Genomic DNA, 70,348 nt, shown 5'->3' with positions numbered 1-70,348 from the left:
CAACAGGGGCGGGGAGCGACAGAAAGGAAGCTTCGGCGCACCCTTACCTGGCGCGCCAAATGTTGGATCACGGGTTCCGGCAAGACCCTCAAGGTTCGAACACTGGGGTGCGCACGAAGATCTCCCCCTACCGATCCACGTCCTAGCTTTGCTAAGATCTCAAGGGCTAACTCGACGAACTCACAACACAAGGGACACAAGATTTATACTGGTTCGGGCCACCATTGTGGTGTAATACCCTACTCCAGTGTGGTGGTGGTGGATTGCCTCTTGGGTTGAGGATGAACAGTACAAGGGGAAGAACAGCTTCCTGAGGCGAGGTGTTCTTGTGTTTGGTGGGTGTGAGGATGAACTGAATGAGTTCTAGACCAGTTCAGATGCTTCCTATGGTGGTGGCTAATCCCATTTATAGAGGCCCTGGTCCTGTTGAGGATATAGACTTTAGAGTCACCCGCCAGGAGGGGCCGGGTTACTCATATGGTCGTTGCCAGAAGCCCGGAGCCAAGCTTGAAGACGATGGGCCATAGATGGGCTTAAGACCCGGATACGGCTTAAGGCCCGTAGTTACAATCATTATTATGGTAGAACTTGCAGTGTAAGGCAAGTATAGTTGAGAGTCCGATCCGGACACTCTTATGAGCCGGCCGGGACTCTAAGGGCTGCTGGGCGTCAGCCTCCCTATATAAAGGGACGACCCGGCAGCGGTTTAGGTAGGAGAACGATCTCATCGAGAGCCGGGCATAGCAGTTTAGCTCCCTGGTTATCGAAACCCTAATCAATACCACCTCAAACTGGACGTAGGCTTTTACCTTCACCGAAAGGGGCCGAACCAGTATAAACCCTCGTGTTCCTTGTCCCACTTAACCCCTTTAAGCTTCCTAGTTGCGATGGCTCCACGACTAAGTCCTAGCTCGAGGACATCTGCCGTGACAATTCCACGACAGTTGGCGCCCACCGTGGGGCCAGCGCACGGTGGATTTGAGTTCTTGAAGGGCAGCTTCGAAGGGCTCAAGGGATACGCTGTGGGCCGGATGACCAAGAGTCGTCGCGGCAAGCTCTACATCGACGATGCAAACTGGGGCCCCGACGCCGGCTCAATTGAGTACGGGTACCGGGTCCCCTTCGGTGGAATTCATGTTTTCATTGGCAAGATTGGTGAGCCGGGCCCTGAGCCGGATCTCTGCGGCGATCTCATCGAGACGGCTCAGCGTGCACGACCCGCCCGGGCCCGGCCTGCCTTAAAGAGCGCTTTTGTGGGATGTATCCATGGAGGGCCCTCTGATCCATCTGGGTCTGGTGATGAGGCGGCCGCCGGCTCTGACGGCGAGTCGGCCACCGATGAGTCAAACTCGTTGTATCAACTTCAAGATGGCAGGCTCATGGGTTGTTCCGATGGTGACAGTATTCCGGACCCGTTTGAGCCGCCAAGTCAGGTTGGAGTCTTTATGGCTGGCGCGCAGCCTGTTCAGAACCCCGCTGCTGGAGCGGGAAACCCGGTGCCTTCTCCGGCTCAGGTGCTGATGGATCTCACGGACAAGTTGACGGCCCTGTTGACCGCCACGGTTGACCCGGCGGATCAAGCTCAGCATGATGCGGAGGTGGCACAGTTAAAATTGGATCTAGTGAAGGCTAAGGAGGAGCTTGCAGCGGAAGGGATCAGGATGGCTGCAGAGAGGGCGGCTCTCGATGCCCAAACTCAGCTGATCCAGGAGCAGTCCTTCCAACTCATGATGGATCAGAACGCGTCCAATGAGGTCATGAGAAGGAGGCATCAAAAGACCCGATCTCGACTCCCTCCGGTTTACGATCCACGTAGCCTCTTCAACACACCAGGTGTAGGGTCTAGTAACCCGCCAGGGGTCATAGTGCCCGGGTCTGGAACCCCTATTCAGCCACGAGTGATGGGGCCTCCCCAGGTGCCCCCTGCCCCGCCTCAGTACGTGCCAATACCCCCGGGTCATTTTAATAACCCGCTGGAGAACATGGTCGCTGCAGCAGCACGGCTGGCGGCTCTCCCAGTTGACGGCGACTCTCCGACGGCTATTGAAACCCGCCGGGTCAGGGAACTCCTTCAGACAGCACTGGCACAGCAAGAGGCGTACTCCTACAGCCGGGACAGGATCCACTCGACCCCTCGTCTAGGCCAGAGCCCGAGTTACAGCCGGCACATGGTCTCCGCAACCGGCTCAAGTAACGTCCGACGCCATGACCCGCCCCCTGGCCATGGCCCGGCTCATAATGGAGCCTTTCACGCAGCAGACCAGGACAGAGCGCGGCAAGAGGCGGAGCAAGTGCCTCAAGTGACGGCTTACCAGACCCCCCCCCCCGGCTTATCCGACGACTTCCGTTGACGTGGGTATCCCTACCAGGACCGGGGGTGTCCCTTGTTTAGTGCCAGCTATCCGTAATGAACGTCTACCTAAGGACATCAAGGGCCCTAGGAAGGTGCCTAATTACACAGCTGACTTACAACCCGCAGCCTGGATCGAGAGTTACGAGATGGCCATGGAACTACTGGAGGTCAGTGAGGCAGCAATGGCCAAGTACTTCACCATGATGTTGGATGGGACTGCCCGCACTTGGTTGAAAGGGCTACCGCCGAACTCCATCGGGTCTTGGGCTGAGCTGAAAGCCCGGTTCATCCAAAACTTCAAAGATACCTGCAGGCAGTCGATGTCAATTGTGGATTTGACTAACTGTAAGCAGCAGGAGGGTGAATCCACGACGCATTGGGTTCGCCGGGTCAAGGAGATCATACACTCGTCAGATAAGATGGACGCCGGCTCTGCAGTCTTAATGCTGGAACAGAATTGTTGTTTCGTGCCCCTGAAGATGAAGCTCGGGCGGCTTAAGCGCGACTGCAGTGATATGGGTACACTAATGGTGGCTCTTGTCAAGTACGCCGATTCTGATGGTACCAAGGATCCCCCTTCAGATGATGAAAGGACAGGGAAGGGAAAGAAGAATGGCAATGGCAAGGGTCCTCAGCATAACCCGGGGAACCAAGGAGGAGGCAAGCGCAAGGCCGATGGCAGCCTAGAGTTTGTAGCCAACGCCAGCTCACAAGGTAATAACCAGCGACGTAAGGGGAGGCCCCCTCCCCGAGGCGGCGGGTCAGGTCCGACGCTGGAGCAGCTGTTGAATGAGCCTTGTCCAAGGCATGGCTCTAGAGAGAAGCCAGCGACTCATCTATGGAAGGATTGTGCAATCATGAAGGCCTTTAAGAATTACAATAGCCCGGGCGGCGGCTCAGGCGCCGGCGGCTTTCATGGCCCGGGCGGCGGCTCAAATTCTGGTCCTCAGAACGGTCAAGGGGGCTTTAATCAACAGTCTGGCCAGGGTCATCAACAGCAGCAGGGGGTTATCAGACCAATCCAAAGCAGCTTAGCGGCGGACAGTATCATGTGTTTACTACTAGCCTGTGCAAGCGAGATCAGAAGCTTCATAAGAGGGCGGTGAACGCTGTTGAGCCGGCGGTCCCACGCTACTTGAGGTGGTCTGAGCAGCCTATAGTGTGGAGTAGGGAGGATCACCCTCCCCGGGTGGATAACCCGGGCCACCTGGCCTTAGTGGTGGCTCCTCAAGTGGGAGGATATAAGTTCACAAAGGTGCTCATGGATGGAGGTAGCAGCATCAACATCCTCTATTATGAGACTTTTCGCCGTATGGGGTTGGTTGATAAGCACCTCAGCCAGTCAAACACTATCTTCCATGGTGTGGTACCTGGTAAGTCGGCTTATCCAGTTGGCAAGATCGAATTGGAAGTGGCCTTTGGAGATGAGAACAACTACAGGGTGGAAAAATTGACCTTTGAGGTGGTCAAGATAAGAAGTCTGTACCATGCTATATTTGGGCGGCCGGCTTACGCCAAGTTCATGGCACGGCCGTGTTATGTGTACTTACAGCTCAAGATGTCGGGTCACAATGGGACCATTACGGTTCACGGCAGCCGGAAAATGGCCCTGGAGTGTGAGGAAGGCGATGCAGCTTATGCAGAGTCTGTTTGTGCAACAGAGGAGTTGAAGTTTTACAAGGACAATGTTGACCCAACTGATATGACCTCTCTGAAAAAGCCGACTACGGAGCATGAGCCGGCAATGAAATTTAAGTCGGCTGATGAGACTAAACTTGTTGATTTCGTTCCAGGAGATTCATCTCAGCAGTTTAGCATCAGTGCCAACCTAGATCCAAAATAGGAAAGCGCGCTCATCGAGTTCATCCGTGAGAATAGGGACATCTTTGCATGGAAACCTTCTGACATGCCAGGTGTACCTAGAGAACTCGCTGAGCACACCCTCAATGTTGATCCAAAATTTAAGCCGGTCAGGCAGTTCCTTCGGCGGTTCAATGAGGAGAGGCGGAAAGCTATTGGGGAAGAGGTGGCCCGGCTCTTGGCGGCCGGGTTTATTGTTGAAGTCTTCCACCCAGAGTGGTTAGCTAACCCGGTGCTCGTACTCAAAAAGAACGGCACCTGGCGGATGTGTGTGGACTACACGGACTTGAACAAGGCGTGTCCGGCTGATCCTTTTGCCCTCCCCCGTATTGATCAAATCATTGATGCTACGGCGGGTTGTGCGCGCTTAAGTTTCTTGGATGCTTATTCCGGATATCATCAGATTAAGATGGTAGTTAAGGACCAGGAGAAGACGGCGTTCATCACTCCCTTTGGAGCCTTCTGCTATGTGTCTATGCCCTTTGGGCTCAAGTGTGCACAGGCGACTTACCAGCGCTGTGTACAGAACTGTCTTCATAAACAGATTGGGCGCAATGTTCATGCTTATGTGGACGATATTGTGGTTAAATCCATAAAGGAGGAAACCCTGATAGATGATTTGAGAGAAACCTTTGATAATCTCCGGGTCTACAAGATGATGCTTAACCCGGCCAAGTGTGTCTTTGGTGTCCCTGCAGGCAAGCTCTTGGGTTTTTTGGTTTCTGACAGAGGCATTGAGGCTAACCCGGAGAAGATCAAGGCCATCACCTCCCTGGCTAAGCCGGCGTGTATAAATGATGTTCAGCGCTTGGAGGGTCGCATCGCTGCCTTAAGCCGGTTTATAAGCCGTTTGGGTGAGAAGGCCATGCCATTATATCAGTTGATGAAGAAAACTGATAGCTTTGTCTGGAATGATGCAGCTAATACCGCTTTTGAGGATTTGAAGAAGCAGCTGGTAGAGCCCCCAGTCCTTGCTGCTCCGGTTGATAAGGAGCCCTTATTACTATACGTGGCGGCAAACACACGATCCGTCGGTGTGGCTGTGGTGGTGGAACGCAAGGAAGAGGGTAAGGAGCATCTGGTTCAGCAGCCGGTTTATTATGTCAGCGAAGTGCTTATTGAGTCCAAACAGCGGTATCCACATTGGCAGAAGCTTGTTTATGGTGTGTTCATGGCAAGCCGGAAGCTTAAGCATTATTTTCAGGGTCATCCCATCACTGTGGTCAGTTCTGCCCCTCTTGGCGACATCATTCAAAACAGAGAGGCCACAGGGAGAGTAGCTAAGTGGGCTATAGAGCTTGGACCTCATGGTCTCAAGTACGTGCCACGCACTGCTGTTAAATCTCAGGCCTTGGTGGATTTTATCAATGACTGGACAGAGTCACAAGTGCCTGAGCAGAAGCCGGATAACACATATTGGACTATTCATTTTGATGGGTCTAGGCAGTTGGAGGGCTCGGGGGCTGGAGTCGTGTTGGCTTCCCCTAAAGGTGACAAGTTCCATTATGTGCTACAGTTGCTATTTCCTTGCACTAACAATGCGGCTGAGTACGAGGCTTTGCTCCACGGTCTTCGGATGGCTAAGGAGATGAGCTTGAGCCGGGTAAGGTGTTTCAGTGACTCGGACTTGGTGGCTCAACAAGTGTCAGGCAAGTGGGACTCTAAGGACCCTCTCATGGCAGCTTATCGCCGTGAAGTTGATGCCATTGCTGGGCACTTTCAGGGCTACCAAGTAGAGCACATTGATCGCAGGAAGAACGAGGCGGCTGATGCTTTAAGCCGGCTAGGCTCTCAGCGAAAGCCGGTGCCGCCTAATACTTTCCTGGATGTCCTGTAAAATCCTTCTGTTAAGTTGCCTACAGAGGAAGGCTTGGCTGTCCCCGACCCGGAGGCACGACTGGTGGCGGCTCTCCATGTCATACCAGACTGGACAATGCCCTATCTGGCTTACATGACCCGGGGCGAGTTGCCTGAGGACGAAACTTTGGCCAGGCAAATAACCCGGCGGGCTAAGTCAATGATTGTTATCAATGGGGAGTTGCATCACCACAGTGTGACGGGGGCGTTTCAGCGTTGTGTTTCCACTGAGGAAGGTCAAGAGATCTTGTGCGAGATCCATGAAGGGGATTGTGGTCATCACGCCGGCTCAAAATCTCTTGTGACCAAGGCTTTTCGTCATGGTTTTTATTGGTTGACGGCTCATGCTGATGCAGAGGACTTGGTTAGTAAGTGTGATGGTTGCCAAAGGTTCTCGCGACGGGCTCATGTACCGGCTCAAGAGCTGAGGATGATCCCAATTACTTGGCCCTTTGCGGTCTGGGGGCTTGATATGGTTGGGCCTTTCAAAAGGTCCAAGGATAAGAAGACCCACCTTTTGGTGGCAGTTGACAAGTTTACCAAGTGGGTTGAAGCTGAGCCAGTTAGCAAGTGTGATGCAGCCACGGCGGTTCAATTTATGAAAAAGGTGATCTTTCGCTTTGGTTTTCCGCACAGCATTATCACTGACAATGGCACCAATCTTTCCAAAGGCGCCATGGAAGAGTTTTGTCAACGAGAGCATATCCGACTTGATGTTTCCTCAGTGGCTCATCCTCAATCCAATGGTCAAGCTGAGAGAGCTAATCAGGAGATTCTGAAGGGTATCAAGCCCCGGCTTTTGGTCCCTTTACAACGGACGCCGGGTTGTTGGGTGGAGGAGTTGCCCTCCGTGTTATGGAGCATCAACACTACTCCCAACAGGTCTATAGGTTTTACACCTTTCTTCATGGTTTATGGAGCGGAAGCAGTCCTCCCCAGTGACATCCGTCATGACTCACCTCGCGTGGCGGCTTACATTGAGGCGGATAAAGAACAGGCGCGCCAGGATGCTCTTGACTTGTTGGACGAACAGCGTGATGCGGCAGCAGCCCGTTCAGCGATTTACCAACAAGACCTGCGCCGTTATCATAGTCGCCGGGTTAAATCCCGGGTCTTCCAGGAAGGCGATCTCGTGCTCCGGCTCATCCAGGATCAAACAGATGCACACAAGTTATCCCCGCCTTGGGAAGGGCCCTTTGTGGTCAGCAAGAACTTGCACAACGGGTCATATTACCTCATTGACATTCGGGAGCACAAAGATTCACGTAAGTCAGAGGAAGAGACCCGTCGGCCATGGAACATAGCTCAGCTTCGGCCTTACTATACTTGAGCCACTGGCTCTCGTGGTGTACATATTTCTCTCAGCCATGTATATATTATAATAAGCAATAAAGCAGGACCTCTGTCCTTTTTTCTCATCCAAATATGCACGTGTTGCAAGATTACATGATGACTTAAAGGAGGATCCGGCTTATGATCGTACTCGAATCTAGCCGTAAGCAATAAAGTCACTTGGGGGCTTCCTGTTCAAACATGGGTCGTATTCGAACCAAAGAGAACATAGCTGTCGATACCCATTTGATTGGCAAAGTGCCGAGCTCATTTGGAGGTTACCTTTGGTCATATTTGAATCATAGTTTAACCCCTCTGAGAACCGACGTGGATCGTATTCGAATCAGCGTCGTTAAACAATTCTTAAAATCACTTGGGGGCTTCCTGTTCAAACATAGGTCGTATTCGAACCAAAGAGAACATAGCTGTCGGTACCCTCTTGATTGGCATCGCCACACCCACTGGGGGCTATATGATCGTATCCGAATCTTAGCTTCACCCCTTTGGGCCGGGTCTCTGGTCGTATTCGAACCGGAAGCCCCTAAGTTCTTCCGCTTTATCACAAGTTTTCTTTGATTATGTCAAGGTGTGTACAGCCGGATCTTACTTTGCCGGCTTAACTTTGGTTTACAGTATTGCTGAACGCAATGGGTGTTATAAGACAGGTAAACCGGAGTTGTTTACATTGGAAGTATGCTTGCAGGCTGTTAAGTATGTTCTTACGGCTGTATTCAGGATATCATTGAAGACAAGTCCTTTTTTGATTCATATTCTGGGTTATCTAAAGCTTATGATTCTCAGGGCGGTAAGCCGCCTGGAGACTTGTGATTCGTCTTTCTATGCAGGATAGTTAAAGGCAATTATTTGAGGCTAAGGGGAAAGTATGACCCGGAGAAATATCCAAGAGACAACTTCAAAAGACTTTAGCATTCAATACGTGCACGATGGCACGGCAGAGTTAAACTGTTGCACCTACTCTATTACAAAACTCATCAAGTCTAAGAGGGTGGAGCATTGTTTGGTGAACCGCCAGCCGAGTTACGACGCTTGCTGAGTTGACGACTCCGGCTCGCTCCTATCCTCTCCTCCGGCTGATCCCAAGACCTGGAAGGTTGATGACTTCCAGTCAATGCCGCTGAGAGCTTCGAATTGGGCTTCCTCGTCAATTAACCCGGCCGGGTCAATCTCCGGGGCGAAAGTGTGCTGACGAGCCGGCGGGATCAAGTTGAGGGCTTCATAGCGAGGGGTTGGAATCCTCTGATTCTCCGCATTGTAACCCGGCTGGTACTTGGTCAGATCTGTATCGTTGCCGATAAGAGTAGCCACCGGGCGTACGGCCTTCACGCAAGCTGCAAAGTCCTTCTGATCGAAAGCGGAGCCGTCTTCCTTCAGGCTTGGATAGCCCAGAGCGATGTCCGCCGGGTCTAACTCCGGCAGGAATGCTTTGGCCCGGCTCAGTGCGGCGATTGCTCCGGCTCTTGCAGAGGCCCGTCGCAGCTCTTGAATCCGTTGAGGCAGTACAGCGAGACGGCGAAGGACTTCTGCCAAGTGAGTCGGCACCTCGTTGGATAAGGCCACCACAGCTAAGGCACGCTGTGACCCGGTGTAGAGCTGCTCCACCAGGGTATACACGGCCTTCAGTTTGGTGACCACGCTCTGGTTGAGGTTGGCACTTCTGGAACCTGTTTAACAGAATCAGGTAAGCCGGCGACAAGGATGAATTATGAGATATAAAACATTCTAGACTTGATGAAAGCCGGTGAGGCGACTTACCGAAGATGGCGGCCACCATCTGGGAAACCTGGCGCTTTAGGCCAGAGAGCTCGGCGGTCTTCTCGGAGAGAGTCTTCTCCGCCTGTTCAGCCCGGGTCACCAATGCGGCCTTTTCTTCGGCCCATGCCTTCCGTTCAGCATCGAATTTTGTCTTCAGTTTCTCTTGCGCGGCGATGCTGGACACGAACTTGGCGTTTGCCTTCCGGGTCTCCATATCTTGCATCTTCAGCCGGCTCTTGACATCAGCAAGGTCAGCTTCAAGCTTCTTGCCAGCAGCCTGTATAAGTTTCCGGGTTATGGCATGAACAGTTACTATATAAGTCCCAAGCGTTTTCCAAGCAAAGACACTTGGCACTTGGGGGCTAATGCATATTGAACGTATCTATCTACAAATTGCCGGCTCAATGGAGTAAGCCGGAACCTAAGTCTACAATATATTCAATCATAAATCATTGACTTGGGGGCTAGCATGGTAAAGGTAACTATGCAGTAAGTAAGAGGACAGTAGAATGATACCTCAGATTTTTGCTGGATTTGGTTCACCATGGCGACCTCTGCGTCCCGGCTCTTGTGCACTTGGCTGATGTAGCCAGAGACAAGCTCTCCAATGCTCAGGTTGGTGTAGTCGGAGAGGTCCAGGTTCGCCCGGTGGGGCTGCAGCAACTCCCCCTTAGCAGAGCACTTGGCCAGCACGGTAGGTCTCCCCGGCTCAACGAACTCCGTCCGGGTGATTACCACGTCCGGGTCGTCTGCTGGTGGAGCTGAGCTGGAGGCTTCCGGGTTAACAGAAGCTCCTATAGTTGCCTTGGTAGTTGGGGCAGCGGCCTCACGTGCCTTGTCGGTTGGAATGGTGGCTTCGGGGGCGGAGGCAGCTGGCGGTTCTTGAGCCGTCACCTCCGGTTCAGCTAAGTCCGGCACTCCGGCTGACTTGGTCTTCTTTGCTCTCTTGGTGAGCTTTGCCTGGGCACTGAAAGGACAGAAACGTTAAGCACAAAAAGAGTAAGTACAGACAAATATAATATGAGATGGTTGTCATTACCCGGGCGCGGTCTTGAAAGTCGGAAGACTCGACTGCATAGAGTCGCCCGACGAGGGAGAGGTCTCCTGATAATTTGAGTCAGAAGAATTGAGTGGCTGACGGATAACACCCGCCAACGGATGAAAAGGGTACAAGTGGGAAAAAACCTCAGTTCGGCGCTTCCTCGATGCGTCAGGTAGCCCGGAGGAGAGGTCGGCATCCTTGTTGGTCCGGGTGTGACGCCGGCTCTCATGAACCTGTCGCTTCAAAATAAATTGAGGATCTTGATAAGCTAAGGGATGTGAAAAGCTTACTTTCCGGGTTACCCTTCGGACTTTCAGCTGTGGCAAGGGCTCCGAGTCGGAGGAAAGTGACATTACCTCTTCAACCACCGGGTTACTGGCGCCGGTGTCATCCTGTCAATGAGCAAGTATTGATAAGGCGGACAGCAACAAACAGTGAATATAGTAAGGACTTAAAAGCTCAGGGGTTACCTCTGACTCGGAGCTGTCGCTTAATTGCATCAGCTCGGAGGCAGTAGGCCTGCTCCCTTTCTTGCGAGGGGCGGTTTTCTTGGCGGCTTTCTTCGCCTTCCTGGCCTTCTTGGCCGCCTCATGGTCATATTTGACCCGCCAGAACTTATCATCAGCCTGAAAAATACAATGATGAATTCTTAAAACGGTTCAGATGAAGGTTATATGCAGAAGAAGATAAAAAGTTAAAGTCAGCGACTTACCGCTGGGGCTGGGTTGGTCTTGCAGAAGGGGGCTAACCCGGTCCTTCCACAGTCTGCCAGGCTCTCGTTTAAAAGAGCCTTGGTCATCTCCTCTGCAACGTCTTCTGGAAGATCATTGCGGCTGTGTCTCTGAGGATCATCCTTTCGTCCTGTGTACTCACACATTAAGCCGGGGCGGCGGCTCAATGGGATCACCCGCCATGAGATCCAGACCCGGACCAGGTCGATTCCGTTCAGACCATTGCCCAGGAGAGCCTTGATCTTGTTGATAGTGGGGAGCAGAGGCTGGCGCTCTGCTTGAGTCAGCTTGTCCGACAGTGGGTGAGTCGGCTCCAGACGTGTTGGGCGAAAGCCGGGCAGCGGGCTTTCATCAGCCGGGGACGTATCTTGGCAGTAGAACCAAGTCATGTTCCAGTCCTTTGGGTGGCTCGGCGGCTCTGCATAAGGGAAAAGGCAGTCCCGACGCCGCTGGATGGAGATACCACCTAACTCCAGACTTGGTCCATTGGCGCACTCATTCTGACGGTTTAAGTAAAAAAGCTCTCTGAAGAGCAGCAGACTAGGTTCTTCTCCAAGGTAAACCTCGCAGAAGACTTGAAAATTGCAGATGTTGGACACTGAGTTGGGTCCTATATCTTGAGGCCGCAAGTCGAAGAAGTTGAGCACGTCCCTAAAAAACTTTGAGCCGGGCGGTGCGAAGCCCCGGCTCATGTGATCCGCAAAAATCACTACCTCCCCATCCTTTGGCTGTGGCCTCTCTTCTGACGGGTCAGGGGCACGGTAGGACATGATGTCTTTCTTGGGCAGATATCCTGACTTAACAAAATCAGCTAGGGTCTCGTTGGTGACATTGGATCTCATCCAGTTGCAAGTAATGGGAGCTTTGGGAGGCATGGTGAAAGTCGGCAGTCTATGACAAAAAAAACGTCCAGGTTAATTATAAGCCGGAGGAGATCTATAGTTCAAAACTAAGGTGGTGGCTTATGAAGGGGACTAATGGTATATACTCAGGTACAGTGGGTTATTTAAGCCGCAGGGGCATTCAGAATAAATTGATTATCTACGGCCTTATCACAGCTAAGCCGGAGGATTCTACGAAGCATGGTTTTCTTTAAGCCGGAAGGGTCTATGGCGCGTGGTTTCTTTAAACCGGAATTGTAAGCCGCCAAGATTCAATGGTTACAGCTTTTACTAAGTGTGGTAAAACAGGTTTCACATATTGCAGTAACTTTTTTGGATCAAAATGGTCGGGCAAAAGAAAAAATTTCTAGACCTAGAAACAGAAGTGAGGGAGTTCTTGGGTCTAAACAAAGTTCCTATGCAGTAAAAGGAGAGCTGCTTGCGTGTAAAATGGGTACCAAACAACCACCGCACTGGTTCTAGGCAGGTCTAAGATCAAACAGGGGCAGTAACTATGAGAACTACCGAAACTCGCGGGCAATGGCGACGAACACGAAGAACGTGGATGAACCCTACTGCAGATCTACTCTACAGGTCAAGCGGGACTTACCGGAGCTGAAAAGGTGCGGGGGTCGCCGCCGTTTGTCTGGTCCGAGTCAGGGTGATGCAGCGGCCAAGGTTGACGAAGACCGGAGGCGAGGTGACGGCGGTGGAGTGCGAGCTCAGGCAGAGAGGCAGTGGCGCGAGGAGGAAGAAGGGTGGCAGAGAAGCCCGTCAGGCCGGCCGATTTATAAGGCAAGCTCATGAGTAGGCGCGAGGATCAAGGAGTCTACGGCGTGGTTATCTCCTCACAAAACGCCTCGATTTTCGGGAAGACAGTAAAAGCAAAGATCCGTTGCGGATCTGGCGGAGTAAACAACGGGCTTAATGGAAGATGACGTCACGGCGGATTATCCGGAGGTCAGAGGATGACGTCACGCCGGGTTATGGCCTTCACACAAATGGTAAGCCGGAGATTTTTTCTGTCGAAAGAATTGAAGATTGACATGAGCCGGCTCAAATCAATCTGGGGCCTAATGTTGAGGATATAGACTTTAGAGTCACCCGCCAGGAGGGGCCGGGTTACTCATATGGTCGTTGCCAGAAGCCTGGAGCCAAGCTTGAAGACGATGGGCCATTGATGGCTTAAGACCCGGATACGGCTTAAGGCCCGTAGTTACAATCATTATTATGGTAGAACTTGCAGTGTAAGGCAAGTATAGTTGAGAGTCCGAGCCGGACACTCTTATGAGCCGGCCGGGACTCTAAGGGCTGCTGGGCGTCAGCCTCCCTATATAAAGGGACGACCCGGCAGCGGTTTAGGTAGGAGAACGATCTCATCGAGAGCCGGGCATAGCAGTTTAGCTTCCTGGTTATCGAAACCCTAATCAATACCACCTCAAACTGGACGTAGGCTTTTACCTTCACCGAAAGGGGCCGAACCAGTATAAACCCTCGTGTTCCTTGTCCCACTTAACCCCTTTAAGCTTCCTAGTTGCGATGGCTCCACGACTAAGTCCTAGCTCGAGGACATCTGCCGTGACAATTCCACGACAGGTCCTCTCCCCAAATATTGAGCGGGAAGGGAGCCAACAACGGCCAATTTGAAAGGGGACAGCTAGTACAGCTTATCCTGACAAAAGCAGTCTTCGCCTGCAAAAGGCTCTGGTGGTGACGCCGCCTTGGGCTCCATGGTGACCTCCGTCTTGCCGTCCTGCTGGTCTTGGTCTCGTTGCACTGATATGGAAACCTTTGCTTGACGCCTCGGTACTCCGCGCACTGGCGCCCGCCTGGTCTCGATCGTCATGGCTCACGTCACGAGAACCTCGCGAGGTTTGCCTTGCCTTGATCTCTCCGCCCCTCGCGAGCCAACCTGGTAAGGATGCTCCCGAGGAGGTCTTGTGTCGTCCGCCTCGCGAGGCTTGGCCCCTCGCGAGGGTCTTGAGTGCTTGTTGGTGAAGATGGGCCGTACGGGCCCGCTCGCAGAGCCACGCCGTGGGCCGCAGGCAGGCAAGTCTGGGACCCCCGTTCCCAGAAAGCCGACAGCGCCTCTGACTTCCACTTCAAGTCTCCTGGATTGCGTTTGTTCCAAGAAAGATCCTCGCGAAGGTTTCGTTCCGTTTGGATTCCGTTTGATATTCCTTTTCTGCGACACACTGAAATAGGCAAAAAACAGCAATTTGCACTGGGCCTTCGGTTAATAGGCTAGTCCCAAAAATAATATAAAAGAATATATTAAAGCCCATTAAACATCCAAAACAGATAATATAATAGCATGGAACAATCAAAAATTATAGATACGTTGGAGACGTATCATGCCTCCAGTAGGAAGATCGAGGAACCGGTGCTTACGCTCCTGGTTCATGGGATCCTAACCGCGATGGGGAGATTAGATATTGTTCTTTCGTAAGTCCATCCAATGGAGATAGGTTGAGGAGAAAGAAAGGAGAAAACTAAAGAGAAAGATGGACAGTAGATTGACAGTATCCGAATCAAATAAGAGAAAATGTAGCTATTTCATCAAATCCCGATTGTGTGGGTGTGAAGTGGAAAAATTCCGTTCTGGCTGGCAGCGGGCATAGGACTGAAAATCCTCTTTCGCCGGGCCTTTTGGACTCCAAATCCAAATGGAGAGAGTGGTTGGAATCCACCTCAGAACGAACAATGAAAAAGGCGTCGAGCGGGTGCAAGCTCGAGGAGCTAGGAAGGATGGAAGAAAGCTTGACCGTTTTTTCACTGAACTACTCGAACTTTTTGCTCGAAAAAGCGGAAATAGCTCAGTTCGAGAGAGGGTTGAGCTTCATCAGTTAGTGTGCACCGAAGGATGAGGTTTCTTTCCCGTCCTACAAATTGAAACCGTTCTAGCTTGATACTGCGATATCGTCAAATAATCCTACGGAGCATGGAAACCATTTTGGTGGCGGTAATGGCCTCCAATAGTTTTCTATGGAACCATACCACTATGGTCATCTATATGATTAGACCGTGCCGCTTCACTAGACTTTCCTGAACCATCCATTTGATCCCCACGGTCGTGACACCACTTTCTAAACAAAAGTTTTCAAAATCCAATGCGGAACCAAGCAGTAAGAGAAATTCATCATGGTAATTATTAGTCGAAAACCAAAATGGAACGGAGAGAACGGAGAGTCAGTTACAATGAAAAAATTGTTGAGGAAACATGTTGAAAGTACAACATTCTGTGTCATAAATATCGTATATAGAGATTTTTCATGTATCGACACTTTTGATTCAATTATAAAAGTACGCTGTACTGGACTTGTACCCCTAGTTACGCAGAAGTGCAAGCACAGAAGCGGATGACCGGACCTTACCAACATACTCAAAAAAGTATTCTATACTGGGGTCTGTGCTCTTGACAAGCAGTGTTTCCAGTCTAGCTGTGTCAAATCGGGTGTGAAGTGTCCTTCTAGGTTCTGGCTGGTAGAGCAGAGGACTGAAAATCCTCTTTAGTTTCACGCATGGGACTCTAAATCCCAATTGCGCTAGCTCTGTGGTTCGATCCCACAACAGAACGAACAAAGCACACCGCCCCCGGCACCTAGAGCAAGGCCGAGGAGGAGGACGACGACAACGAGGACAGAGTGGAGTTCCTTCAAGATTACCTTCTGCGTCATTTTCTTTGTCACCTTCCTCTGCTTTTTCTTTTCCTTCCAAAAACTGTGTTGCAGGAGAGTGAATTGCACAAAACCATCACATTTCAAGTTCACGTCCGGATTTGCTACCAGATTCTTTGGGCGCCCCAAAAATCTACCAGTTTCCTTGCTTATTTTCTCAATAAACACTGATGACCGTTTAGGGCGATTTAATCCAATTCTTGATAGCATGGGCCCGCTATCAGGTCCACATGACACTGTTTGTGTTGACTGTTCGTGTTGACTGTTAAATCAGACATGGCGCCGTGCTGCTCCCAGTCAGGCACCCCCTCCCACCTCGGACCTCGTCGTCGCACGCGCAACAGCTCGGTTTCCCCGCACATGGCGTCGTCTGTTCCGGCCGACCGACATGGCCGCCACCGTGAGCGCCGCAGGTGCGTGGGTATAAATGAGCATGGCCACGCGGAGCTGGGCATAGAAATTGCCGGAAGGAAGATGACAGATGGTCGGAGGAGAGCCACGGGCCACCGGCGCGGTGAGGCGAGGCGGCGGCGCGCCATGGCCGGGAGCACGCATGACCTGGAGAGGTTCGGAACAAGCAGGAGGAGGTGGAGAGGTTCGGGGGGGGGGGGGGGGGGGGGGGGGGGCGGCGGCGCTCTCCGGTGGCGTCGCCGGAGGCCGGCGAGAGGAGGGTTCACGACGGCTCGCCGTCGTCAAGCGCGCGTGCGGCGGTCTCCCTCGTCGTTGTGCGATCTGGTCAGGGTTAGGGTTAAGAGGTAGGTGGGCTGCTGGCTTTGTGGACTGGCTGAAAAACTGGTGGCTGGCGGATGGGCCCTCCGTCAAAACTAACAATCAACAAACATAGTTGACAATTTTGTGCCATGTCAACGTTTACGAAGGGTCGGGCTGTAAGAAATTGGATTAAATCATCCCAAATAGGCCATTAGTGTTTTTTGAGGCGTCCAACAAATGTGGTAGCAAATTTGGATATAAACTTGAAACGTGGTGGCATTTTGCAATTCACTCGTTACAAGAACAGGTCGAACGCGCGGGGATACTTTGTGTGGTCGTTCCTGGACGTGTTTGAGTTCCTCTTCGGCGACCGGATGCGCTTCGGCCTGTGCGGCGTCGACATGGGCGATGCGGCGAGGACGAGGTACGAGAGGAGCTCTGATCGCTGGTACTCCGGCTTCCTGGCCGGCGGCGAGCTCCGGCCGGCTGCTCGGGCCCAGAAGTCCTACGTCCAATGAAGAAACGAGAGACGCTCGCATGTGTCTCTGCACGTGCGTTTGTTTTCCGCGAGCTGCTCTGCACAACGAAAATACTTGTACCGGGTTCCCGTACAACCGTACAAGGAGAATATGGATAAGTTTTGTAGTCTTGTTGAAAATTGAGGGGCCGACTATCTTCCACACGACTGATTTTTATCAGTTTCAGTCGGCCTTTTTTTGCGAGAAATCAGTTTCAGTCGGTCGTAAGTGAATTGCACGATGGTATCATAATTGGGGCTAGCATAATCAATTGGTACCACTTGCTTTTAAAAATATATGTATTTTTAACAAATCCCAAAACTATATATCCAAATTCATAAATTACAATTCTATGACCCCGTGGGCTTCCCTTAGACCGAAGAGGCCCCTTTCAGACGCCATTGTGCTGAAGACAACTCTTCATTCTTCCTTACACCGAAGAGTCACTCTTCATTCCGGTGAAGGCCGAAGGGTGCCCTACAGTGCCCATCAACCCCACCCTATACACCACAACTTCTCTCGGTTAAACCTTCGCGTCAGCAGGACCGCATCGACGAGTAAAATTCATTCAGATAAAGAACAACTTGAACCATGCATTGTGGGGGAGGAATTTTCCCCGTCAATCTACACCGATCACCGCAATGTGAGAGGTTGCGTCTGTTCCGAGCCACCTTCAAGGTGGAGCTACACGCTCTGCAGTGGCATGAATGCGGGGAGCTGGCGCCGGCGGGAAGCGCGCGGGAGGGAGTAGGGGTTTTGGGTGGGCCAAGCCGGTCAGAAGCAGGCGTGGGAGCGGTCCGGGCTCCTGCAAAACCCCTCATGTGTTGTCTCCGATTTGCGGGAGAAAGTGCGTTCGAATTACGCCGCGGACCGATGTATGATCACGTTGGATGGCTTTCACAGTCTGAAAAACATGGTCCGAACTTAGCGGGAGGTTTGCGTTGGAGAGTCTAGCATGTTTGTGTTGCACACACATTCATGTGTCACGTCACCTGCACCAGGTCCTCGGGTTTTGAAGTACTAGCATAGTATTACCGTATATATATTCCAAGAAATTCTCACAGGAAGCGGTAGTCCGTAGATTGTTTTTAGAATTATTATTACTCTGTATAAGTTGTGTACGTGTAGAAGACTATTCCGAGTTTGAGTTGGCAATGCTTGAACTGAAACTGAAACCACACCTGTTGTCGGCCAACTGTCGCCACACGGCCGGGCTCTCCTAGGGAAAAGGTTAAAAAAGGCTATAGGCGGGGCCACGTTCGTTCTAGAAGCGGACCAAACAATCGGCCCTGTTTGGATCAGGGGGTTAGAGCTAGTATGGGTTAGTTGAGACAGAAATAACCCTAAAATATCCAAACAGGTGGGTTAGAGTAGAGTTATTTGCATCTAACCCAGCAAAAAAACCCAACCCGGTGGGGAGCTGCTTATTGGGGTTAGATGTGGTGGGTCCCAGTAAAAAAGTCCATCGCCCGCATCTGGATCCCGCACCACATCTCGCTCCCCGCCGCCGCCGTTCGCTCCCCGCCCTCCGCCCCCGTCCTCCGCCCTCCGCCCTCCGCCCCATCCTCTGTCCCCGCCCTCCGCCCCCGTCCTCCACCCCCGCCCTCCGCCCCCGTCCTCCGCCCCCGCCCTCCGCCCCCGTCCTCCGCCCTCCGCCCCGTCCTCTGCCCTCCGCCCCTGCCTCTGCCCCTCCGCCCCTCCCGTTCCCGTCCGACACCGCCGCCCCAGGCGCGCACTCCGGCGGCCGCCGCACCGGTCGTCCCACCTGCCATGGATGGCGACGGCTTCGAAGGGTGGGGTTCGCAGCCCTCTGCAAGCGGCCCAGCTACCCACGCCAATCTCGACCTCAACTCGCAAGCTTCGCCGTCGGAAGGGTTCCCAGGGCTTGGGTTGTACGGAGCTTTCCTCCAGAGCGACGACGAGCAGCTCCTCCCTGGGCGCGGCAGGGGCTCCGGGCTCCCTCACTATCGCCCACCACGTGCTGGAGCAGGAGATGGATGGGCGAATCCGTCGCCACCCTTCGTTCGGCAACTGAACTTTGGCGGCTCCTCGTCAGCGGCAGCCGGTCGCGGAGGAGGAAATGGTGGCGTGTTCCTCAGCGGGTCGTCCATGGGGGCAGGCGGCGGCTCCTCGTCAGCGGGTGCCGGTCGCGGAGCAGGCGGCGTCGTTCGGCAGGGAGCCAACTCGGCCGCCGCGGCACCCGGCCGCCGTAACCAGCGCACCGGCACGACGAGCCGTGGCAGTGGTGGCGGCTATCGCGTACCGCCTCCCCGGGCACCGCGGAGTGCCCTCCGTGGGCAAGCATCCGGCTCCGGCGCTCCCTTCGACAATGGTGATGAAGAGTTGGAGGACGATGTGGAGGAGTTAGCGAGCTCCGGAGGTCCCCTGGTGAGCCAAAGCAATCGAGCCCACTGGAATGATGCTAATAGTGCTTGCTTGTTAGAATTGTGCATTCAACAACGTGCAGCAGGAACGTATAATGGTACAGTGATGAGTGGTGAAGGGTACCAAGCCGTTATCGACGGCTTACTTGCTAGAAGGGGGTTGGTATATAGCCGTTTGCAGGTGAAGAACCAGATAATCGTACTCAAAAACACTTACACTTTCTGGCGATACATGCAAGTGCATACAGGGTTGGGGAGGAAACCAGATGGAACCATTGATGCCGACTCTGAGTTCTGGATAACACACACAGAGGTAGACTTTTCACTTAAGCTAGTTACTTGAATTTTGAAGTGTGCTCTCATATCTTAAATAGTTTCTTTCGCAAAAATAATAATATCATAACTAGTTTATTTGTTCACTATCCTCCAGAAGAAACCATACCTACGGAAGCTACAGTGGGGTCCTCCAGCAAACGAGGAGTTGCTTGATCAACTGTTCAGAGGTTACACTGTGGATGGAAGCACAGCCTTTGTGCCTGGAGATGATTACGGTCAGAATCAAGGGCAAGATTTAGGTGCAGGAGAGGAAGAGGAGGAGTTTCAAGGAACACCTACAAGCAACCAGAGGAGCCAGAGATGCAAGAGGTCAACAAGCACTTCGAGCACTTTGACCAGTCCATTGAAGAAGAGCAAGAGCCCAATGGTGAAGATTGTGAAGGACATAGCTAGTACCTTCAAGGAGTCTGTCGCAGCCAACACTAAGCAAATGCAGAAACGTGCAAATGAGAAGGCTGCATTTTCTGTGAAGAGGTGTCAGGAGCTAGCATTTGAGTGTGGCATTGAGCAAACAAAATTGACTCTGTCTATGCTCTGTCCAAGATGTTCGAAACAGAGTATCAAAGGGAGTTCTTCTGTGGCCTATTAACACACGAGCTTAGGTTGGGTTACTTCAAGAAATGGTGCAGGGACAACAATTTGGAGTAGTTCTTCTGTGGCTGAATAGTTGCTTGGGAATGTGTGTGTTAAAATGTTGAACCTATTTACATTGTTGTATGTTGAACCTATTTAATTGCTGCATGTTGAACCTATCATGTGTTTGTGAGGTGTTGAACTATTATCTATGTTACGTGCGGGCAGAATTAATTTTATTTGGTGAACCTATTTTATATTATATGCGGGCCGAATTAATTTTATTTGATTAAACTATTTTATAATATATGCATGCTGAATTATTTTTGTTTGCTTACACTCCTTCAAGTAGTATGCTATGTGCTGACAATTTGGTACATGTGTTTAAGCAGGAAGACGATCATGGCCCCATGACCGAGGAAGAATATGATGGAGGTAGCACAAGTGAGGATGAGATCATATCCATATGCCACAACAATTTGGTGCAGTCCGGAAATTTAATCTTGCAGTTGGTTCCTATCTTGGGTATGTACTCTGATAACTACTTTGTGAAACTACCTAGGAGGGTCAGTGGATATTCTGGTTTGGATTGGGTGCAGGAGACACTAGCCCGAGATACCCAATGCTACAACATGTTTAGGGTTGAGAGACCTTTGTTTAACAGGCTACATAATACTTTGGTGCAATCATATGGGTTGAAGTCCAGTAGAAAAATGATATATGTAGAGGCTCTAGCTATGTTTTTATGGATTGTTGGATCACCACAGTCAGTTAGACAGGCTGAGAACCGTTTTAGGAGGTCTATGGAGACAGTAAGTAGGACATTTAACAGAGTTTTGGCATGCCTCCTTAGGTTAGCACAGGACATAATTGTACCCAAGGACCCAACATTTGCAGAGGTGCACCCAAACTTAGAAAATCCAGCATTCTGGCCACACTTCAATGACTGCATAGGAGCTATAGATGGGACACATGTGAAGGTTGTGGTGGATAAGAGTAAGAGGGTTCAATACTTGAACAGGCACAATGAAACCAGTCAGAATGTGCTTGCTGTTTGTGATTTCGACATGAGATTTACATTTGTGATATCGGGATGGCCTGGTTCAGCACACGACATGAGAGTTTTCAAAGATGCCATAACTACTCATCGTCACAAATTTCCACATCCACCACCAGGTTTGCTACTTGAACCGTCTTGCACTAATTTTTATCCAATTACACTTGTTCATCTTAGTCTCATTGTGTGCCTTTGACAATATGTAGGAAAGTATTATGTGGTTGATGCGGGGTACCCAAACCGTCCGGGCTACCTTTCACCATACAGATGTACAAGGTACCATGTGGAGCAATGGCAAAACGGCCCGCCACCACAAGGTATGAAAGAAACCTTCAACCATGCACATGCCAAAGTTAGGAATGTCGTTGAGCGATCCTTTGGAGTGTTGAAGATGAAATTTAGGATTTTGTTGAACGTGCCAAAATTTCCAGAGGACAAGCAAACTAGAATTATTATTGCTTGTATGGCTCTTCATAATTTCATTCGAGAGAGCAGAATTCCGGATAGGGAATTTGATGCATGTGATGCGGATGAAAACTATAATCCAATGCCTAGTTCGGCTGCATCTGCATGGCCAGAAGACGAACCTCTTGTTGAAGATACCAACATGAATGACTTCCGTGAAGAGTTAGGTCATGCTCTGTTTCATGGAATGTGATTTTTTTTAAGCTTGACCATAATGTTTTGTATAGACAAAATAAAATTTACCATGTTTTTTATGCTTGATTTGTAAAGATAATTTGTTTATGTCATTTCTGAGCTGGAGGAGGCCACACAGGAGCCGACCACAGCAAATCCGGCTGAAAAGAGGGCTAAATGATTGAAAAGGTGCATTTATTGTTAATCTAACCCTCTCATCCAAACACCACCAGAGTTAGAGTTAGTTCAAGGTTAGACACAAGTTAGAAACTAACTCTAACCTCTAACTAAGTTAGAGTATCCAAACAGGGCCATTGTTACGTTCACCAATTTGATTTGAGTTGGTCCTGTCTCGTTGCGTCGAGTCGATGCCCATCTGGGTGTGTCTGGGACTGTCTTGAAGACACGCCGCCGCCGCCGCCCCGGCGGACGAGAAAGACAGAGAGAAACGCTAGCAGGGGAGCTATGGCCACGTGGGTCCTATCTAACTCTGTGGGGGCTCCATCGCTGCTTAGAGCTGCAGCGTGCGTGGAGGTAGCGAGTTCGTAGGCTGACCAACCAACATTGACATTCACAAGATTTGACTTGTCTGGATCAACTGGTTTTTAAATTTAATTAACACAATAGAGTGCCCGGCGTCGCAGTCGGAGGCAACAGCGCGGGGTCGACGCGTCGTACTACGGGAGGCTCCGCTCTGCTACATCATCGGGCCGGGAAGGAAACGAGCGGCGGTCTTCTTCCTGCCTCTGGCCGACCATGCCGGCAGACGTGCTGTGCACACCGCTCGCGGCCATGCATGCCAAAACTACGGTCGCATCCACATCGCGCGCACGAGAGCGTCGCCACGTGCCGCGCCCGGAGGGCCAAGTGCGTGAGTCCAGCTTCGCCTCGCCTGCCTGCCTGGCTGTGCGTCACGGACGACGTGGCCGCCGGGTTTGGACGTAAGCAGAGGCCCGAGTGAGCAGAGCGCGGCGCGGCGCGTGACCGAGATGGAAAGGAAACGGCATATAAAACCCCGCGCGCCCGGCCGGGGCCTGCAGCCACACCAGAGCCAAAGCCAACAAGAAGAGAGAAGCCACCATCACCAGCACGGCAGCAGAGAGAGAGACCGTGGACGGAGCGATCGATGATGGCGGCGGCGAAGGCGCTCCCCTCCCTGGTCCTCGTCCTGCTGCTCGCCGTCGCGTCTCAGGAGGCGGCGGCGACCATCACCAAGCGCGACTTCCCCCCGGGGTTCATCTTCGGCACCGGCTCCTCCGCCTACCAGGTACTACTACTACCTAGTGATTGTCGCTCACTCGGCCCCTCCGCTCATGCCGGCCGGCCGCGCCTCGACGTCGCCGGTGGTTCGTGCGTGGCCCTCGGTCAAAGCGGTTGAATATGATGCCGGCTGACAGCCGTACCAGTCTCCAGCCAACGTGTTCGTCACTATCCTCATCCTAGCCACAGCTCTGCTCCCATCACCGATCAAGCTGCATCACCGATCAAGCTGCACCAACGTGGTCGTCACTTGGTGCACGGCATGTCGAATTGTTGGTTCGTTGGTTCGCCCACAAATACCGTAGCTAGCACCGGCACCGCCGCATGTGCTGTGCACTCGACCACACGTTCGTTGATACACGGAACTGTTTCCTCTTGATACAGTACCTTCCAAGGAAAGTTGCTGTCCTGGCCTTCCCTTTTCGTTTCTCTGCTCTGCTTCGTCTTCCTCCCACGAGACGAGACTCTCGCGTCCTTTCAAGCCAGTCAATGAACAGAGCCATCGCCCATCCATCTGACAGATGGGCCAGGGCGCATGACAGCCTCAGTTTTAATGCAGCCGCCCTCTCCTCCCGCCAGATTACGACCAGGAGCAGCGCGTTCATTGGCTGCGTCGCTTCGCTTAGGCTTTGTTTTTGACCAAGGCATGCTGGCTGGTTCCAACATCCTTTTCTTCTTCTTCTTCTTCGGTTGGATGGCACCCACTGGCCGGGTCGCGCTTGTGGATTACCTCTTTTGTTTCCCTATCTAGGTCAAGAAACGAATATACCGCAGGAGTACATACAGAGAGTTGTGCATGCCCGGCACCGCAGGTGCTTCTTCTGATCCTCTTTGTGCATGGGGATTTCTCCTCGGTCACAAAGCGGTTGAATAAGAAGATCACGGCTGAGCTGACGGCCAGACCAGCACTAGCATAGATAGTATACCTTCTTATACTCCAAGTCTAGTCTAGAAGAGAACGCAATAACCAAAGTCCTTGTCGACCAGCAAACAGAATCACACAAAGGACAAAGCCATACCTCCCGTCGTCTCCCCTGCGTTGCTTCTTTCAAGAGAAAGAGCAATAGCACTGCCCTCGCAAAAAAAAGAAAAAAGAAAAGAGCAAATAGCACTGGTGATATGATCTTAGGCGCAGGGCTGCCAAGTGCAGTGCTACGACTAGGACGCAGCGTGTACGTGTTCGCCACTACCTATGAATCTCAAACCAGTAAGTAGTTTTTCATATTTTTTTATGAAAAGGAGTACTCCCTCTATAAACTAATATAAGAGCGTTTAGATATTAGTAATCTAAACGCCCTTATATTAGTTTGCGAGGGAGTAGCTTTTTGTTCCTGATGCCATCCGATCCCTGCCGCTGCAAACTCCCAAGTTAAAATAATTAACCACCACCACTGGCCAAAAAAAGGAAAAGAAAACACCACAAGTTGCAGCCGTGCTCTTTTCCCACCAGGAGCAACGCTGGTCGCTGCGCTTATGCTTTGTTTTTGACCTGGCCGGTTCCATAATCGTTAGTATACTTCTTCAGTCGGATGCCACCCACTGGGTCGCTCTTGTGGCTGTTTTCTCTTTCTCCATCAGAAAACACACATACACAGTACTCCCTCCATACCAAAATAAGTGGCCCAACTTTAGTAATATAGATTTATATTAAAATTAGTACATAGTTGAGACACTTATTTTAAGATCGATCGGAGGAAGTAGAAGTACATGTACATACGTACATACATAGAGCTGTGCCAGTCATACAGGGCATGTCGATGGTTCCCAAGCACCAAGCAGTAGTGTATGCCAGCTTGGTCGTCGGCATCCTAGCAGCACCACTCAACTCGAACCACATGTTCCATACAAAGAAATATCCGCTCTAACCTGTGCATAAGAAAACGAGAGTTCTCTCTCTTTCTGGCGCTTCACTGGCCTCTGATTTTTCTCGCCTCCAAGCTACAGCCTACAGCCACTGTCCCCCTTCCCTTTCCCTTCGTCTGCTCCTTCGTCTTTTTCATCCGTCACGCGCGACGCATCCCATCGAAAGAAACTGATCACACCCTGCCATCCTTTGGCGGATGGATGGAACAGGACGCGCGAGGAATTCAGCATGGACACGAAATTTCTGGCGCCAAAGGGCCTTCTCTCCTTCCTTCCTTCCTTCCTTCCTTCCTTCCTTCCACGTGTTCTCGCCCCTTCCCGCCACGTCTTTTTTCTTCATGATCTGAAGCGTTCAATAAATAATGTGGTGATCAATGCAACAGTAGTAGCTGCTCGACGGACGAAAGGCGCAGCTGCTTAAATAACCTTAAACACCTGCTTAAATTCAGGGTCCATCCATCACTGACCGGGACATGCTTTTACTCCTAGCATAAACCCATGTTAGCAACCACTTGCGAGCAGGGCGTCACAGCTCTCGCGTCCGTTGCTTGGTCACCGACGCTAGCCAGATCCTCCTGTTTCTGACGACGACCTGTTCGTTCCGTTCCATAGTGGAGTACGTACCGATAAGCAAGTAAAAGCAGCGTCATGTCTTCAGGAAACAACCTACCGGGCCACCGGGGTGTCGCCTTCTCGCCACTTCCTCTCGTCGTTTTCACGTCACGTCACGATCATAGCACTGGGGGTGTTCATTTCTCCTCCTCTGGCCGCTTCTTCTGCTTTGGCTGGAGCGGAAAAAAAGTACTGTGTCTTTGGTCGGCGAAAGCTGCAGAAATAGGTAGTGATGTTCCGCAGAATTGGAACCACAAAAACTCCTGTCGCAAAAAAATAAAAATATATAGCGTGAAACTCTTTTAAGATATATGCTCACTCTCAGGCAGGAGTGTGCTGTTCGGGCTTGGGACCTGACAGTTGAGACAATGGTCAAAAACTAAGAAAGATAAGTGAGAATGGTCAAAGTTAACTGCGTTTGCTAACTCTTCAAATTCTGCTGTTTAAATCTTCAGAATTCAGATCACAGCTGATTATTATTTGTTGTATTGTATGGAATACTTTGCTGACCTGAACATTCGGCTGATTTTTTCAGATCGAAGGCGCGGTCGCGGAGGACGGGAGAAAACCCAGCATCTGGGACACGTTCACACACTCAGGTTCGTTCTACTTTCCCCGTGATCTGTGCGTCTGAATCTGCCATGCATTCTCCTGTTGCGGATTATAACATGGAGCTTGGAACATCCACAGGCCACTCTGTCGACGGTGCCACTGCTGACGTGACTGCAGATCAGTACCATAAGTACAAGGTCAGTTTGTGAGACCAAGTCATGTTAAATGGATGACTTTTCAGACCAAGATTTTGGTGCTAATCTTACAGCTGATTTTGTGTTTGACAACAGGAAGATGTAAAGCTTTTGAGCGACATGGGAGTCGATGCCTACAGATTTTCAATTGCCTGGCCTCGCCTTATTCCCGGTAAGGCCATACCCACAGTCATAGTACAGCCATTTGTCCAATAAACACTTGCTGAATAAGGATTAAATACCGTCAGTTCACTGATTTGATTATTTGCAATCCATGAAGATGGCCGTGGAGCTGTCAATCCAAAGGGACTGGAGTACTACAACAATCTTATCGATGAACTCCTGGCTCATGGTATTTAATCCTTGGCAGACTGAATCCTTATCCAAAGAATAATAATTCAAGAATTTTCAGATGCCCAGCTGCACATGAGTAACTCATGCATCTTTCTCCGCTTCGTGTAGGAATCCAGCCTCACGTCACGATATATCATTTCGACTTCCCTCAGGCTCTTCAAGACGAATACAACGGGATGCTTAGTCGCAAATTCATGTACTTTCTTCTTTGCCCCACTAATTAACATCATTATCACAAGTGCCATTGCATGAAGAGACGAAGAATAATGTTGCATTCTGCCTTATGTCACATGGTTGCAGAGATGACTACACAGCGTATGCAGAAGTGTGCTTCAAGAACTTCGGCGACAGGGTGAAATACTGGAGCACTGTCAATGAGCCAAACATCGAGCCGATTGGCGGGTACGATCAGGGTATCCTCCCACCGCGGCGATGCTCATTCCCCTTCGGCGTCCTCAGTTGCGACAACGGCAACTCTACCACAGAGCCATACATAGTAGCTCACCATCTTCTGCTTGCACATGCCTCAGCAGCTTCCCTGTATAAAGAGAAGTATCAGGTTAGGAATCATGCCACCTTTTACTGAACTATAACTGTTTATCTGGGATAGCCATTCTCACAGGTGTAATATTCCCTTCTATTTCTTTATAATCAGGCCAAGCAAGGAGGAAATATTGGACTCACATTGCTCGGTTGGTGGTACGAGCCTGCGACACAAACACCTGAGGATATAGCAGCAGCTGAAAGGATGAACGACTTTCACATTGGATGGTCTCTTCTTCTATAGGACTCAAGTTTCATAGAAGCAGCTATAATTTGTGTGTAACTACAACTAAACATCATCTGAACATGGCACAGGTATATGCATCCGTTGGTGCACGGAGATTACCCCCCAGTGATGAGGAAGAATGTTGGGTCCAGGCTACCATCATTCACCGACGAAGAACTGAAGAGGCTGCTCGGATCTTTCGATTTTGTCGGATTTAACCACTACATTGCGGTATATGTGAAGGCTGATCTTAGCAAGCTGGATGATGAGCTGAGAGATTACATGGGCGATGCAGCCGTGAAATATGACAGTAAGAATTCTAATAACCTAAAGTCCTGTCATGTGTTATATCTGCCACAGTAGTGCAATGAGAGAAATGGATTAACCTAACTCTTCTGCAAATGTATTCTTGCAGTGCCATTTTTGAAGAAGAACCAGGTATTTGACGATACAATGCATTTCATCCCTAATAATCAATTTAGTTGGGAAATGAACTTTTTTCCCAACATAACTGAATCATATGTACGTCTGTGTGGCTAAAATTAAACTGTAACAGCTCCTGTTTGGGTTGAAAAGCGATTTCATGACATCGACACCGTGGGCTCTGAAGAAAATGCTGGAGCATCTCCAGCTCAAATACAAGAACCCTATAGTCATGATCCATGAGAACGGTAAATTATACTAAAACAGAACTTTCAGCTGCCCTAAAACATCATGATCCCAAGGAATCACGAACCTGAAATATCATGTCCAAAATGTTACAGGAGCTGCTAGCATTGCTGATCCCTCTGCTGGGAACGCCCCCGACGACGAGTTCAGGTCGCAGTACCTGCAGGATTACATCGAGGCGACCCTCGAATCCAGCAGGTACCAACACATTCATCTTAGTACAAGAGTGACATGACACCTGAAACATATTCATACAGCAGCTATCTGACCATTCTCCTCTCTGTTGCTGGGTGATCAGGAACGGGTCGAACGTGCAGGGCTACTTCGTGTGGTCGTTTCTGGACGTGTTCGAGTATCTGTTTGGCTACCGCATGGGCTTCGGCCTCTATGGCGTCGACTTCAACTCCGAGGAGAGGACGAGGTACCAGAGGCACTCCGCCAAGTGGTTCACCGGCTTCCTCCGTGGCGGCGAGCTGAGGCCGGTGGCTCTCCCCGGCCAGGCATATTCCCAGTGATCTTGGCACACTTCTTCATGCTTCTGTAGCACACGGAGAGGAGGATGGACGACGAATAAGCCTGGGAAGATGGTTGGGTGTTGTTTTTGGATGGTAACTGAATTTTGCTTGGGCAGCAGGGTTTATATACAGGTCTCTGCTTCTTTGGGTTTGATTGTTCCTAAATGTATATGTCTGTGTTGATGTATATGCGGAAAATATTAATATGTCGATATACAAGGTGTTGGATCTAGTCAGCAGTTCGAGATCGAAATCACCACGTACCTGCATTTAAACAGAGCCTGCAGTGCTGCAAAATCTTAATTTTCATTCGATAGTATAGTATGAGTATATACATATTCATTGGCTGTGAAGATGAACAAGGCCGCACACACATGCTGCGCTGACCAAACAAAGAGCCTCCTGATGTTGTCATTGTGTTGTACGGAGTATCGACCAAACAATGTAGTGCCCCTCAACTGCAAGCCCAACTTGGCAGGTCTGTTGTCACCATCATCTTGCCAGAAAGGGAAACGAGTTCAGTGCTGAAGAGAATTGGGACTCTCTGGAGCCGATATGCAGGCCAGATTCCAACATTGGGAGTAGTTTAGAACAGAAACTGGAGGTGGTTGAACTATCACGAAAGGGTCAGATTCGTCGAACAAAAAAAGAACTCATTCCGGCAGGGTGGCGCTTTATAAAGTAACGCCGGTCCTCGCGCGGCGGTGGCCGTGGTGCGGCCACCACCAGCGGGTGATCGCCGGTCTCGAGCTCAGGCAGGCAGGTTGTGGTTGGTGTGCAGGGCCAGGGCGAACGCACTCAAGGTGCTCGAGAAAATGCTGCTGCTGTATTCGAGACATGGGGAGGGAAGAGAAAACAGGTGACACGTCTGCTGTATGTGAGTGAATTACAGAAAACATCGACATTGAAGCATAGTCTTGCAGAAATCACAAGTCTACAGTTTTATGCCCAAAAACACTAATTCCCAGGCCAATTTTTTGCAGAAACCACAAGTTGCTCGCTTAGGCCGTTTTAAGCACGATTATGACAGATGGGTCCCTCTAAACAGGGTGACATGACAAAAGAAACAGTCAATTACATCCCGACACGATTTTATTTTGTAAAAGGACCCCTAAAAAAAGCAACCGGGTCCTCTGACCTTCGTCTTCCATCAGGCCACTCCCTCCCCGAGCGTGACCGGCGGAGTTGTTGCTTGCTCTGGCGGCGGGGCGCAGGGGAATTCCGGCAGCGGGTCGGCTGGCGACAGCGGCGTGGCCTCCACTCCCTTCCCGTGCGTGGTCGGTGGTGTCTGTTAGGACGGCGGGGCACGGAGGCGGGCCACCTGCAGCTACTCGCGCCGCCTGCGGTGGATGAATGACCTCGCCAGCCGGATCCGGAAGGGGAAGGAGGGGTGGAGGCCACGACGACGGGCCAGCTAGCGACGGCGGCGGCCCGATGCGGCCGAATCCGGAGGGGAGGGAGGGGTGGAGGCCACAGCGGCGGGCTGGCTGGAGAAGGCGGCCGGATCCGGAGGGGTGGCTTCCGGCGGTGGTGGCAGTGGCTTGGCTTACGGCAGCGTGGTCTGCCATGGCGGCTGGGCAGTGAAAACGCACGGGGTGGATGTTTTTTTTTAATGGCCTTATCCTTTTAGGGCTTTTTACACTTTAGTCTATGCTATTCTACCTATTTGCAACATGTTATGTCATGCCACATCACCCTGTTTAGCGGGACCCACCTGTCATAATTGTGCTCACAATGGTCTAATCGAGCGACTAGTGTATTTTGCAAAAAATAATAACCTCGGAATTAATGGTTTTTGGCATAAAATTGTAGAAGTGTAGTTTCTGCCATCCTAGACTTCAATGTCGATGTTTTTTACAATTCACTCACTGTATGTGGGTTCGGATGAAATGTCTCCGGTTTTGAACCCATGATGATGGACTGCATGTCGTCGACAAAAGGAAAAGATGAGGACCTGATGTCGGCTTCCTGTGAATTCGAGGGGCAAAATTATAATTTTCATTAACTAAACCAAAGCAGTTCGCTAAAAAAGTAGGCTGTGAATCTGTGACTTTTTCAGCCGAGTACAGCTGCACCGCTAGCTAGGCTTGGAAGTCGCAGGATCAGTGGGTCGACGTGGGCGGGGGCGGTGGTCAGCCGACGTGGTCGGCCTGGGCCCCACAAGGCGGTCTCTCGCTGCCAGCCCGCTTGCGTGCGGCTCCGTCCGCTCTGCCTGGCGTTACACGCAGCCGGTCCGGCGAGGTCACAGGCCAGGAGGCCAGATTCCTTTTCTTCCGACGGCCGACCATGACGCCGACGCCAGTCCTATACCACACATACACACACGCACTCGCAGCCGTGCCATTCCCAAGTTTCAGCGGCCGCAGGGCACCGGGAACGGCATATAAAGAGACCGTCAGTTCATCACCCACCACCACCGCCGAGGAAACAGCGCGCGGTGGCCGGCGAAACGACAGAGCTAGCAACCGCTGTCTATATATAGGCGATGAGGACGGCGGGCCGGATGCCGGCGACGAGGGCGCTCTCCAGCGTCCTTTTCCTCCTACTCGCCGTCGCGTCTCAAGGGGCAGCCGCGGCGGCCATCACCAAGGGCGACTTCCCCCCGGGGTTCGTCTTCGGCACCGGCTCCTCCGCTTACCAGGTATGCACAGCATGTTATACTTATACGATTCAGCTCACGCCGGCCAGTCCCGGCTACCCGCCTCGGCCTCGCCGTAGTATATCAGTATATCACCGGTAGGGATCTCTTGTAATTAAAAAAATACAGAGATCATGGCATATACCAAGTGACCAAAAATGTTCTCGATCAGGAAACAACCGTACGAACAGAAAGCCGCATCCTCTTTTCTACTAGTATCAAAGAACAATACTATTATTATCTTTGTGCTGGGCATGAAATTGCTGCCTAGTACGTACTCCCTCTGCAAAAGTGATATATGAGCGTTTAGATTATTAAAATAGTGATTCAAACGCTTTTATATCAATTTACTTTACTTTAGGGAGGGAGCATATGCCAACTTGTTGGTCGATATCCTCTATCTAGCACCACCACACGTCCATCTCCACGTTCATAGATAGTAGAAACAATATAAAAGATCTCCTTTTTACCTTCAAAGCAAAATGGTACTAGAGAGGTTGAGGTTGCATTTGCATGCCGTGTGCTGGTGTATGCTGTTTTCCTCCTCCCGGCCTTCCCTTTTCCTTCACCTGCTCCTCCGCCTTTTTCTCGACGACATTTTCGGTCACACGTGATGCGGCCTATCAAAGTGAACTGAGCCATCGATCAGACGGGTGGAACAGGGCGTGCGAGAAAGTAAGGGACATGGAATTTCCACGGCCAAAGAACATTTCTTATTTATTTCCTTTCCACGTGTTCTGGCCATATTTTCCTGATCTAATCCGAAGTGAATGAATAATGTGGCGATGCTGGATAGTTAATGTTCCATTCCTGAGTATACTTGTACTTGTGTTGAACTGTTGACGGCAACAGTAGAGTACGTAGTTCAACCTTCAATGCCCAAAAAAGGTAAAACTGTGGAGTAGTTCGAAACATGCAGCTGCTTAAATGCAGGGTCCATCTCCGACCAACACAAACAGTCTTTCTAATAATGTTATTATAACCATAAAACTCGATTCAAGTTAAGCAACCAATCACAGACAGCCTGTGCCTATGCTTCGTTTTCCTGAGGACGACGTTTTCGTACCATATAGTCTTCAGAACAGAACCCAGATGCCGTTTTCTCACCAGTTTCTTTCGTCGACTTCATTTCGATGTCACCGGGTCAATTTCTCTTTTGTCCACTTATGTTTTCGGCTGGAGCTAAACGGAGTATCTTAATCAGTGAAAACGGCAAATTGGCGGTGGTGTAATGCAGTAATGGTGATGGTAGGATTGGAACCGTAAATAGCCTGAAACTCTGAAGAATGCAGGGGAATAAATGGTGGTCCATTTATGTTGTTAGGGATTAGGACCCGAGAGTCCAGAAAAGGGTCAAAACTAAGAAAAATGGGTCCAAATTATAACTCGGCGTTTGCTCTTGAGACTGCCGGTTTTAGAGAGAATGCTCAAAATTTGGACCTCAAGGACTATTATTGATAGAGAGAACGGTCGAAATTAACTGCCTTTGCTCTTAGGACTCTGCTGTTTGAATCATCAGAATTCGGACGACAGGTACTAGTAATTTGTACGTGCTTTGCACGTTATATTATCATCTGTAATCAATACTAAATCATTCAAATTAAACTAAATATCCTATATTATGATAGAATTATCGTGTAACTTTCAAAAAGTACATGTGCCTTTTCTAATGGGAACTCGTGTAAACATTTTTTTTTTTGCTCTTCACATCAAATCATAGTATCAGAACCAATTTCTATATGAAGAATCATTAGACAGAGCATATCTTTTTGAAAGCAAATAAATGTTATTGACATGTCAATGAAATCTTTTTGTTTTTTTAATTCAAACTTAATATAGAGAAAAAAGTTTGATGTAATAACTTCCACCTTTTCACACAATTAATTCAGAGTTCTATAAATTGCATTTAATCTGTGTGTCCTCGACCTCACAACTTTTTAAATAACTTAGCATCCTGTTGGGAAAAATAAAGTAAAATGTAAATCTAAATTTTCTGCTGGTTATTTGACTATTTCTCACGACGACCAGCAACCACGTGTAATACTATTTCCTATAGTATAATTACTTACTTTGATAAAAATAAGAAATGCTTCCGTGCATGCATTTAACAATACACGCGTGAGTAGTAAATTGCTAGTGTTGTACTATAGGCTGATAGCCTTTGCATGCACACCTGTCTGGATACTTCTAGCTTGTACGAGTACTACCCACGTAAAATGAGTGAATATAGTACGTATGACAGGACGGTGCGAAGCCATCGGCGGAATATAATAGAGAAGATTGCCTTCGTCGAGAGAGGCGGAAGGTGGGGGACTGGGGGTGAGCCAGCGGCTGCTGGTGCATGCTTGGAGCGGAGGAGGACGTCCGCCTGTGCAGAGCAACGGATGGTGTGCGGGAGGAGTTCAGTCCAGAAGAATCGAGAAGGGCCTGACAGAAACAAAAACAGTCTGAGCCGTCAGATGTACCCATATCGACGGCCACCTTTCTTTGGATTCGCTCCTTCTTAGTCCGTTGGATCTGCAGAATCGACGACTCACACTATTTTGAGGTGAAGTTTGGCGGGAACACTGTACACATGGTGGTAAATCGGAAGTTCAAAAACTGCTGTATTATAGTAGTAGAGATAGAGAAAACAAAAATCTGGGATTGTATAAAATACTCCCTCCGTCCCATAATATAAGAGCCGTGTATCAAGAGGGAGTAGTTTGTTGTACGTACCGGCCTGAACATTCGGCTGATTTTCCAGATTGAAGGCGCAGTTGCAGAGGACGGAAGAAAACCCAGCATCTGGGACACGTTCACACACTCAGGTTAATTTCACCCACGCACTGTGAGCCTGAATCTGCCACACATTATCGCATTGTCAATTATAACATGGAGTTTTAACATCCACAGGCTACTCTGCCGATGGAGCCACTGCTGATGTGACTGCAGATCAGTATCATAAGTACAAGGTCAGTTTGTGAGACCAAGTAATGTTAAATGGATGAATTTCCAGACCAATAAGGCGGTGCTAAACTTACTGTGATAAACCACCAGGAAGATGTAAAGCTTTTGAGCGAGATGGGCGTCGATGCATACAGATTTTCCATTGCCTGGCCTAGGCTTATTCCTGGTAAGGCCATACCGGCAGTATTAGTAAAAGCACTACATATATTGAATAAGGAAAGTTAAGAATGGCACTGAACTGACTTCTGTTTGCAATCCATGAAGATGGCCGAGGAGCTGTCAATCCAAAGGGACTGGAGTACTACAACAACCTTATCAATGAACTCCTTAGTCATGGTATTTGATCCTTGGCATACTGAATCCTCCATTTAGGAATGAAATTCATGGGTCTCCAGATGTCCAGTTGCGCAGAGATGAACTGTGCATCTTCCTGTGTTTCATGTAGGAATCCAGCCTCATGTGACGATATATCATTTCGACTTCCCTCAAGCTCTTCAAGATGAATACCGTGGGATGCTTAGTCGTAAATTCATGTACTTATCTTCTTGCCCTACTATTCAATGTCATTAGTGCAAGTGCAATTCTTGCCCTACTATTCAATGTCATTAGTGCAAGTGCAATTTCACAAGGGAATAAAAAATAATGGCTCTTTTTTACCCTTTTTTTTGTCACATGGTTGCAGAGATGACTACACGGCATATGCAGATGTGTGCTTCAAGAACTTTGGCGACAGGGTGAAATACTGGAGCACCGTGAATGAGCCGAACATTGAGCCCATTGGCGGATACGATGTAGGATTCTTTCCACCACGGCGATGCTCCTCCCCCTTCGGCATCAGTTGTGACAATGGCAACTCTACCACTGAGCCCTACATAGTAGCTCACCATCTTCTGCTTGCACATGCCTCAGCAGCGTCCCTGTATAAAGGAAAGTACCAGGTTAGGAACAATGCCACCTTTTACAGAACCAACATGTTCATTTGAGATTAACCATTCTCACATGTGCAATATTCCTTCTTATTTCTTGTTAATCAGGCCAAGCAAGGAGGGAAAATTGGACTCACATTGCTCTGCTGGTGGAACGAGCCTGCGACACAAACACCTGAGGATATAGCAGCAGCTGCAAGGATGAATGACTTCCACATTGGATGGTATGTTTCTACATTTCAAGTTTAACAAGGACAGCTGAAATGTGTATGTAACTACAGCTAAAGATCTTGTGATCATGACACAGGTATATGCATCCATTGGTGCATGGAGATTACCCCCCATTGATGAGGAAGAATGTTGGGTCCAGGCTACCATCTCTCACCGCTGAAGAGCTAAAGAGAGTGCGTGGGTCTTTTGATTTTGTCGGATTTAACCACTACGGTGCCGCTTATGTGAAGGCTGATCTTAGCAAGCTGGATCAGAATCTGAGAGATTACATGGGTGATGCAGCCGTGAAATATGACACCAGTAAGAATATTAATAACCTGAAGCCCTGTCATGTGTTATACTATGTGCCACAATGCAATGAGAGAAATGGATTAACCTAACTCTTCTGCAAATGTATTCTTGCAGTGCCATTCTTGAACTTGAACAACCAGGTATTTGATGATACAACTAATTTAATCTCTAATCAATTTAGTTGGGAAATGAACTTTGTTCCCAATAAACTAAATCATTTGTATGTCTGTGTGGCTAAAATTAAACGTAACAGCTCCTGTTTGGGTTGAAAATGGATTTTATGTCGTCGACACCGTGGTCTCTGAAGAAAATGCTGGAGCATCTCCAGCTCAAATACAAGAACCCTGTAGTCATGATCCATGAGAACGGTAAATTCTACTCAAGCAGAACTTTCAGCGACCATAAAACATCATGATCCCAAGGAATCGTCAACCTGAAATATCATGTCTTGAATGTTCATATTTACCAGGAGCTGCTAGCATTGCGGATCCTTCTGCTGGGAACGCCCCCGACGACGAGTTCAGGTCGCAGTACCTGCAGGACTACATCGAGGCGACCCTCGAATCCAGCAGGTACCAACACATTCATCTCAGTCAAGAGCAACATGACACCTGAAACAAATTGACAACAGTTATCTCACCATTCTCCTCTCTTTTGATGGATTATCAGGAACGGGTCGAACGTGCAGGGCTACTTCGTGTGGTCGTTTCTGGACGTGTTCGAGTATCTGTTCGGCTATCGCATGGGCTTTGGCCTCTATGGCGTCGACTTCAACTCCGAGGAGAGGACGAGGTACCAGAGGCACTCCGCCAAGTGGTTCGCCGGCTTCCTCCATGGAGGCAAGCTCCGGCCAGTGGCTCTGCCTGGGAAGGCCTATTCCCAGTGATCTTGACACACTTGTCCGATCTTCCCACGAAGAGGAGAATGCACGAATAAGCCTGGGAGGATGGTTGGGTGTTGTTTTTGGATGGTAATTGGATTTTGCTTGGGCAGTAGGGTTTATATATAGGTCTCTGCTTCTTTGGATTCGATTGTTCCTATAATATGTGTGTCTATGTTGATGTATATGCGGAAAATATTAATATGTTGATATGCAAGGTGTTGGATCTGGTCAGTAGTTCGAGATCGAAATCACATACCTGCAATGCTGCAAAATCTCAATTTTCATTCAATATAGTACCATATACAAATGCATTGGCTGTGAAGATGATCAAGGCACACACATGTTGTGGTGACCAAACAAAGAGCCTCCTGATATTATCACTATGCTGTATTGACCAAACAACGTAGTGCCCCTCAACTGCAAGCCAAACAAGGAAGGTCTGTTGTGTAGGCCAGATTCCAACATTGGGAGTAGTTTAGAACAGAAACTGGATGTGGTTGAACTATACTATATCACGAAAGGGCCAGGTTTGTCGAACAAAAAAAAAACTCATTCCAGCGGGGTGGCGCTTTATAATCTACTCCCTCCGTCCGGGTTTATTAGGCCTCTTAGCATCACAAGCATGTCTCTTTTTATAAGGCCTCGCTTTGAAAAGGTGCATACATGCAATCAAGTTGATGGCCGGCCTCGAGCTCAGGCAGGTTGTCGTTGGTGCGAAGGGCGTACGCACTCAAGGTGCTTGAGAAAATGCTGCTGCTGTATTAGAGAGATGGACACATCTGCTGTATGTGGGTTTGGATGAAATTTTTGACGAAAGGGTTTGGATGAAATGTCTCCAGTTTTGAAACCATGATGAACTGAATGTCGACTTCCTGTAAATTCAAGTGGCAAAAAAGATGCAATTTAATTAAACCAAAAGTAGTCTGTGTCTGGGAGTACAGGTACAGCTGCGCCGCTAAGCTTGGGAAGTCGCAGGAACAGTGGGTCCATGGTGGTCGACGTGGCCGGGAACGGGAACGGGAACGGTGGTCAGCCGACGTGGTGGGCCCTGCCCGGCCTCTTCCAATCCTCGAGAAGGGACAAAGCGGCCTCTCGCTGCCCGCTTGCGTGCGGCTCCGTCCGCTCTGCCTGGCGTTACACGCAGCCGGTCCGGCGAGGTCACAGGCCAGGAGGCCAGATTCCTTTTCTTCCGACGGCCGACCATGACGCTGACGCGAGTCCTATACCACACATACACACACGCACTCGCAGCCATTCCATCCCATTCCCAAGCTTCAGCGACCGCAGGGCACCGGGAACGGCATATAAAGAGACCATCAGTTCATCACCCACCCCACCACCACTGCCGAGGAAACAGCGCGCGGTGGCCGGCGAAACGACAGAGCTAGCAACAGCTGTCTATACATAGGCGATGAGGACGGCGGGCCGGACGCCGGCGACGAGGACGCTCTCGTGTGTCCTTTTCCTTCTCGTCGCCGTCGCGTCTCTGGCGTCCGCCGCCGCCATCACCAAGGGCGACTTCCCGCCGGGGTTCGTCTTCGGCACCGGCTCCTCTGCTTACCAGGTGCATACTACCATGCCACTTAGTACAATATCATCAGTACACAAATCGCCGGTGGTTTGTGGGGATTTCTCCTAGTATCACAGTCGAAAGTCACACCAGCATCTACGTATACGTAATTAAAACAGACAGAGATACCATGTTACGTACTATGTGACCCAAACATTTCTCGATCAGGAAACAAACGTACGGAAAGCCACATCCCGCGTGTTGGTTCTATTCTGTCAACGTATACTACTCCCTCTGTAAAACTAATATAAGACCTTCTATAGATCACTAAGTCTGCACCCCATGAACAGCAAAACCAAATACGTAACATATTAGAAGAAATCTAACAATTCCGATTTTTTTTGGCATGGTAGGTATTTCAGTGCGTGAGGTTCGAGCCAAATTTCAGTTCATTTTGGCATCCGAGATGCTCTCGGCGAATAAAATATGGGAGTTGTTTGAAATAGTGTACTGTTCGGTCTGCTTTTTTTTTTGCTGAGAGCTACTCAGATGTCTACACGAGAAGAAATTTGGCACGGACCTCAGGCACTGAAACTTCTTCCATGCAAAAAAAGTTGGAATTTTATGAAGTTTTTTAGTATTGTTTTGATTTTACTGTTCATAGGGTGCAGATGAGCCCGGGCCCAGAAATTGATATTCGTTAAATTAGTTATTATATTAGTTTACAGAGAGAGTACTAGTTTAGCCTACAAAAACATCTTATATTTTGATACGGAGGTAATATTATTTTTGTGCAGGGCATGAAATTGCTGCCAACTACTCCCTCCATTTCAAAATAAGTCACTCAACTTTGTACTAACTTCTCGTTCCATATCCTCTATATAGCACCACCGCACGTTCATACATGCAAACAATGAAAGATCTCCTCTTTACCTTCAAAAAAGGAAACACTAGAGAGGTTGCATTTGCATACCGTGTGCGTTTTCCCCTTTCCTGGTGTTGTTTTCCTCCCTTTTCCTTCACCTGCTCCTTCGCCTTTTTCTTGACGACATTTTCTGTCACCCGTGACGCGGCCTATCAATGTGAACTGAGCCATCAATCGGACGGGTGGAACAGGGCGTGCAAGAAAGTAATGGACATGGAATTTCTGGGGCCAAAGAGCTTTTTCTTCTTCTTCTTTTTTTTCCCATGTGTTCTGGCCATGTTTTTCTTATCTGATCTGAAGAGGATGAACAATGCGGGCATGTGGCGATGCTGGATAACTATACTTGTACTTGTGTTGATGCAACAGTAGAGTGGTTCAATGTCCAAAAAAGTCAAAATCGTGAAGTAGTAGTTCGGAAAATGCAGTTGCTTAAATTTAGGGTCCAACTCTGACCAACACAAAGCTTTCTTTCTAATGTCATCCCTAAACTCAATCCAAGTTAAGCAACCAGTTTCTTTTGGTAGTTTGTATAAAAAGACATGGTGGTTTCAGTTAAATGAAATCAGAGAGGATGCTCCCTTTATTATAAAAAGTTAAGCAACCAGTCACAGGCAGCCTATGCTTACACTCTGTTCCTGCCAACGACGTTTTCGTCCCATATAGTCTTTCAGAAAACAACCCAAATGCCGTTTCCTCACCAGTTTCTTTCGTCGACTTCATTTCGACGTCACCAGGTTAATTTCTCTTTTGGCTACTTCTTTCTGTTTTTTGGCTGGAGCGAAACAGAGCATCTTAATAAGTGAAAGCTGCAAATAGGCGGTCGTGTTGGCAGGATTGGAACCATAAATAACCCAAAGCTCTCAAGACTCAAGAGTGGTGGGAGAAAAAAAATAGTGGTCCATCTTATGTTGCTACGGTTAGGACCTGAGAGTCCAGACAAGGGTAAAAACTAAGAAAAAGCGGTCCAAATAATAATAATAATAATTAGAGAGAATGGTCAAAACTAACTGCCTTTGCTCTTAAAGACTCTGCTGTCTGAAATCAGAATTCGGATAACAAGTTAATAAAAATGTTTGACTTGTATAAAATACTTTGTTGTGCATACCGGTCTGAATATTTGGCTGGTTCCAGATTGAAGGTGCGGTTGCAGAGGACGGAAGAAAACCCAGCATCTGGGACACATTCACGCACTCAGGTTAGGTTAATTTCACCGGTTCCCCCACACCCTGTGAGCCTGAATCTGCCACGCATTATCGCATTGCAAATGATAACATGGAGTTTTAACATCCACAGGTTACTCTGCCGATGGAGCCACTGCTGATGTGACTGCAGATCAGTATCATAAGTACAAGGTTAGTTTGTGAGACCAAGTGATGTTAAACAGATGAATTTTCAGAACAAGAATTGGGTGCTAAACTCACTCTGATAAACAACCAGGAAGATGTAAAGCTTTTGAGCCAGATGGGCGTGGACGCATATAGATTTTCCATTGCCTGGCCTCGGCTTATTCCTGGTAAGGCCATACCGACAGTATTAGTAAAAGCACTACATAAATTGAATAATGTGTTTCAGAGAAGTTAAGAATGGCACTGAACTGACTTCTGTTTGCAATCCATGAAGATGGCCGAGGAGCTGTCAATCCAAAAGGACTGGAGTACTACAACAACCTTATCAATGAACTCCTTAGTCATGGTATTTGATCCTTGGCATACTGAATCCTTCATTTATGAAAGAAATCACAAGATTTCCAAATGTCCAGCTGTGCAGAGATAAATCGTGCGTCTTCCTCTGTTTCATGTAGGAATTCAGCCTCACGTAACGATATATCATTTCGACTTCCCTCAGGCTCTTCAAGATGAATACCATGGGATGCTTAGTCGTAAATTCATGTAATTTCTTCTTTTCCCTATTATTCAATGTCATTAGTGCAAGTGCAATTTCATAAAGGAAGAAAAAATAATGGTTCTTTTTACCCTTTTTTGTCACATGGTTGCAGAGATGACTACACGGCGTATGCAGATGTGTGCTTCAAGAACTTTGGCGACAGGGTGAAATACTGGAGCACCGTGAATGAGCCAAACATTGAGCCCATTGGCGGATACGATGTAGGATTCCTTCCACCACGGCGATGCTCCTCCCCATTCGGCATCAGTTGCGACAATGGCAACTCTACCACTGAGCCCTACATAGTAGCTCACCATCTTCTGCTTGCACATGCCTCAGCAGCGTCCCTGTATAAAGAGAAGTATCAGGTTAGAAACGATGCCATCTTTACAGAACCAACCTGTTAATTTGGGATTGGTCATTCTCACAGGTCTAATATTCCTTTCTATTTATTGATAATCAGGGCAAGCAAGGAGGAAAACTTGGACTCACATTGCTCTGCTGGTGGTTCGAGCCTGCAACACAAACACCTGAGGATATGACAGCAGCTGCAAGGATGAATGACTTCCACATTGGATGGTACGTTCTTCTACATTTCAAGTTCAACAAGGACAGCTAGAATGTGTGCGTAACTAGAGCTAAAGATGTTGTAATCATGACACAGGTATATGCATCCATTGGTGCATGGAGACTACCCACCAGTGATGAGGAAGAATGTTGGGTCCAGGTACCATCTTTCACCGCTGAAGAGCTAAAGAGAGTGCGTGGGTCTTTTGATTTTGTCGGATTTAACCATTACGGTGCCGCTTATGTGAAGGCTGATCTTAGCAAGCTGGATCAGAAGCTGAGAGATTACATGGGTGATGCAGCCGTGAAATATGACACCGGTAAGAATATTAATAACCTGAAGTCCTGTCATGTGTTATACTATGTGCCACAATGCAATGAGAGAAATGAAACTTAACTCTTCTGCAAATGTATTCTTGCAGTGCCATTTTTGAACTCAAAGAACCAGGTATTTGATGATACAAGTCATTCCGTCACTAATCAATTTAGTTCGAAAATGAACTTTGTTCCCAATAAACTAAATCATTTGTGTGTGTGTGGCTAAAATTAAATGCAACAGCTCCTGTTTGGGTTGAAAATGGGTTTCATGTCATCAACAGCGTGGTCTATGAGGAAAATGCTGGAGCATCTGCAGGTCAAATACAAGAACCCTGTGGTCATGATCCACGAGAATGGTAAATTCTACTGACCGAACTTTCAGCTACCTTAAAATGCATGATTCTGTAAGGTCATCAACTTTTGATCACTCATCAACCTGAAATACCATTTCGTCAATGATCATATCCATCAGGAGCTGCCAGCATTGCTGATCCCTCCAGTAGGAACGCCCCCGACGATGAGTTCAGGTCGCAGTACCTGCAGGATTACATCGAGGCGACCCTCCAATCCAGCAGGTACCAACACCATCCATTCATCTCAGTAGAGGACACCTGAAAGAAACTGATGCAGTTTGCTCACCATTCTCCTCTCTGTTGCTGGGTGATCAGGAACGGCTCGAATGTGCAGGGCTATTTCGTGTGGTCATTCCTGGACGTATTCGAGTACCTCTTCGGCTACCGCATGGGCTATGGCCTCTACGGTGTGGACTTCAGCTCCAAGGAGAGGACGAGGTACCAGAAGCACTCCGCCAAGTGGTTCGCCGGTTTCCTCCATGGTGGTGAGCTCAGGCCGGCGGCTCTGCCCGGCAAGGCCTATTCCCAATGATCTTGACACTTCTTCAGGCCTTCGTAGCCAGCAAAGAGAAGGATGCACGAATAAGCCCGGATAGTTGGGTGTTATTTTTGGATGGAAGTTGAATTTAGCTTGGGCAGTAGGTTTTACAGGTCTCTGCTTCTTTGGATTCGATTGTTCCTAATCCTATGTATATGTTTATGTCGATGTATATGCTGAAAATATTAATACATTGCTACACAAATTGTCGGGTTTAGTCATTAGTCTGTGAGTGAAATCACATACCTGAATTTAGACAGTATCGGCGGAGTCTCAATTTTGGTTTCAATGGCATATACATGGGCTGTAAAGATGAAGAAACCACATACATGTGCCTGATATTGTGGCAATGTCCAGATGACCAAACAAAGGCAGTGCCTCCCTGCTACAAGCATAATCCAAGAGAAACAGCAGCAGCACTCATTCAGCATTCTCTCATAATAACTGATTCAGTATTCTGGTACAGTGGTCAGAGCTATTCATGCAGCAGCCAATAGCTATTAAGCCAGTAAAATCATGATTTGTTCAGACTAGCACACAGGAGGACTTCTAAATGGTATTGGCGCCAGCGCCAGCGCGTGACAGAATATGACAACAATCTGACACTGAAGATGATCTCCAAATGTAAGTGCTTGTATGGCCAACCAACAACAAATCAAGCACAGCTACAACCAATACATAGTTAACACAAACATGACTAATTCTGCACAATCTTTACTAGCAAGTAGATACGAATTGTTGCTACCAGTCATCAGGGTTACTTGTTCTCTCCTATTTATTCTGCTGTCAAATAAATGTCTTCTCTCAGCATGTAATTGGTTCTGATATATGTGGGATCGGTTCACACAAGAGGCTTCTAAGCAGCTTCGCTAACTACGAAGGAAACAATAATGTCAGTAATTCCGACTCTCATTACTCACCCGGACCAAGATTAAGCTGTAAATTCTCAGCTAGTTCCAAACGTAAAATCTGGCAACACAGTTCAGAGTTTATTGGTTGTGCGCACCAAACAATGCAGATGCTGGGGGCACCGCTTCCTTTTTACAAAAAGAAGTTATGGAGTCAATGCTCGAACCTTCCCAGGTAAATCAGTTTAGCAAAAATATCAGATGGAAACTAACAAACAGAGACAGGTAACACGAGGCACAAAATTGGAAGAGGCGTCTGCAGATTTGTACTGATAGTCTGATACATATACTGTTTACATAGTCTTCAGTTTCCATCAGGTGACAACAGCTTTGGTAAATACCTCCAGATAGACGGCCAGGATGACTTGGCTGACTGGGAAAGAGGATTATACTAGGGACCAGGGGGGTGATGCAAACAGGTAGTAGGTTGAAACTTCTTACGTGATGAAAACATCAACAAGGGAAATCTAATATACGTAACAAACTGAACATCCAGTCTCTGTCAAACTTCCTAACTGACAAGAATCAGAAGAAGAAAAATAAGATCACGGTGATCCTATCGTGTTAAATGGCAACATCCTCCGCCAGAATCAAACAGAGCCCCCGAATTATCGAGCCGCAGTTGCCTATCATGGCATATGAGGACATAAAATGTTCAAGTACATAGCTAATATGACTAAGTCGGGGATATGCAAATACAAGATTATTGGTCTAAATATCCACAATGAAATAGAGACTGAAAATTATATATTCTTCTAATTTGACCAAGGTTTATATCACTGTTGCTCCAACAGGTGCCCTAAAATAGGGCACCCACAAGAAGACAACCATGATGTATTTTGCAACACCTGTCTTAGGGCATCTATTAGAGTTGGAGGTTTTTGGTGTTGTAAAAAAGCACTTTTAGGTGTTGCAAATTTTTCTCCAGCCACAGTTTAGTATCTTATTATAGGCACCTATTGGAGATGCTCTAAGAAGTAGGGCCAGGAGATAGGAGCTAGATAGCGGTTGCCCTCAAAATATGATCTACCGTAGGTGGTGACATCTGAGGAACATATGTGCATGAGAGAACTATAGGATTCTCTCTGAGATTTTGGTCCTTGAAAAAGAATACAAAACGGGCAAGAAGAAACAAAAGTGGTCACATCCAATAAAATACTACATAATACGCAGCTTGTTTACAACTGAAACAAATTTGATCCCAATCTACTAGATAGGTCGCGAACAGCTTAAATATTCAGAGGATACACAGTTTGCAGGATTATATCAAAATGTCGACAAGGTAATAAATAAATAAACATGTATCAGAAGCAAAATGCACATCGCGGGTTTAATTAACACATTATGGTAGCTTATCTGATAGGACAATTAGGTGATGTACTGCTTGACATTTCAGTTCCATCATCTCTACCACCAGCTGCCCAGTCTACAAGAAAAAGAAAACAAATAAAGTAACCAAAAGATCTATAAAAATTTAACACAGAAAGAGAGGGCGAAGGTGCAACAGTTACGACTTGCATCAATTTACCATTACATATTCATGTAACCTGAGCAGACCACTAGCTTTTGCCTCAAGGTTAGGAATATGTAAATAAAGCCATATATAGTACCTATGAGAGCACACTTCCTCTAAACAAAACGAATCATTCCAAACAGTAATGATCATCTACCTACTAATAAAGCCATTTTCAAACTGTTGAGCCAATCAAAGGAAATGAGTTTTCCAGAGCTACTCTGGAGTGAAGTTATTCCATGCTAAGTCAGATGCACTAATGGTAATATTCTTGAACGAATACATTCTGGTGGAGAAAAATATCTCGACTGCTTAAATTTGAATACCTTATAGTAAGTAAATAAAAGCATAACGAACTATAGACAAGAGACAGTAATAAAAATAATTTTGCTTTCACATGGTCCAATGAAATATATACAAACATCACCATGAGTTCAGAAACTGAGGAAGCAAGTATATAACTTATGCATGAATTGCTAGGCAACCTTTAACCACACAACAAAAGATAATTAGTTTTTGTTACTATAGCAATGCAAGGGTCGGCTATTACCTGCAGCATAAAAGCTTGTGTAGGGGAAATGGGTGAAGATGGACTTGAATTGAAAACGGTTATCGAACTGCATTGAGTCGAGTTGAATCATGAAGGAACCACTAGATGTCCCCAGAAATATCACATTGTGATCCTCATCGTACCCCTGTATCCTGGTCCAGAAGACCTGGACGGACTGTCTTGGCCAAAGGTGCTTTGTCAGATCAATGGTTTTCTGAAGGGCCCATGTAGCAACATCATCAGAATTGACCTTTCGCTCCCACAGCCGCATGGTCAGTTCTGTCAACATGATGAGTCCAAGACTACTTTCCTCTTTCCGCACGATCTGAAAGCCAGAACGACGACCTTGGTCTACTGGCTTCTCAACTACAACAAGCTTCTGCATTTCAAAATCAAACTCAAGGATAACACCTTCAATTACTTGGATAAACCACCAATAAAGTGCATTCCCAACCAGGACACCGTGCATTCTCCGACTACTCAATGTGTACCAATCTTTAGTTGCTGAGATAACATTTCCCCATAGGCCAGACTTGGATTTGTAGAGGCATACAGATACACTTGCGTTGTCTTCACCACCTCGCACCAAAGCCAATTTAAAAGAGCTCAAGTCGCAGTCACCGTGCACATGGCAAGGGTCGTCGTCACCGGCAGCGCAGAGCACCGCCGCGTATAGGATGTCCATCTCTCTAGTGTTGCCAAACTCTGTTGGAAAAGCTACTCGGCGCTGGTGACCGGAGATGGGGTTCCACACCACGGCCTCGGGCCGATTCTTGTTGAGGAAAAGGGCTAGGCCGTGGCGGCATTCCACAAAGGCCAACCTCTCGTCGCGGCAGCGCTGCTGCGGCAGGGAGAAACGCGCGGCGGGGATGCGGTCGGGCGGATCCAGCGTGGGAGTGAAGACGTAACCGATATCTAGGTCCAAGTAGAAGCAGCCGAGGAGTGGGGGCTTCCGGTAGTGCGCGCGGAAGCGGCGGCGGAAGCCCGGATCGGAGACGAGGCGGCGCCAGCGCTTGCAGACCACGGAGGCGCGGAGTAGGGAGGACGGCTGCGGAGGAAGGAGGAGTAGGATCTCACGGAGGAGGTCGTCGTTGTCCAGCGGCGGCGCAGGCGCCGGGAGCGGCATGACGGGGGGCGCAAGACGGCGGCGGCGGCGGTCCATGGAAACCTCCCCAATTTCTCGTTTGGGGACAATGGTTTAACCGACTTGAGATCTGCCCCCTTTACAAACCTGTACCTTTTTTTTCTTTTTCTTTTGGGACCCTTTTGCTATTACCGTAAACTTTGCTATTTTTGAAGCAAGTCTTTATACAGTACGTATTTTTAGGACAGTCTTCAGAGCAACTCTAGCGGATGCCCTATATTCTCGTCTCACAAAAATAATTACTGCTTCCTCTAAAACGAATTTGCGGCACCGCGGGCGATCGGGTGGCACAGATGTCGCAAACCCGTACCGCAAAAAATCGGCATTCTGCCCCATCGCACACGGTGCCGCAAAAAAAAAATCATTGTTTTGAACAACATAATGTAAATAAAACAACAATATAAATCAAACTTATTGATGGTTTAACATAATATGATATAATAATCCTCTCAATTACAACAAATGTTCAAAACTGAAAAATTATAGCAATAACAACATGGTGCTCAATTAAAAGAATTATTCAAATCACACACAAATAAGACCAAATAAATAAAATGGGAGTCTATCTTCAATATAGTTGTCGCTGGTGCTCAATGAAATCATTGCGGACCTGAGTGTGTGTGGCATTGTCTCCAATACAGTTACGACTTGACATTGCTATCAATATTCTCATAGAAAAACTTTAAGTTTAAATCCCTCTTATCCTCGATGATCCTGTTGTGTAGAATTACACATGCAATCATGATATTTGAGAGGGATTTCTTAACACAGAAGCAAGCAGGACCTCGAACATTACCAAACTGAGCTTGCAACACACCAAATGCCTTCTCAATATTTTTTTGGTGTGCTTCTTGTGCTTGGGCAAAAATAGTTTGATTTCTGCCTTCTGGCTTACTAATTGTCTTCACAAATATTGCTCACGAGGGATAAATACCGTCAGCAAGATAATACCCATATGGTATAATCATGTTCATTGACGATGTAGTTGCAAGCCGGAGCTTTTCCACTAGCTAGCTACGCAAAAACATGTGATCTATGCAATACATTGATATTACGGAGAGACCCCGGCAATCCAAAGAAACAATGCCAAATCCAAAAGAAATACGAAGCCATGGCTTCAAGCACAAATGTGGGTTCATGTTGATGGTTAGTGTACTGGCCGACCCAAGCCTTCGGGGAGTTCTTCCACCTCCAATGCATACAATCCACACTCCCAAGTATGCTTGACTGTCCTCTTGTTTCATTCATCGCCATCAACTTTTTTGTCTCCTCCTCATTAGGAGCTTGGAGGTCCTCGGGACCATATACCCGGATCAATGTCTTGGCAAACACATGCACGAATTTGAGCATGGTACTTATCTCGTGCGAACATACTCATCGGTGTAATCTGATGGAATGTCATATGCTATCACTCTCATTGCCACTGATATTTTTTGGTATGCACTAAATCCAAGCAAACCGGCTGCATTCCTCCGGCGAGCGAAGAAGCGACAATTTTGCTAGCGAGCTTTGACAATGCGGAAAAAAGAGATCTCCGCATTTAGTAACGCCTACGGAAGAGGTGAGCCGGATAGGTTGGTATCCTGACAAAGTAGTCTCATAAGCATTTTGTGGTCGAGAGCTCGACTGCGCGTAATGCAAAATCGGCCAACCATTGATCCGCGACGCTTCTTCTGCTTGTCGGCTTCAAATTCTTGGACGGGATGCAACAAGAGGAGGTTATCAGCATCATCGTCCAAAAGCATCTCCTCTATGTCGGAGTTGAAAGATCGTGGATGTCGCCTAGAGGGGGGGTGAATAGGCGCTTTAAAATAATTACGGTTGAGGCTTGAACAAATGCGGAATAAACCTAGCGGTTAATTTGTCAAGCACAAAACCTACAGCAACTAGGCTCATATATGTGCACCAACAACTTATGCTAAGCAAGAAAAACTACTTAGGTGATAGCAAGATATATGACAAGAAACAATATGACTATCATAAAGTAAAGTGCATAAGTAAAGGGCTCGGGTAAGAGATAACCGAGGCACGCGGAGACGACGATGTATCCCGAAGTTCACACCCTTGTGGATGCTAATCTCCGTTTGGAGCGGTGTGGAGGCACAATGCTCCCCAAGAAGCCACTAGGGCCACCATAATCTCCTCACGCCCTCGCACAAATGCAAGATGCCGTGATTCCACAAAGGGACCCTTGAGGACGGTCACCGAACCCGTACAAATGGCAACCCTTGAGGGCGGTCACCGAACCCGTACACTTTGGCAACCCTTGGAGGCGGTCACCGGTACCCGTCAAATTGCTCGGGGCGATCTCCACAACATAATTGGAGACCCCGACGCTTGCTCGGAGTTTTACACCACAATGATTGAGCCCCGAACACCACCAACCGTCTAGGGCGCCCAAGCACCCAAGAGGAACAAGCTCAAGGGTACCAAGCACCCAAGAGTAATAAGCTTCTCAACTTGTAACTTCCACGTATCACCGTGGAGAACTCAAACGGATGCACCAAATGCAATGGCAAGGGCACACGGAGTGCTCAAGTCCTTCTCTCTCAAATCCCACCGAAGCAACTAATGCTAGGGAGAAAAATGAGAGGAAGAACAAGAAGGAGAACACCAAGAACTCCAAGATCTAGATCCAAGGGGTTCCCCTCACATAGAGGAGAAAGTGATTGGTGGAAATGTGGATCTAGATCTCCTCTCTCTTTTCCCTAAAAAACTAGCAAGAATCCATGGAGGGATTGAGAGTTAGCAAGCTCGAAGAAGGTCAACAATGGGGGAAGAACACGAGCTTAAAGGATTAGGTTCATTGGGGAAGAAGACCACCTTTTATAGGTGGGGAAAAATCCAACCGTTATGCTCACAGCCTGCATCGAGCGGTACTACCGCTCCAACGAGCGGTACTACCGCTAGGGCGGTAGTAGCCCTTTGAAACACAACAACGAGGAGCCAAAAAAGCCAGAAGAACCATCGGAGTGGTAGTACCGCTTGACCTCACGGTACTACCGCTAGGGGTAGCGGTACTACTGCTAAGGGTAGCGGTACTACTGCTTGCGAGCGGTACTAAAAAATTACATCCGTGCCTACCACCGCTGGAGTTGTGACGAGTTTTTGGTCCCGAGCGGAAGTAGCCACGGAAGTAGTCGCGGTAGTACCGCTCCCAAGAGCGGTACTAAAAAATTACATCCGCAGCAGCCCCTTTTAAGGACACCAAAACTGACACAACTTCTGCAAACGGACTCCGAATTCGACGAAACCAAGTTTGTTGGAAAGCTAGCGACAAGGGCTAACACAATCTTGATAGAAATACCAATAAGAAGTAAATGAGAAAAGGCCCAAAAGAAAATGGTGAGAACCCTTCCTCGGATAAGACCGGTAAAACCTCCAACACCGAAAGCATCATAGAAGACGCATACGAACTCCGTTTTCGATGAACTCAAGCTTATCATCAAGATGACCATAAGCTCTAAGACTCGCAAAGAGAACCAAACAAGAACCAAGAAACATGATGCAAGGATGCAATGGTTTGAGCTCTCGACGAACGATACGATCAAGCACTCACTTGAGAGCCCCCCTTGATAGTACGACTATCGATCCTATGACCCGGTCTCCAAACTATCACCATGAGACCAGTAAAATATAAAACCTATCAAGGGCAAACCTTTGCCTTGCACGAAGTCCACTTGAGCTAGATGATGACGATCTTGACTCCCTCAAGTTGGACCATCTTTCTTGATTGCATTCGCTCAATGAAGACTAGTTGATTGCACCCCCATACTCCACTATGGGTGAGCCACTCTTTGGCACATCTTTACAAGTACATTGATACCATAATGGACGGCAAGCTACAAGCATGATTTCTTCGCGATGCTCCACTTGAACTTGCACAACACAACCTTGATTTGATGTCATCCTCCATGGGTTGAGTGATATCTTCCTCTTGACGCAAGCCCATGAACACGTACCTAACCCCACATATAACTCTCACATAGACCATGGGTTAGTACACAAAGCACAATGGACAATGCTTACCATACCATGGGATCACTTGATCCCTCTCGGTACATCTCCTACGCTTTGTGAGTTGATCAACTTGATTCACTCTTGACTAAGTCTTGATCAACCTTGAATCTTTCAAACTCTCTTCATTTGGATGATGTCTTGAAGATAAACATGAATGATCACACAATCTTATTCTTCAAGACATGCTTGCAATAAGCTCAACACTCACATAACCAATCTTTGGATAATTCCTTAATAGCACCTTGGTCAACTCATAAACTCCTTGAAACTAACACATGGACTTCAAGAAGAGCCTATGGACAAATCCTTCAAATATAACTCAATGCAACCATTAGTCCATAGAGAGTGTCATCAATTACCAAAACCAAACATGGGGGCACCGCATGTCCTTTCAGGAGTCATCCGACTCCGACGATGATGATGACCACATATGGGACCAAACACTAATAAACAAATACACTACTATTCCAGTGAGACCAAGACTTATAGAATGCACAAATAACAAATGCATAAACGCGACTCCAATTCGATATAATGCTCTTATTTTTTTTCCTTTACAACCAAGTTATTTCAGTTTTATATATCACAGAAAAAGAGAGTCAACAAATTGTAATTCCAAAACAAAGATAGACCTTGTCCTCCTACCCGATCCACGACATTGTGCAATCAACTTACCAATGTCTATTCTCATATGTTTCAATATTCGAAATGTTGTGTCTGTAAAGGACTATGGCCAGTAAAGATTCTCCAATGCATGACGCATGATCTTTTGTTGTATTTTTGTTATTTTTAATATTGAACTAGGAGCAAAAGCTGCATGAGGCCAACGTATTTTGATGATTTCCTAAGCCACTAACCTAACTCCTCCTTTTTTATAATTTCATAGCAAAGCACGGGCATTGTGCTAGTATCAATAGAAGGGACAGTTATAGAGCTGATGCTAATCCTCGTAGATGAATCATTATAGCAAATCATACAGAACTAACAAACACAGAGAGGCAACACGAGGCACATAAGTGGAAGAGGAGTTTATAGATTTGTACTGATACATAGCCTAACATTTCTCTCAATGTCACATAGCCTGAACTTTTGTTGTTTACATAGTCCTTAGTTTCTGACATGTGACGACAACTTGGTAAATACCGCCTGCAAGATGGTGGGAATGATAATTGGCTGATTGGGGAGAAGATTAGACGTCCGGGAATATGAAGGTAACAGGTAATAGGTTGAAACTTCCCACATGATCAAACATCAACAAGGGAATCAAACTGATACCTACCTCAGAGACAAACTTCCCAACTAAGAAGATTTTGAGAAAGAAAAACAAGATCACAATGATCCTATCTTATTAAATGTGGCCACCTACTTCTATTGTGTGAATTACTTGCTCACATGACGTCCTCCACCAGAATAAATGACCCCGAGCCCCAAATGATCGAACTGCACTAAGCCTATTATGGAAATATGATATGAGGACATAATTGTTCAAATATATAGTTAAATAGAGAAAAGTATATATGTTTGGTCCCTCAAGTTCCCCAAAAATATAGACTTGGTCTCTTAAGATTTTATGGTAGACATTTGGTCCTTCAAGTCTTAAAACCGGATAAGTTTGGTCCAAAACCAGATTTTGAGCATGTTGACCGGGTTAGACCATGTTGACCAAGTTTGATCGTTGAATTGTAAATTCAAGAAAATAGCAAACAAATTCATACAAATCTGAAATTTTGTGGCGACCAAGATTCTTGGGTGCGCTAGGAGAGTGAAAAATTGTGTCATGTTTCGACATTTGAGGAGCTCATGGCAAAAAAAAAATTGGCTCACAAAGAAAAAAGGCAAAAAATGTCTTTTAACTCCTCAGATGTTATTTGATCACAAAAACTTACACGCACCTAGCACACCCAAGCATCTTGTTTGTCACAAAATTTCAGATTTTTTTGAATTTCGTTGCTATTTTTTCGAATTTACTGGTGATGGTCAAACCTGGTCAACGTGCTCAAAATCTAGTTTTGAACCAAACTTATTTGGTTTTGAGATTTGAGGGACCAAATGCCTACCAAAAAATCTTGAGGGACCAGGTCTGTACTTTTGAGGAACTTGAGGGACCAAAAACATACTTTTCTCTTAAAAATATGACTAATTTGAGGATGTGCGAACACAATAATGGTCAAACTTTCCACAAAACAATAGATAAGGAAGATTATACATTCGTCCAATACTCAAAGCAATGTTCTAATCTATTATCATGGACGAAAGGAAAAAGCAGATCAAAAAGTGTTCTAATCCCTTACTCACTGTTTGTTGCACAAGGAAAGTGGATGGTGGACTCTGGTGAGAGACAGAGAACCAAGACCAAAGAAATGGAGAGCTGTTAACAAAGGAGTATAATGAACTTGCGCCATGTTAAGCCAAATGTACTAATACAATATTTCTTGAACTTTAACACATTTTGGTGGGAAAAATAACCTATTTATTTTATTTTTGCAATCAAGGAGCTTCGTTTATTAATCAACCAACTTACAAGGGTGGTGTGTACGATCTTGGATAAAGGAGGGGACACAATTTATCCAGAGGCATCTTCTCCTAGTGCTACTAGCTTGCTTGGCACATCTATGTGCAGCTTCATTTGCTTCACGTGGAACATGGGAAAGAGCAAAACTAGTAAAAACACCACTGAGCTCCCTAATCTCTCGGCATACAGCACCAATATCCGCCCTGTCATACGGTGAGGAGTTGAAAATATTAACAACCTCCAAAAGCACCACTTTCCATGGAAATATGCGTGAGACGCAGATCATGTGCCAGGCGGATGCCATCTCTGATCGCGATAGCCTCCATCATTCTTGAATCTGCAGCTCGTTCGTACCATAAAGCTTGGGCTCGTGTTAATGCTCCTACATGGTTGCGCATCACCAATCCAGTACTCCCTGATCTTGTGTGCTCATCAAAGCCCGCACCAACATTTACCTTTATCACATTGATATCCAGCGGTGACCAAGCTTGCCTCGCCCGAGCTGGGGTAGCTCTCTTCGGTGTTGCCAGATCACAAGCAGTGTCAGTAGCCCATCGAGTCGATGCTTGTACCGTTCTGTCCTTCTCTCCATGGCGGCGATTATTTCTTATCAGGTAGTCTGGCACAAACAAATCAACTCATTTGCAGCAGAACTCTTGAATAGAAGTTGCACACAGGTAGTTTTCGCAGATTTGTGTTTAGCGGAAAAGATGAGTGAACATAAATACTATCTTGCAAATAGAAAGAACTATGTATCTTTATGTGAGCTAAGCCCCTAAATGTGCAAATAAAGTTACTTATATACTCCCTCCGTTCCTAAATATAAGTCTTTGTAGAGATTTCACTATGAACCACATACGGATGTATATAGATGCATTTTAAGTGTAGATTCATCCATTTTGCTTCATATGTAGTCCACCTAGTGAAATCCCTACAAAGACTTATATTTAGGAACGGAGGGAGTAACATTTAAGATGGTTCAAATCTAGGTTTAATTGTGTTTGGTACTTTGGTCAATTTCATTGTGCTGTGTAGTTTATGAGAAGATGAGCAACTATAGATATGTACATATGAACTTAGCTATATCATCTCTAATGCATACATCAAAAGATGGGAGACAGCAGAACTTTACTCTGGCTTTCACATGGTAATTAAATTGACTGGAAGCAAATATACAGTATAATTTATTTTTTTCGAAATATGCATGAATGTAGGCAACCCTTAAGAACACCAATGGCATTACAGCAACCACACACCACAAGATAATTGGATTTGTAAGAACCGGCTATTACCTGCAGCAGAAAAACTTGTGTAGGGAACATAGGTGGTGTAGATTTCTTTTCTTACTGGAGGTGTGGTGGCGTCGAGATTGGTTCGAGAACAGTTACCGAACTGTATTGAGTCGAGTTGGATCATTAAAGAACCATTAAATATCCACAGAAATAGCACATTGTGATCCTCATCGTACCCATTTATTGAACTCCATCTGAGCTCGACGGGCGAAAGGTGCTTGACCAGATCAATTGTTTTCTGAAGGAACCATGTAGCAACACCATCATAATTGACCTTCCGCTCCCATAACCGCAGGCTCCGTCCTGTGTAACCGATGAGTCCAAGATTATTTTGCTCTGTCCGCATGATTCGGAGGAAGGGAAGGCCACGGTTGGCAATCTCGCAGTCCAGTGGCCTCTCAGTTACAACAAGCTTCTGTACTTCAAAATCAAACTCAAGGATGTCACCTTCAGTTTTTCTATTAAGCAACCAGCAAAGTGCATTCCCGACAAGGACGCTGGGTTTTGCCGGAAAAATGAACGCTCCTGTGGTCGTTGTTGAGACAACATTTCCCCACACACCAGACTTGGATTCGTAGAGGCAAGCCGATACATGCCTGTAGTCTTTTACGCCCATGCGCACCACGACCAATTTAAAATAGTCCAGGTCGCAGTCACCATGCCCATGGCCATGGTCGTCATCGCCGGCTGCGCAGAGCACCACAGCGTATATGATGCCCCACTTTTCAGGGTTGCCAAACTCTGGTGGAATGGCCACTCGGCGCTGGCGACCGGAGATGGGGTTCCACACGACGGCCTCGGACAGTTTCTTGTCGAGGAAAAGGACGAGGCCGTGGCGGCACTCCACGAAGTCTAAGCTCTCCCTGTGGCGCTGCGGCAGGGAGAATCGCGCGGCCGGGATGCGGTCGGGCGGATCCAGCGTGGGACTGAAGTAATAACCGGTACCAGCATTGACGCAGAAGAAGCCGAGGACCGGGGGCTTCCCGTGGTGCGCGCGGAAGCGCCGGAGGAAGCCGCGATCGGAGACGAAGCGGCGCCAGCGCTTGCACACAACGGAGGCCCGGAGCAGGGAGGACGGCTCCGGAGGCAGGAGGAGGAGGATCTCACGGAGGAGATCGTCGTTGTCCAGCGGCATGACGGAGGACGCAAGAGGGCGGCGGCTGCGGACCATGGAAATTGGAAAGCTCCCTATTTCTCGTTCGACAGGCTCGCAGTCGCAAGTCCAATCAGTATCGGCGATAAGGGTTTAGAGTGCTGGTACGCGTACGACTGTACAAGTCCGATTTTTATACGGCATAGCAGATCGAGCCGTCCAACTCTTAATCCAAACGGCAGCACATCACTAGCTAGATTAGGCATCTTTTTTTTTTTGAACACGATTAGGCATCGTATAAGGTCGGACAGAACAGGCATAGTAGTTTCGAAGGGTTTATACCTTTTTTTTTGTGGGTCGAAGGATTTATAACTCAACTGGACGCTTTGCCCACCCTCCTTTTTTTTAAAACGAAGACGCACGCAGCGTCCGACTTTAAATTAATAAAGCCCCAAGGCAGCATCCACACAAGGTTTTCAACATTACAAACCGATGAAACAAAGGTTCCGCGGGCTCGACGTCCCGACAAAGGTAAGTACTTAGACGATAAAGGAACACAAAAGCGGAGCGAAACATATAGCTCAACGCAAAAGACTCAAGCTTGCTATCCTTCTTATCGCGATTTCACCATGCACAGCTTGATCTGCTCCATAATCTCGGTCATGTGCGGTCCTCATCACGCGGCTTCCCCAACGGCGCCCAAACCTGTAAGAAAATGTTTCATTTGAATAGGATATCAGCTGGGTGTGCAGGGAACTTATGTTCTATGGTTATTTTGTTCCGCACCGACCAAAGCGACCAAAGCAGCGCCCCTACGCAACGCCAAACAACCCTCGCGTTGGCACCCCTCTGTGCCGACAGCAAGGTCAACAGATCGTCGCTAGATTGCGGGTTCCAATTCTGCTTGAAAGCATCTCTAACCGCACTCCACACAAATCTAGCTAAGCAACACCCGAAGAACACGTGGTTAGCGTTTTCCCCAAGTCTGCAAATGGCCCATGTCCCGTCCGCCGGCCGTTACGTTTGGCCACATTATCAGAAGTAGGAAGACGGTTTCGGAACATTTGCCACATAAATATCTTGATCTTGAGGGGAATGCCAGCCTTCCATAGACCCCTAGCCATGTCTAGTGCATTCCCCTCTGTCAACTTATCGTATAAAGATTTCACCGAGAATTTCCGAGGGAGTTAGTGTTGGGAATCGTAGCATAATTTAAAATTTTCCTACGCTCACCAAGATGCATCTATGGAGTCTACTAGCAACGAGGGGAAAGGAGTGCATCTACATACCCTTGTAGATCGCGAGCGGAAGCGTTCCAATGAACGTGGATGACGGAGTCGTACTCGCCGTGATCCAAATCACCGATGACCGAGTGCCGAACGGACGGCACCTCCGCGTTCAACACACGTACGGTGCAGCGACGTCTCCTCCTTCTTGATCCAGCAAGGGGGAAGGAGAGGTTGATGGAGATACAGCAGCACGACGGCATGGTGGTGGATGTAGCGGGTCTCTGGCAGGGCTTCGCCAAGCTTCTGCGAGAGAGAGAGGTGTTGCAGGGGAGGAGGGAGGCGCCCAAGGCTGTAGGTTGCTGCCCTCCCTCCCCCCCACTATTTATAGGACCCCTGGGGGGCGCCAGCCCTTGGGAGATCAGATCTCCAAGGGGGGCGGCGGCCAAGTGGGGGGGAAGGGGTGCCTTGCCCCCCAAGGCAAGGGGGAAGCTCCCCCCTAGGGTTCCCAACCCTAGGCGCAGGTGGGGAGGCCCAAGGGGGGCGCCCCAGCCCACTAAGGGCTGGTTCCCTTCCACTTTCAGCCCACGGGGCCCTCCGGGATAGGTGGCCCCACCCGGTGGACCCCCGGGACCCTTCCGGTGGTCCCGGTACAATACCGGTAACCCCCGAAACTTTCCCGGTGGCCGAAACTTGACTTCCTATATATAATTCTTCACCTCCGGACCATTCCGGAACCTCTCGTGACGTCCGGGATCTCATCCGGGACTCCGAACAACTTTCGATCGTCGGTATCCCAATACCTTGTTCAATCTCGTTACCGGCAAGTCTCTTTACTCGTACCGCAATGCATGATCCCGTGACTAACGCCTTAGTCACATTGAGCTCATTATGATGATGCATTACCAAGTGGGCCCAGAGATACCTCTCCGTCACACGGAGTGACAAATCCCAGTCTCGATCCGTGCCAACCCAACAGACACTTTCGGAGATACCCGTAGTGCACCTTTATAGTCACCCAGTTACGTTGTGACGTTTGGCACACCCAAAGCACTCCTACGGTATCCGGGAGTTGCACGATCTCATGGTCTAAGGAAAAGATACTTGACATTGGAAAAGCTCTAGCAAACGAAACTACACGATCTTTTATGCTATGCTTAGGATTGGGTCTTGTCCATCACATCATTCTCCTAATGATGTGATCCCGTTATCAATGACATCCAATGTCCATAGTCAGGAAACCATGACTATCTGTTGATCAACGAGCTAGTCAACTAGAGGCTTACTAGGGACAGGTTGTGGTCTATGTATTCACACATGTATTACGATTTCCGGAAAATACAATTATAGCATGAATAATAGACAATTACCATGAACAAAGAAATATAATAATAACCATTTATTATTGCCTCTAGGGCATATTTCCAACAGTCTCCCACTTGCACTAGAGTCAATAATCTAGTTCACATCACCATGTGATTAACACTCACTTGTCACATCACCATGTGACCAACATCTAAAGAGTTTACTAGAGTCAACAATCTAGTTCACATCACTATGTGATTATCACTCAATGTGTTCTGGTTTGGTCATGTTATGCTTGTGAGAGAGGTTATTAGTCAACGGGTCTGAACCTTTCAGAACCGTGTGCTTCACGAATATCTATGTCATCTTTGTGGATGCTACCACGCGCTATTTGGAGCCATTTCAAATAATTGCTCTACTATACGAATCCGGTTTACTACTCAGAGTCATCCGGATTAGTGTCAAAGTTCGCATCGACGTAACCCTTTATGACGAACTCCTTTCCACCTCCATAATCGAGAAAATTCCTTAATCCACTAGGTACTAAGGATAAGTTCGACCGCTGTCATGAGATCCTTTCCCGGATCACCATTGTACCCTCTTGACCAACTCATGGCAAGGCACACTACATGTGCGGTACACAGCATAGCATACTATAGAGCCTACGTCTAAAGCATAGGGGACGACCTTCGTCCTTTCTCTATCTTCTGCTGTGGTCAGGTCTTGAGTCTCACTCAATACTCACACCTTGTAACACAGCCAAGAACTCCTTCTTTGCTGATCTATTTTGAACTCTTTCAAAATCATGTCAAGGTGTGCTGTCTTTTGAAAGTATCATCAGGCATCTTGATCTATCTCTATGGATCTTGATGCCCAATATGTAAGTAGCTTTATCCAGGTCTTCCTTTGAAAAACTCCTTTCAAACAACCCTTTATGCTTTCCAGAAATTCTACATCATTTCGGATCAACAATATGTCATTCACATATACTTATCAGAAATGTTGTAGCGCTCCCACTCACTTTATTGTAAATACAAGTTTCTAACAAACTTTGTATAAACCCAAAAACTTTGATCACTCCATCAAAGCGTATATTCTGACTCCGAGATGCTTGCTCTAATCCATGGAAGGATCGCTGGAGCTAGCATACCTTTTAGCATCCTTAGGATCGACAAAACCTTTCTGATTGGATCACATACAACCTTTCCTTACGAAAACTGGTAAGGAAACTTGTTTTGACATCCATCTTCCAGATTTCATAAATGCAGCTAATGCTAACATGATTCCGACGGACTTAAGCATCGCTACGGATGAGAAAATCTCATCGTAGTCAACTCCTTGAACTTGTGAAAATACTCTTTGCCACAAGTCGAGCTTTATAGACGGTAACATTACCGTCCATGTCCGTCTTCTTCTTAAAGATCCATTTATCTCAATGGCTTGCCGATCATCGGGCAAGTTCACCAAAGTCCATGCTTTGTTCTGATACATGGATTCTATCTCGGATTTCATGGCCTCGAGCCATTCGTCGGAATATGGGCCCACCATCGCTTCTCCATAGCTCGTAGGTTCATTGTTGTCTAGCAACATGACTTCCAAGACAGGATCACGCATTACTCTGAAGTAGTGCGCATCCTCGTCGTCCTACGAGGTTTGGTAGTGACTTGATCCGAAGTTTCATGATCACTATCATAAGCTTCCACTTCAATTGGTGTAGGTGCCACAGGAACAACTTCCTGTGCCCTGCTACACACTAGTTGAAGCGACGGTTCAATAACCTTATCAAGTCTCCACCATCCTCCCACTCAATTCTTTCGAGAGAAACTTTTCCTCGAGAAAGGACTCGTTTCTAGAAGCAATTACTTTTGCTTCCAGATATGAAATAGGAGGTATACCCAACTGTTTTTGGGTATTCTATGAAGATGCATTTATCCGCTTTGGGTTCGAGCTTATCATCCTGAAACTTTTTCACATAAGCATCGCAGCCCCAAACTTTTAAGAAACGACAACTTAGGTTTCTATAAACGGTGTCGTCTCAACGGAATTGCGTGGTGCCCCTTTTAAAGTGAATGCGGTTGTCTCTAATGCCTAACCCTTAAATGATAGTGGTAATTTGATAAGAAACATCATGGTATGCACCATATCCAATAGGGTGCAGTTATGATGTTCGGACACACCATCACACTATGGTGTTCCAGGCGGTATTAATTGTGAAACACTTTCCACAATGTCTCAATTGTGTGCCAAACTCATTTCTCAGATACTCATCTCTATGATCATATCACAGACATTTTATCCTCTTGTCACGACGATCTTCAACTTCACTCTGAAATTACTTGAACCTTTCAATAATTCAGACTAGTGTTTCATCAAGTAAATACACTCAGCATCTACTCAAATCATCTGTGAAGTAAGAACATAACGATATCCACTGCATGCCTCAGCACTCATTGGACTGCGTACATCAAAATGTATTACTTCCAATAAGTTGCTCTCTTGTTCTATCTCACTGAAAACGAGGACTTTCAGTCATTTTGCCCATGTGGTATGATTTGCATGTCTCAAGTGATTCATAATCAAGTGAGTCCAAACGATCCATCTGTATGGAGTTTCTTCATGCATATATACCAATAGACATGGTTCGCATGTCTCAATCTTTTCAAAAATGAGTGAGTCCAAAGATCCACCTACATGGAGCTTCTTCATGCGTTCTACACCAATATGACTCAAGTGGCAGTGCCACAAGTATGTGGTACTATCATTACTATCTTATATCTTTTTGGCATGAACATGTGTATCACTACGATCGAGATTCATTTTAGGTGCAAGACCATTGAAGGTATTATTCAAATAAACAGAGTAACCATTATTCTTCTTAAATGAATAACCGTTTTGCGGTAAACATAATCCAATCATGTTCAACGCAAACACCAAATCTCGATGGTAGAGGGAGCATGCGATGCTTGATCACATCAACCTTGGAAACACTTCCAACACATATCGTCATCTCACCTTTAGCTAGTCTCCATTTATTCCACAGCTTTTATTTCGAGTTACTAACACTTAGCAACCGAACCAGTATCTAATACCCTGGTGCTGCTAGGAGTACTAGTAAAGTACACATTCATATAACGTATATCCAATATACTTCTGTCGACCTTGCCTGCCTTCTCATCTACCAAGTATCTAGGGTAGTACTGCTTCAGTGACCGTTCCTCTCATTACAGAAGCACTTAGTCTCCGGTTTGGGTTCAACCTTGGGATTCTTCACTAGAGCAGCAAACGACTTGCTGTTTCATGAAGTATCCCTTTTGCCCTTGCCCTTCTTAAACTAGTGGTTTTACTAACCATCAACAATTGATGCTCCTTCTTGATTTCTACTCTCGCGGTGTCAAACATCGCGAATAGCTCAAGGATCATCATAATTATCCTTGATATGTTATAGTTCATCACGAAGCTCTACTAGCTTGGTGGCAGTGACTATGGAGAACTATCACTATCTCATCTGGGAGATTAACTCCCACTCGATTCAAGCGATTGTGGCACTCAGACAATCTGAGCACACGCTCAACGATTGAGCTTTTCTCCCTTAGTTTGCAGGCTTAAGAAACTTGTCAGAGGTCTCATACCTCTTGACGTGGGCACTAGTCTGAAATCCCAATTTCAGTCTTCGGAACATCTCACATGCTCTGCGACGTTTCAAAAACGTCTTTGGTGCCACAATTCTAAACCGCACTGAACTATCACGTAGTCATCAAAACGTGTATGTCAGATGTTTTGTAACATCTACAGACGACGCTGAGATTCAGCACACCGAGCGGTGCATTAAGGACATAAGCCTTCTGTGCAGAAATGAGGGCAATCCTCAGTTTACGGACCCAGTCCGCATAATTGCTACTACCAACTTTCAACTAAATTTTCTCTAGGAACATATCTTAACCAGTAGAACTAAAGCGCAAGCCATGACATAATTTGCAAATACTTTTTGACTGTGTTCATGATAATGAAGTTCATCTGATTATGAACTCCCACTCAGATAGACATCCCTCTAGTCATCTAAGTGAAACATGATCCGAGTTCAACTAGGCCGTGTCCGATCATCACGTGAGACGGACTAGTCAAGATCGGTGAACATCTGCATGTTGATCGTATCTTCTATAGACTCATGCTCGACCTTTCGGTCCTCCGTGTTCCGAGGCCATGTCTGTACATGCTAGGCTCGTCAAGTCAACCTAAGTGTATTGCGTGTGTTCCGAGGCCATCTCTGTACATGCTAGGCTCATCAACACCCGTTGTATTCGAACGTAAGAATCTATCACACCCGATCATCACATGGTGCTTCGAAACGACGAACCTTCGCAACGGTGCACAGTTAGGGTGAACACTTTCTTGAAATTATTATAAGGGATCATCCTACTTGCTACCGTCGTTCTAAGCAAATAAGATGCAAAAACATGATAAACATCACATGCAATCAAATAGTGACATGATATGGCCAATATCATCATGCTCCTTTGATCTCCATCTTCGGGGCACCATGATCATCTTTGTCACCGGCATGACACCATGATCTCCATCATCATGATCTCCATCATTGTGTCTTCATGAAGTTGTCACGCCAACGATTACTTCTACTTCTATGGCCAACTCGTTTAGCAACAAAGTAAAGTAATTTACATGGCGTTATTCAATGACTCGCAGGTCATGCAAAATAATAAAGACAACTCCTATGGCTCCTGCCGGTTGTCATACTCATCGACATGCAAGTCGTGATTCCTATTACAAGAATATGATCAATCTCATACATCACATATATCATTCATCACATCTTCTGGCCATATCACATCACATAGCACTTGCTGCAAAAACAAGTTAGACGTCCTCTAATTGTTGTTGCATGTGGTTTGTAGGTTTCTAGCAAGAACGTTTCTTACCTACGTATGACCACAACGTGATTTGCCAATTTCTATTTACCCTTCATAAGGACCCTTTTCATCGAATCCGTTCCGACTAAAGTAGGAGAGACAGACACCCGCTAGCCACCTTATGCATCTAGTGCATGTCAGTCGGTGGAACCTGTCTCACGTAAGCGTACGTGTAAGGTCGGTCCGGGCCGCTTCATCCTACAATGCCGCCGAAACAAGAAATGACTAGTAGCGGCAAGAAGAATTGGCAAACTCAACGCCCACAACTGCTTTGTGTTCTACTCGTGCATAGTAACTACGCATAGACCTGGCTCATGATGCCACTGTTGGGAATCGTAGCATAATTTAAAATTTTCCTATGCTCACCAAGATGCTTCTATGGAGTCTACTAGCAACGAGGGGAAAGGAGTGCATCTACATACCCTTGTAGATCACGAGCGGAAGCGTTCCAATGAACGTGTATGACGGAGTCGTACTCGCCGTGATCCAAATCACCGATGACCGAGTGCCGAACGGATGGCACCTCCGCGTTCAACACACGTACGGTGCAGCGACGTCTCCTCCTTCTTGATCCAGCAAGGGGGAAGGAGAGGTTGATGGAGATCCAGCAGCACGACGGCGTGGTGGTGGATGTAGCGGGTCTCTGGCAGGGCTTCGCCAAGCTTCTGCGAGAGAGAGAGAGGTGTTGCAGGGGAGGAGGGAGGCGCCCAAGGCTGTAGGATGCTGCCCTCCCTCCCCCCCACTATTTATAGGACCCCTGGGGGGGGGGGGCGCCAGCCCTTGGGAGATCAGATCTCCAAGGGGGGCGGCGGCCAAGTGGGGGGGAAGGGGTGCCTTGCCCCCCAAGGCAAGGGGGAAGCTCCCCCTAGGGTTCCCAACCCTAGGCGCAGGGGGGGAGGCCCAAGGGGGGCGCCCCAAGCCACTAAGGGCTGGTTCCCTTCCACTTTCAGCCCACGGGGCCCTCCGGGATAGGTGGCCCCACCCGGTGGACCCCCGGGACCCTTCCGGTGGTCCCGGTACAATACCGGTAACCCCCGAAAATTTCTCGGTGGCCGAAACTTGACTTCCTATATATAATTCTTCACCTCCGGACCATTCCAGAAGCTCTCGTGACGTCCGGGATCTCATCCGGGACTCCGAACAACTTTCGGGTTTCCGCATACATATATCTCTACAACCCTAGCGTCACCGGACCTTAAGTGTGTAGACCCTACGGGTTCGGGAGACATGCAGACATGACCGAGACGCCTCTCCGGTCAATAACCAACAGCGGGATCTGGATACCCATGTTGGCTCCCACATGTTCCACGATGATCTCATCGGATGAACCACGATGTCGAGGATTCAGTCAATCCCGTATGCAATTCCCTTTGTCAAACGGTATGTTACTTGCCCGAGATTCGATCGTCGGTATCCCAATACCTTGTTCAATCTCGTTACCGGCAAGTCTCTTTACTCGTACCGCAATGCATGATCCCGTGACTAACGCCTTAGTCACATTGAGCTCATTATGATGATGCATTACCGAGTGGGCCCAGAGATACCTCTCCGTCACACGGAGTGACAAATCCTAGTCTCGATCCGTGCCAACCCAACAGACACTTTCGGAGATACCCATAGTGCACCTTTATAGTCACCCAGTTACGTTGTGATGTTTGGCACACCCAAAGCACTCCTACGATATCCGGGAGTTGCACGATCTCATGGTCTAAGTAAAAGATACTTGACATTGGAAAAGCTCTAGCAAACGAAACTACACGATCTTTTATGCTATGTTTAGGATTGGGTCTTGTCCATCACATCATTCTCCTAATGATGTGATCCCGTTATCAATGACATCCAATGTCCATAGTCAGGAAACCATGACTATCTGTTGATCAACGAGCTAGTCAACTAGAGGCTTACTAGGGACAGGTTGTGGTCTATGTATTCACACATGTATTACGATTTCCGGACAATACAATTATAGCATGAATAATAGACAATTACCATGAACAAAGAAATATAATAATAACCATTTATTATTGCCTCTAGGGCATATTTCCAACAGTTAGCTTCCAAGTTATAGAGTCATTCTCATGGCTGAGATTCCTCCCCTCGAGGTCAGCCACGAGCGCGGCCCAGGAGGCAGCCTCTCCAGCCTCCAGAGTCGTAAAGAAGGAGATCGCCGGAGGATGCACGCGCAGGGCGTCGGCTACCAGAATGTTAGTGTGTAACATCCCAATTTTTAATTTGAAATGTTATACATAGGTCATTCATGCATATCATGTTTTATTGCATTTTGCTTTGCGATCCTTGAAATCCTAAGCAACTCAAGGACCAACGGAGAGAGTTGGGGATTTTGTTATTTTCATATTTGAATTTTTCTCAAATATTGAAAAGAGGATCATTTTGATTTAATTATTTTTCTCTCCGAAATATTTCGTATTAAAAATATATGAGAGGAGATAATATGACTTCTCCAAAATAAATGAAATATTGGAGGAAAAATATTAAAATCAAATAAATTATTTTATTTGGATTTTATCGTTATTTTATTTGAATTAGAAAAATATGCATATTTCAAAATTGCATTTTTAGGCCAAGAAAATGTTCACTTTGTTCCAAATATTCTATTTAGACGGTGAAAAATTTGTTTTGGTATTTTTAAATTTTTAAGTTATTTTCTAGGATTTTTCCGGCGAAATCTGTTAAAAAAATCGCGAACCGCCCTAACGGGCCGTGGCCGACCCGGACTCCGCCGCCGCCCAGGCTTTATAAGCCGGCCCCCTGCCCCGCAGCCCACGCCGCCGCCAGCCCACGCCGCCGCCCAAACCCTAGCCGCCGCCGCCGTCGCCCGAGTCTCGCCGGAGTTGCCGTGGTTTTTTTGGTTTTTAGGTAAACGCTAGATCTAGATCTAGACCCGTTTTTTTAGTTTCCGATTTAATCTATTAGATCGGTTTTTCGTTCGGTTTATTTATTTAGCGGACGTTCGTCCGTTCGTTCGTTTTTACGAACGCTTTTCGCTGATTAAGTTTAGACAGTGAACGTTCATTCGTTAGTCTTTTCTTTTTATCTTATTTTCGCCTAGGGACCTATTCGCGATTATTTTTATCGCAGATTAGCCCCTGATCTTCAAACTCTCGTAACTTTTTAACCGTTTGTCTAAATCCAGTGAAACCAACACCAAAATCTTCGTCTCGAGCCCCTCTTTCTGTTTAAAACAACTTGAACAAGTTTTTGACAATTTAAAATTTGGTTTCAAGCAGATTTGAATTCGAAGTTCTTTTGACCGTAGTTTCAGTTTCGTAGCTCCGATTTGGTTGATTCTTTTTGCAGATCGAATCTCTTCAGTTGAGTTTTTCAGATTTGATCTTCTTATTTGAGTTTTACCCGTGCACCTTTGTTGATTGCTTATGTGTGCTACTGTTTGTTTGCGATAGAATTCCCGGAGTGCGAAGCGTGCTACTACGAGTCTCTAGGTTTTGCGGATCGTGAGCAAGGCAAGTAACACTTTGATCATACCCCTTTAATACATAGTTTTTATGCATTAGCTAAAATCCTCAAACATTGCATGAGTAGGATCTGTTAACATGTGGGTTTGGGAAGTAGATGATGAGGTAGAACCTATTGCCTTGTTTTATTATCAAACCCTGGGAGTTACTTCTACGTTATGCTTATACCGCTATGCTATGCTAGTAGACGTGGTTTGGGTTTGAGTGTATCCATGACAGATGTGAGATTGTTTAATTAATGGTTAAATTAAGGTGGCTACTTTAATACACATCTGGGTGGATTGTTGGTTTGGGCACCTGGAGAATCCAGTGTTGTCCTAGGATATCTCGGGGTACCCGTGTGATCATCCTATGGTTCGCCACCCAGGCTCAAATGGATCATAAGATTATTCATGCTAGAAACTTCCATGTGCAGCCACAAGCTATTATGAGCTCTAGCATAGTTGAGTATGTTGCATGACCTCTTTCAGTGGTGGGCTAGCAGATGTAGGGGAAAGTAGGTGTAACTGTCCACCCAGAGTAAAGAGTTAATGTTTCTGAAAGACTGTGTCTCGGTCATCCGTTTCTCAAACACCATGTAGTGCGAGAAATCCAACGGAGGAGATCAAGTCTTGTGGGGAAAAGTGCGCAAACCTCTGCAGAGTGTACAAACTAATCATGGTTAGCCGTGTCCCCGGTTATGGACATCTTGAGTATCTGGTTCTTGAATTATTGATTGATCTCATCACTTTAAATTAATTTGCTGGGTTATTAACACTGCTTAATTGGGATTGAGTTGGAGGAACCTTCTTAATGTTTCAACCACCATGATAGTTAAATAAAATATATTCCTTTGTTGTAGGAAAAAATTGGCTTTTCGCAAAACATTATAACCATAGAGCCTCCACCAGCCATATATGCATGTAGTGATAGTATTTATCCGTTCATTGCTCTACTGTGTTATATTGCGAGCATATTCCATGTGCTGACCCATTTCGGGCTGCAACATATCATGTTGCAGACTTTTCAGACGAAGAGTAAGGTGCGCTAGGTCGTTGTCGTGCACTCAGCTATGCCGTTGGAGTTGATGGACTCACTTTATCTTCCAAGCCTTCCGCTGTTACCTTAGTTAGATGGCCTTAAGCCATACTATTTGTAATAAGTTCTCTTTTGAGACATTCGATGTAATAAGTGTGTGATTTCTACTTTGTTATAAATCCTTCGAGTACTGTGTGTGTCAGCATTACCGATCCAGGGATGACACTAAACACAGAGATTTGACCGTCTGAGGTCGGATCGCTACAAGATGGTATCAGAGCACACGCTGATTGTAGGACACAACCACTAAGATGAGCCATAGGTCACCCCTCTCAAATCATTTCTGACTCCTCTCCATTTTCTACTCTTTAGGATGGCGGACTCAAGGAACAAGTTTACACAACCGAATGAAGACACACCTTTTGGACGACACTTGAAGGAAGTCACTTGGTACCTGAACATCGGAATACCAAGCTTCACCGGGACCTACACCGCCACTTTACCAGAAGAGGAGCGATGGTTGATTCGAGTTCAAGTTCCGGGAAGGACATTCACGCCAGTCACTGAGCCCATAGAGTTTTCCTTTGATGCACCAACCTGGAGTCTAGGCAAGAGCATGGCAGCCCACATTGCTATGGGACGCATCGGAGAAGTCTACAAACATGAGATGAAGGATACCATCTACCAGATATGTGGGCGCCGATATGAGCAATGGGAGATGATCAGCACCAGGAGGGACAGGTCCATTGCAGCTTTCATCCAGGAGTTAAACCAACACATTCGCCGACAGGAGAACCAGATGTGCGCAAGCATGATAGATTTGAAGAAGGCGCTGAACAGGAACACGGAGCTAGAAGAGGAACTCAAGTCTACACGCGACGGATATGAGGAAGAAATCGCAATACTCGTGGAGAAGAATGACGACCTGACAAGGAAGCTAGGAGTATTCATGGGAGACCCCGCGCCAGGAGGAGAAGACGACGAACCCAAGGAGATTCATTCTGAAGACTACATCATCATCGACGACACCGACTCCGACCCTGATGGTAGTGATGATGATTACGAAGACGAAGCTGGAGCGGATATCATGGAGTATTCCACTGATCAAAATTTCTAGATGGCCACCATATGATTAGTAGTATTTCCCCATGTACATAGTAGTAGCCCGAGCACTTTAGTACCGATAGTTCTAGACCGATCGTATGCCCTTGCTTGAATTGACTTGGTGTGATATGATTGTGTTTGTCACATGTGCATATGGGTAGCGCTTTCTCACTAGACCTCATTCTATTCTAATCTCTCCCCTCTAAACCCATCAGACGCCTCCGAGACGTGATACCGGATTTGTCTTTCCACCTGAGATCGCCCAGTTGATCCAGCAGCAGAATGCCTTGATGCAGATATTAGTCCAGAATCAAGGCAACAACAACAACAACCCACCGCCACCACCACCCGTTGACAACTTAGCCCTGTCGGGGAAACGACACCTATGGGATCACTGGAATCCCTTCTACGGTTGGCGGGCGCGGGGTTGTGAGAAGAGCAGGTTTAGGAGCTAGCACAAAGATCGTTTACCCAGGTTCGGGCCGCAAGGATGCGTAATACCCTAGTCCTGCTTTGGTGTGTATTTCAGAGTGTTCTTGAGCTCTCGAACTAGCTATGGTGGCTGCGTAGTTCCAAAAAGCCGAATCCTTCTCCTGGTCGCCTCGGGCCTCCTTTTATAGGCAAAAGGGGTCGCCACAGTGGCACACAGGAGGTGGAAAGGTCTACAGTGTGCGAGCTTATCACCCGACATTACGGGACAAAGCGCATTAAATGCGCTACTTAGGTGTCCATTAGCTTTATCGGGGACGGGAACGAGGCCCATCCCGTCCGTCGCCGCTCTACCTCGCTTCGACACGCGCCCAGGCCAGCGATGCGTGCAGCGCCATGTAGGCAGGCAGGTTGCTGAGGTGGCGCTGTGGCAGGGTCTTCACGAAGATTTGCATGCTACCACGCAGGTGCTTGCTGGGTCGGTGTAGAGGCCGCCCGTCGCCACGCAGGTGCCTGCCCAGCTGGTTGAGCTAGCAGCTGCTTGGGGACGGCGGTGGAGTCTTGGCAGGCGCGGGCCCGGCTGTGGCCCTGCTGATGCCCTCGGCAAGGGTCTTGCCGTGGTGCTGCGGTCGTCCCCGGCAAGGCGCTTGCCGGGGGTCTTGTGGATTTCCTCGGCTAGAATCCCGCCGAGGGTCATCGTTTTCTGGTTCTCATCTGATCTCATGATCTTGACAAAGATCTGCATGCCACCACAGAGGTGCCTCCCAAGCCCTGGGTCCAATATAGTTGTTGGCGGCATTTGGAACCCTTGGGCTCAAGGGTTGCTCGCTCTGCTGGTGTTGGGCAAGTTGCCCCGGCAAGGTTCTTGCCGGTGCCGCGAAGGCCGCCCCGGCAAGGGTCTTGCCGGGGGAGTCCACCTCGCCCCTTTGCTCTTTTATGCTTCTGGTCTTGGCGTCGCCTTTGTTTGTCTTGTGCTTCGGTTTCCCTCCTCTGCCCTGCTTAGTGTGGCCGCGGGCGCGGCTCCGACTGTCCGTGCACAAGTAAAGGGGTAAAAAGGAGTGCCCCTACTTTTGTACACCGACAGGAGCCCCTGGGCCTAGGCCACACATAAGCGCGACACGTTGTTGGGCCAGGCCCAGAACGGTGCGCGGGCAGTCGGGGCGGGATTTTTACTGTGGTAACTTCTCGTCCGCTGCGCTTCTCCATGACCCGCGTTGAACGCGCGACGTGGAGAGTCGTGCGCGACATGGGGGTCATGCGTGGGATTGTTGCCGCACGCATGCATCACATC

At 47.6% G+C, this 70,348-nt stretch overlaps 5 protein-coding genes, 2 long non-coding RNA genes and 1 pseudogene across 8 annotated transcripts; 5 read left to right on the top strand and 3 right to left on the bottom strand.

Moving 5' to 3' along the window:
- The first annotated feature begins 15,894 nt into the window (after nt 1-15,894).
- LOC141023472 (beta-glucosidase 31-like) lies at nt 15,895-16,735 on the top strand. Its single transcript, XM_073500525.1, has 2 exons — nt 15,895-15,919; nt 16,464-16,735. The coding sequence occupies exons 1-2, from the start codon at nt 15,895-15,897 to the stop codon at nt 16,733-16,735; spliced, it is 297 nt and encodes a 98-aa protein (XP_073356626.1).
- Nucleotides 16,736-22,276: 5,541 nt separating this feature from the next.
- LOC109762067 (beta-glucosidase 31) lies at nt 22,277-28,765 on the top strand. Its single transcript, XM_020320884.4, has 13 exons — nt 22,277-22,991; nt 25,995-26,058; nt 26,150-26,208; nt 26,302-26,377; nt 26,486-26,557; nt 26,668-26,755; nt 26,860-27,118; nt 27,215-27,330; nt 27,418-27,638; nt 27,744-27,766; nt 27,885-27,999; nt 28,093-28,195; nt 28,296-28,765. The coding sequence occupies exons 1-13, from the start codon at nt 22,851-22,853 to the stop codon at nt 28,510-28,512; spliced, it is 1,554 nt and encodes a 517-aa protein (XP_020176473.1). The 5' UTR covers nt 22,277-22,850; the 3' UTR covers nt 28,513-28,765.
- LOC120965222 (uncharacterized) lies at nt 24,655-25,742 on the top strand. The gene is made up of 2 exons (XR_005757726.2): nt 24,655-24,940; nt 25,417-25,742. It is a non-coding gene; the product is annotated as an uncharacterized lncRNA (long non-coding RNA).
- A 1,961-nt stretch (nt 28,766-30,726) lies between the features above and the next one.
- Nucleotides 30,727-36,678, top strand: LOC109762068 (beta-glucosidase 31). 2 transcript variants are annotated; one of them, XM_020320885.4, is made up of 13 exons: nt 30,727-31,153; nt 33,897-33,960; nt 34,046-34,104; nt 34,190-34,265; nt 34,364-34,435; nt 34,545-34,632; nt 34,782-35,037; nt 35,134-35,249; nt 35,333-35,556; nt 35,662-35,687; nt 35,801-35,915; nt 36,017-36,119; nt 36,217-36,678. In XM_020320885.4, exons 1-13 carry the CDS (start codon nt 30,998-31,000, stop codon nt 36,431-36,433), a joined length of 1,572 nt encoding a protein of 523 aa, XP_020176474.1. In that variant the 5' UTR covers nt 30,727-30,997; the 3' UTR covers nt 36,434-36,678. The 2 variants fall into 2 exon arrangements, with proteins under 2 accessions (XP_020176474.1, XP_073356624.1); XM_073500523.1 differs by lacking the exon at nt 30,727-31,153 and adding an exon at nt 33,393-33,698.
- On the bottom strand, nt 36,021-40,108 carry LOC141023471 (uncharacterized). The gene is made up of 3 exons (XR_012185066.1): nt 39,971-40,108; nt 38,914-39,014; nt 36,021-36,158 (listed from the first exon to the last, which is right to left on the bottom strand). It is a non-coding gene; the product is annotated as an uncharacterized lncRNA (long non-coding RNA).
- Nucleotides 37,685-42,742, top strand: LOC109762069 (beta-glucosidase 31-like; annotated as a pseudogene).
- A 1,824-nt stretch (nt 42,743-44,566) lies between these two features.
- Nucleotides 44,567-46,758, bottom strand: LOC109762080 (uncharacterized). Its single transcript, XM_020320898.3, has 2 exons — nt 45,497-46,758; nt 44,567-44,859 (listed from the first exon to the last, which is right to left on the bottom strand). The coding sequence occupies exons 1-2, from the start codon at nt 46,656-46,658 to the stop codon at nt 44,786-44,788; spliced, it is 1,236 nt and encodes a 411-aa protein (XP_020176487.2). The 5' UTR covers nt 46,659-46,758; the 3' UTR covers nt 44,567-44,785.
- Nucleotides 46,759-54,411: 7,653 nt separating this feature from the next.
- Nucleotides 54,412-55,599, bottom strand: LOC109762081 (F-box protein At5g07610-like). The gene has a single exon (XM_020320899.1). It carries the CDS (start codon nt 55,597-55,599, stop codon nt 54,412-54,414), a length of 1,188 nt encoding a protein of 395 aa, XP_020176488.1.
- Nucleotides 55,600-70,348: the final 14,749 nt, after the last annotated feature.

Source organism: Aegilops tauschii, chromosome 5, assembly GCF_002575655.3.
Source record: "Aegilops tauschii subsp. strangulata cultivar AL8/78 chromosome 5, Aet v6.0, whole genome shotgun sequence".
NCBI lineage: Eukaryota > Viridiplantae > Streptophyta > Magnoliopsida > Poales > Poaceae > Aegilops > Aegilops tauschii.
This window is presented reverse-complemented; position numbering and strand designations above follow the sequence as displayed.

What these genes read in the sequence shown, in the direction of transcription:
- LOC141023472 (XM_073500525.1), top strand. Translation starts at nt 15,895, where the DNA reads ATGGCCGCCACCGTGAGCGCCGCAG. An exon ending in CGCCACCGTGAGCGCCGCAG is followed by an intron (nt 15,920 to 16,463) that starts GTGCGTGGGTAT and finishes CAAATGTGGTAG; the next exon opens with CAAATTTGGATATAAACTTG.
- LOC109762067 (XM_020320884.4), top strand. Translation starts at nt 22,851, where the DNA reads ATGATGGCGGCGGCGAAGGCGCTCCCCTCCCTGGTCCTCGTCCTGCTG. An exon ending in CTGGCCTCGCCTTATTCCCG is followed by an intron (nt 26,378 to 26,485) that starts GTAAGGCCATAC and finishes CAATCCATGAAG; the next exon opens with ATGGCCGTGGAGCTGTCAAT. An exon ending in GCGACCCTCGAATCCAGCAG is followed by an intron (nt 28,196 to 28,295) that starts GTACCAACACAT and finishes CTGGGTGATCAG; the next exon opens with GAACGGGTCGAACGTGCAGG.
- LOC109762068 (XM_020320885.4), top strand. Translation starts at nt 30,998, where the DNA reads ATGAGGACGGCGGGCCGGATGCCGGCGACGAGGGCGCTCTCCAGCGTC. An exon ending in ATGCTTAGTCGTAAATTCAT is followed by an intron (nt 34,633 to 34,781) that starts GTACTTATCTTC and finishes ACATGGTTGCAG; the next exon opens with AGATGACTACACGGCATATG. An exon ending in TCTTGAACTTGAACAACCAG is followed by an intron (nt 35,688 to 35,800) that starts GTATTTGATGAT and finishes TAAACGTAACAG; the next exon opens with CTCCTGTTTGGGTTGAAAAT.
- LOC109762080 (XM_020320898.3), bottom strand. Translation starts at nt 46,658, where the DNA reads ATGGACCGCCGCCGCCGCCGTCTTGCGCCCCCCGTCATGCCGCTCCCG. An exon ending in CACAAGCTTTTATGCTGCAG is followed by an intron (nt 44,860 to 45,496) that starts GTAATAGCCGAC and finishes TTTTTCTTGTAG; the next exon opens with ACTGGGCAGCTGGTGGTAGA.
- LOC109762081 (XM_020320899.1), bottom strand. Translation starts at nt 55,599, where the DNA reads ATGCCGCTGGACAACGACGATCTCCTCCGTGAGATCCTCCTCCTCCTG.